General features: G+C 69.0%; 4 protein-coding genes across 4 annotated transcripts; 2 read left to right on the top strand and 2 right to left on the bottom strand.

Annotated features, from left to right (window-relative positions):
- Positions 1–6849: 6849 nt before the first annotated feature.
- TACC3 (transforming acidic coiled-coil containing protein 3) lies at positions 6850–14069 on the bottom strand. The gene is made up of 15 exons (XM_037530523.2): positions 13917–14069; positions 13668–13804; positions 11394–12236; positions 11074–11149; positions 10833–10941; positions 9965–10017; positions 9719–9816; positions 9410–9491; positions 9240–9320; positions 9086–9162; positions 8951–8994; positions 8412–8572; positions 7411–7517; positions 7212–7332; positions 6850–7134 (listed from the first exon to the last, which is right to left on the bottom strand). The coding sequence occupies exons 1-15, from the start codon at positions 14067–14069 to the stop codon at positions 7069–7071; spliced, it is 2208 nt and encodes a 735-aa protein (XP_037386420.1). The 3' UTR covers positions 6850–7068.
- Positions 14070–15214: 1145 nt separating this feature from the next.
- TMEM129 (transmembrane protein 129, E3 ubiquitin ligase) lies at positions 15215–18520 on the top strand. Its single transcript, XM_037529236.2, has 4 exons — positions 15215–15471; positions 16233–16707; positions 17192–17351; positions 17490–18520. The coding sequence occupies exons 1-4, from the start codon at positions 15267–15269 to the stop codon at positions 17736–17738; spliced, it is 1089 nt and encodes a 362-aa protein (XP_037385133.1). The 5' UTR covers positions 15215–15266; the 3' UTR covers positions 17739–18520.
- LOC119261276 (translation initiation factor IF-2-like) lies at positions 18239–19443 on the bottom strand. The gene is made up of 2 exons (XM_037530522.1): positions 18695–19443; positions 18239–18308 (listed from the first exon to the last, which is right to left on the bottom strand). The coding sequence occupies exons 1-2, from the start codon at positions 19441–19443 to the stop codon at positions 18239–18241; spliced, it is 819 nt and encodes a 272-aa protein (XP_037386419.1).
- On the top strand, positions 19442–30906 carry SLBP (stem-loop binding protein). Its single transcript, XM_037530521.2, has 8 exons — positions 19442–19485; positions 19575–19673; positions 20052–20156; positions 26098–26157; positions 26961–27098; positions 27576–27725; positions 28942–29023; positions 30018–30906. The coding sequence occupies exons 1-8, from the start codon at positions 19442–19444 to the stop codon at positions 30132–30134; spliced, it is 795 nt and encodes a 264-aa protein (XP_037386418.1). The 3' UTR covers positions 30135–30906.
- The last annotated feature ends 34553 nt before the right edge of the window (positions 30907–65459 follow it).

Here is a 65459-nt window from a genome sequence, read left to right as displayed (position 1 = left end):
GGGCCCCTGCGGCTGCAGCCCACCAGGGGAGGAAGGGCCTCCAGGGCACGGGGGCGAGGTCGGAGTCCAGGTCCTCAGGGAGGTCAGGGTGCGGGGAGCTGCTCCTGCGGACGGGCGAGGGTGGGGGCCCGTGTCACGGAGGCGGCCTGGGCGGGCGCCCGGCACTGTGCCTGGAGAGAGGAGCCCGGCCCCGGCCCCGCGGGGCAGGTGGGGCGGGAGCTGCCGGGCTGGGCGCCGCTGGGAGGCCGGCAGGACCGACAGGGTTAACGCAGCGGCCGCCCCTGCTACAGTCGGGCCATTAAGCGCCACCGCTGCGTCCCGGGCTCGGGCCTCCCGGCCTTTGTCTCGCTTTCTAAGGCTCTGCCGGGACTGCGAGTGGGGCCCAGGAAGAGTGGCCGGCAGACAGAGCCCCCGCCCTCCGCCGGGGTGCCAGCCCCAGGCCGCTCCCAGGACTCCCCCTTGGGCTGGCACGGGCCTGCCCAGCCCCCGCCGCCCGCGGCCACCCCTGCGCCGTGCCCAGCCCGCGCGGCCCCGCCCCTCGGTTTGCCACGCTCTGGTGCAGGTCGCTAGGATGCGGGTGGGCGGCAGCTGCGGGATGGCAGGGGCGGGGGCTGAGGCCACGGGGATGGAGCCATCGACCCCACGGCAGCGCTGCCCGGCCTGAGCTCCTGCCCACAAGGCCACCAGCCACCAGGCTGCCATGCAGCCCTCGCCCTCCCTGGGAGCTGGGGTGCCCTGGTCTTCACTGGCCGCCATGGGCCTGCACCCCGCCCATCGGCAGGATGGAGTCCGGCCTGCGGCAGCAGCCCTCTGAGGTGCCAGGGGGGCTTGTCAGGGGGCACAAGGAGGACACGCTTCCTGCCCATGGCCCACACCGTGGCCCCACTGCTGGCACTGGGCATTTATGGGACCCTGGCCCAGTCCCAGCAGCACCTGGGACGCCCCTTTGGCTTTGGAAGGACGGTGCCAGCCGGTCAGCCCTTGCCCCCCGGGGCCGGAGGCTTTGGCCTCAGGGAGGGCGCCTGCCCGGATGGGTGGGGTCCTGCCCGCGCCAGGCTCAGATGGGGTTTCAGGATGGGGCGGGGACTTCCTGGGATTTGCCCTTAATCGGGTGGGGGGGCTTATCTCTGCCCCAGCCCCGCAGGGAGCTCCCGGGAAGGGAGGTGCCCACACTGCTGAGCCCTGCTGGCCTGGGGCCTCCCAGGCCCACGTGGGCTGGACACCCCTGCCCTCTCCTTCCAGCACTGTCTCAGCCGGCCCAGGACCAGGGGGACAGGAAGACGCCCGCACCCTCCCTCCACCCCCCCTCCCCACGCACCTCTGCCTCCCATGTCCACTGAGCAGCCGCCAGTGTGCCCAGCACCGGGCAGGCGGGGGGCTCCGGCCCAGACCCCAGCCCCTGCCCCAGGGCACGTCGTCCCTCCAGCGAGGCCCCAACGCCCGCACGCCTGCCCGCACCACCTCATCTCCCGCTGCAGGGCTGGGCGGCCTTGAGAGGCCCTGGCACCGAGAGCAGCTCTGACAGGCTCCAGCCAGGCTTCCCAGGGGATCTCGGGGGCCCTGGGTAAGGTCTGTGCAGGCCCTGCAGAGAGGGCCCCATGCCCAAGAGGCCTGGCCCTGCCCCCACCTTCCTCCAGCTCCAGCCCTGGATGGTGCCCACAGGCCGATGGCCCGCAAGGCAGCATATGGGCCCAGTGGGAGGACAGGCGGTGACCCGTCCAGCAGTGGTCGGTGGAGCAGACGCAGGTCCAGGCGACAGGTGTGCCGACAGGCATGTGCTGCGGCTGAGTGTGACGCCGTGGGGGGAGGCATGGCTGCGCTGGGGGGAGGGGGGAGTGCGCCTCGACCCCCTCAGCCGCTGGTCAGGGCCGCCCGGCTGGGGAGCAGGCAGGTGCCAGGCAGAAGGAAACTCCATGGTCTGCCCTCACCCCTGGGCTGCGGCTGCCAGCCCAGCCAGGCCTGTCCACCCTCCAGGCCCCTCGAGGTCACCCAGTCAGGCTGGGTCACTCTAGAGGTGCCGGCTGTGGCAAAGCTGGGGGCCGTGGGGGCCGCCCCAAGAGCGAGCCCGACACCTCTGTGCCCACCTCCGCTCTGCTGTGCCCACCTTCCAGCGGGGCGCTGCTCCACAGCCCCAGTGGGGCTCCCACTGCGGGCACCCCCCAGGCCAGCAGCAGCAGGGCCGCCCACCCGCCAGCACAGTGCACTGGGCACCGCCCGCTGGCTTGGCCTGGGGCGCAGGAGGGGGTCGGGCAGATGTCGGCCGCCAGGAAGGCAAAGCGGGCAAATCTTATTAGCTGCAGACTTCCGAGGCCCGGCAGTGGCCGCCCAGCGACCTCCCCCACTGCCCCTGTGTGCCCGCGCAGGCAGTGCCCGCCCCTGGCCCTGCTCCCCACGGGTGCCCGCCCCCCTTCCTTGGACGGGCAGAGTCAGCCCTGCCCCCCGCGGACGCACAGATCCCCCAGTGGATCCTGTCGGGGCCAGCCAGGCCCTCGCCCTGTGCCAGTTGAGCCTCCCTGCAGCCCCCCGGGCTCCCGGCGGGAGGGCTCCCCGGTCAGGACACCAACCTGCGCTTCGGGCCGTGCAAGCCAGCAGGCCCAAGCCTCAGTTTCCCCATCTGTAAAATGGAAATCATGACCATGATCGCCACTCCCAGGTCAGCAGTGAGCGGGCAGGGCGAGGAGAGCCCAGTGTCAGGCCCCAGCCCACCCGCCTCCGAGCGCCGCCCAAGCGCACCCGCTGCTCCCGGCCACGCCGGGGTCCTGGCCGCAGCCCCACCAAGCCTCCTGGCCTGGGCCAGGGCCGCCGCCCCTCCCGGCTTGGCCTCCGCCCTCATGGCCTCCCTCGCCACCCCCGGGAGGCCTCTCTGGGTGGCCATGGCGAGAGCAGAGCCCCCACCTGTGAAGCCCAGGGGTTGTCCTGGCCCCCAAGGAGGGGCCCGGGCAGGAGCGGGAAGGGCCCGGAGGGCGTCTGCTGGGCTCGGTGGCCCCTTCCCAGACAGCCAGCGTTGCCACTGAGGCTCGCCCGGGGCCCTGTCGAGGAGCCCCAGGGCCCGCGCGGCCTCCCTGCTCGGCCGAGGACCTGGCGCAGACCCCCAGGGCAGGCTGCCGCCCTCGCCTGCCTCCCCCACTCAGGGCTGGGCATACCCGCGGGGACATGTCCGGGGCGCCGGGTCGTCAGCCAGGACGCCGCAGGGGGCAGCTCTCCCACCTGGACTTTGGGCCGCGGCCCCCCCTGCCTCCCTGGGGCTGCTGCCCTGGTTCCCCCCTCACCCCTAGACCCAGGGTCCCTGTGACCCAGGCCAGAGCCGCGTCCTGCGGCCGCTCTCCTGCCCCGGCCTCTCCCCAGGCCTGCAGCTTCTCTGGGCCCGGGAGCCCCCAGCCCGGGTGCCCACTCGGGAGTGCCACCACTGCAGCGCACCCACTGCGGCCTCTCCCGGGCGGGGGCGCTGCCTGGCCGCAGGCGCCACTCCTGAGCAGGCGCGGGCCCCCCTCCCCCCACCGCCATGGCCATCGGGGCCGACGTCCCGCAGGCGCGGTCAGGGCGCTTCGGAGAAGGTGGGCCCCAGAGCCCGGCTGGAGGGAGGGGTGCAAAGCCGCAGCCCTGGGTCCCCCCCCCGGAGGCCCCCCGCTCCCCCCCCCCAGCTCCGGGCCGGCCGCTCCTTGGGACATAGGCCGGGAGGCGCTGGGCTGGGCTGGGGGCGCCCGGGGCCAGGCAAGTCTGGACTGGGGCAAAGCACATTCCTGCTTCCGAGCATGGTGGGGGGGGGTTCCCAGAGGCCGGCGGGAGAGCCCGGCCGCCCCCCACTGGTTGTGCTGGGGGCCTGCTGGCTTTGCTGGGCGGCCCCTGCTCCCTCGGGGTCCTGGCCAGAGGCAGCAGAGCCGCGGTGCCACCACCTCCGCCCACACCCTGTGTTGCCCCAGCCCGCCGCGCCCCTGCTTGCGCCCCAACACCCCTCCGGGCCGCTGGGGCCGTTGGAGAGGACGCAGCTGGGGAGCCTCTGGGTGCTCTGGAAGCCAGGGCGGGTGGGAGGGGGCACCCGCAGGGCCTCGGGCAGGCCAGGCCGCCGGGGGGCGGGTGGGTGGGTGCGCCGGTGCCGGTGAGATCACGCCCTGGCAGGGAGCTGGGGCGGGTCCCAGGCACGTCGGTGCGGGCCGGTCTGGGCGTCTGCCCGGCCCGGCAGCCACGGGCTGGGGCGGCCTCCCCGGCGCACAGAGCCGCCCCGGGGGCGGGCCTGCCGGGCAGGCGTGGGGACCTCTCCCGGGAGGATGGCCCCAGGCCTGGCCTGCGTGGCCCCGGGGCAGCAGGGTGTCTGGAGGTCCAGGCCCGCTGCCCTGCAGGAGGCCGGGCCCAGCCCTGGGCCGCTGGGAGCTGGTGCCACAAGCTCTTCGGGGCCAGGTCTGGCTGATGCCGCGGTGTAGCTGGGCCCCCTGGACCCGAGTGCCCTGCCAGCTGCGTGAGCAGGGAGCGCCGTGTGCTGGACACTGGGCCCGAGGCTGGACAGCGGGTCCCTGCGGTCTGGGCCCCGCCCCGGCGGCGGCTCTGGGGTGGGCAGCCTGCGGGCCGCGCGCAGGGCTCTGGGCGCCAGCCATGTGTTTCTGAGTCCTCGCGGCCTTCCCAGGCAGGCTCTTGTGCAAGAGACGCCCCAGGCCCGTCTGGCCACAGCTGCCGCTGGACAGTCCTCCCAGGCGCACCCCGCCCGAGGTGGGCTTGGGCTGAGCCCGGTGGAAGGCCGAGGGTGGCACGGCGACCCGCGCTGAGATCGCAGGGCCCAGCCCCGGAGGGGCCGCGGGGGCAGGCGGGCACCAGCAGGGACCCTGGGTGCGCGGCCCCCGGCACCAGCCGAGGAGTCCTCCTGGGCGCCTCCTGCCCGCCCAGGGGGCGCCCGAGGGGCGGCGCGGGGCGTGCCGTGGGCACCCCCTCCCACCCCTACACTCCCCCGCGCACCCCGTCCCAGCCCCCCCGCGGCGGCGTCGGCCCGGGGTCTCGCTGAGGGGCCCGCGCGTCCCCGAGCCCCGCCGGTCCCCAGTGGGCCACGGCGGGGCCTGGACGCGCCTGGACGCCGCGAGGAGTGAGGGCTGAGCCCGCGGAGGCCGGGCCAGCTCGACGGCGCCCCCTGCCGGCCCCCCGGCTCCCTCGGCGAGCGTCAGGGAGCCCGAGCGGGCGACCGGCTCTGCCGCGGGGAGAACCGGGGCCACGTCCCCCACAAGAGCCTGCGGGCCCCCAGCCCGGCTTCCCGCGGGGCGGCCCCGGGGGGCGCTCAGAGCCTCGCCTGGCTCAGCCCGGGGCCACACAGGTGTCCTTCATTTGGACCCTGGGAGTTTGGGGTTCAGCCTGCACGGAGGCAGCTGAGGGCAGGGGCACCTGACCAGGATGGGGCAGAACATGGTGGGGGCGCCAGGGCCTGGGGCGGGCGCAGCAGGGGTCTCTGGCCATCAGCTCCCTGCATCCCTTTCCCCTGGAACCCAGCCTTGCGGCTGGGGGACCTGGAGGTGCTGCAAGGGCAGAGCGGGAGCCGCCGGCCGCCCCCCAAGGGCCAGGAGAACAGGCATCCTGCTCCCGCCAAGGCCCACGGCCTCACCCACCGGCCCCCCCATGTGTGGGAGGGCTTCAACGCACGGATCTGGGGGACACATTTGGTCCCCAGCAGCGGGGAGCTTGGTCCAGGCTCACCACCCTGTGGGGAGGGGCTCTGTGACAACCGCCCCTGCGCCCCGGGAAGGCGGGGCCCGCTGAGGCGGCTACCCTGGCCCAGGCTGCCCCCTTCCTGTGGGCAGCTCCTGCCCCCACGCCCCTCCCCTGGCGGGGCCCGGGCCGTGCCCACGCGCAGGACACAGGGGGTGGAAGTGCAGACGCCGTGTGCCAGCCGGGCCGTGTTTACTGTGGACGGCCAGCGCCAGGGCCCCCGCCTGGCCTCCTGGCCCCGGTCAGCCTGGGCTCCAGGATAAACATCCATTCAGCACACAAGGCCCCTTTGTCCCAGAGGCTCCCGGCCCGGGATGCTGCCCAGCGGCCTGTGTCCTCAGTGCGGCCCTGACGAGGCTGGGTGCCCTGACACAGCAGCCGCCTGGCATGGCCTGCCCAGGGAGGCCCCTAGGGGCCAGCAGCCTGGGAGGGGCTGAGAACAGGCTGCCGGTGAGTGGGGTGAGGACGCCCCCAGACCCCCCCAGTGTGGCCCCTGCCTCTGGCCAGGAGGGAGAGGAGAGACTGCAGGGCAGGAGCCTGGGACGCCGGAGAGCCAGAGGCTGCAGGCCTCAGCCAGCCCCTCACCCACCAAGGTGGGTCCCACCTCTGGGTGGCCCCGGGGCAGGCAAGGCAGCAGGGAGTCCCCGAGGCAGCACTGGCTCCTGCTGGGGAGGCGCCTCCCTCCCACGACCTGGCCTCCAGCCACACCTGCTTTAGGTTGGGGTGACAGGGATGGTCCCGAGAGGTGGCCCTAGTGATTCTGGGGTGTTGCCGGTCCCCTAGACCACATGGAGTAGGGGCAGGTGAGGGCCCTGACCTCCACCCACGGGGTATTGTACCCCAAATGGCCACTGGACCACAGAGGTGAGCAGCCTCTGGCCAGTCAGGCTGTTCCCTGTGGGTAGCGACTCCTGGCGGCAGCCTCCTGGCCACAGCCCGGGGCAGTGAGGGGGGAGCAGGGCTTGGAGGCCCCTGGAATCCACCGCCCAGGAAAGGCCCCACCCAGGGCCTCTGTCTCTGCAGTGAGGGCCTCGAGAGCCTGCTGCCCAGCGGCGAATGGGGAACAGCAAGTCTGGGGCGGGAGGGGCCGGGGGTCCATGCCCAGCTCAGAAGGGCCGCAGGGAGTTGTGGGGACGCCTTCCGGGTGCCCGTCTTGCTCTTGAGGCCTCTCGGTGGCCGTCTGGGTGCTGCTCACCCCAAGGCCCCGGCCAGGCCACCCTCCGTGGGAAGAGGGGCGAGGGCTTCAGTGCTGCGATCAGGGACTTTATTGAGTCGTCCTCTAAGGCGGACCAGTGAGGCCGGCGTGAAAGCCGGCGAGGTTGGGGGAAGCCAGACCGGGGCCTCCTGGCAAAGACAGACGCGGGGCGCGCTCCGGGGAGGGAGCCCTCAGATCCTCTCCATCTTGGAAATGAGATCGTCGCAGATCCTGGTCAGCTCCTCGTTCTCCTTCGTCTGGGGAGAGTCGGGGCGTTGCTTGTGCTGCCTGAGGTGCTGCCCCCCCCCTCGGGGCAGGCCTGGACCCCGCCCACCTTCTGCTCCACGGTCTTCTCCAGCGAGTGGACGCGCATCTGCTCCCTCCGCAGGCTGGCCTGGAAGGCGGAGGCCTCCGCGTGGGCCTTGCTGCGCACCTGGGCGATCTCCTCGTTGGCCCTGGGGAAGCGGCAGGTGGGCTGAGCCCGGCGGCCAGGCCCTGCCAGGCCCTCCCCGGGCCCCTCCCAGTGCACTCACAGCCTGAGCTTCTCCTCGGCGTGGGCCTTCAGCGCCCGGTACCGCTGGCCCTCCTCCTGGATGCGGGCGATGGAGTCCTCCACGCACTTCTTCAGCGAGGCTTCATTCTTTGGGACACGAGGGACGCTGACCTCGCCTGGTGCCCCCGGCTCCGCAAGGCGGCCTCTTCCCAAGGCGCAGAGCAGCCCTGGCCCCCTGCCCGTGGGCAGCGCCTGCTTGCGTTCACATGCAGCCCCTTCCCTGGTTGGCTGCCGGTGTCATGTCCCAGCCTCTGCCCGGCCGCCCCCGCTTCCCTCGGGCCCGGGCGGTGCCTCCTCCCTGGAGCCAGTCTGCCGCCCTACAGCCTGCTGGCCCCTGGGCTTTCCCTTTCTGTCCCCCACTGCTCCCCGCCTCCCTGCTGCCCAGCACCCCCTGCTGGGTGAGCCCACCACTGCATGACCCTGCGGCCCTGGTGTCCTTCCTGCAGGCCTGTTGCAGTGACGCTTTTGTGGCCAGGAGCGCGCATGCCTGACACGGGTGAGGTGGAAAAGGAGCCTGTGTGAGGAAGCCAGGCCCGGCGGCCCCAGATAGGGAGCCAGCTGCCCGGCATCCCGCCGGCCTGCCTGTCGACTCCGTAGCCCCAGGGCCTGTTTCTAGGTGCCCTCACCTGTGCCCGGCTTCCTGCCCCACAAGGCACTCCCACCGGGAGCTGCCGAAGGCCTCCAGGGCCTCGTGCTCAGGGCCAGGGTGGGCGCCCCCCCCCCCCCGGGTCTGAGGGCTTGAGGCCTCCTCCCCCAATACCAAGCCACACCTTCAAGTTCAGCCGGCTCTTCCCCAGGAGGCCCCGCAACTACCCCCACCCCTGACCCCAGCACCAGGTGGGTGGGGGTTGTCCTGCAGCCAGGACGCCACCAGTCAGGAGCCCTGCCCCACCCGCGGGTACCGTGGCCCAGCTGGGCTCTCAGCCTGGGTCGGGTACAATGGCCAGGCCTGGATGTCAGCTTCCAGCCCCGGACCCCCACCGTGCGGTAGCCTTCGATGGCCTCCTTTTGCTTCTCAAACCGCTTGAACAGCTCAGAGAAGGACTTCTCCATGGAGCTCAGGTCTGCGGCCAATTGTTCTTTCTCTTTGAGAACCTTCTGGATCTCGGCTTTGGAATGTTCCTTCTGTTTCTGAGCCTCCTCTTCAGTGCAAGAAAATGAGGGCTCTGGGTTGGTGGGGTGCCCAGCACCACCCACCGCCTAGCAGGAGGTGGGAGCCTGCCCCCCTCAGAGGCTGTGGGCAGGTACCCGCCATGCCCTCCCAGAATGAACCTAGGGCCGTCAGCGGGAGAAGCCTGGCCCCGGCATGCGCGCCTCTACAGCCTGTGCCCACCTGGACACAGCCCTGGGGATCAGGCTGCTCAAGCAGCGCCCAGCTTGGCCCTAGCAGCAGCCCAGTATCTGGCTACCTGGCGTAGAGCAGCAGCTGCCACAAGAAAATGCCTGCCCGATTCCAGCTGGGCCCTGAGGGGCAGCAAGGGAGGAGGGGAGCCTGCTGAGGGCAGGGTGCCTGCACTCACCCACGGCCTGGTACACGATACCCTCGAAGCCTTCCATGATCTTCCTGTGGGAAGAGCAGGTGCCTGTCTGAGCCCTGGGCACGCCCGCCAGGACGGAGGGTAAGGGGGTAGGAAGGGGGTGCGGCCAGCGCTCACCCCATCTCCAGGTTCCTCGCCTGTAGCTCCTCGCACCGGCTCTTCAGCAGGAGGCTCTCCCTGCGCGCAGCTTCTACCTGCACAGACACACCGCTGAGCCGGTGGCGCCCTCCCCACCCAGCACCTGGTGCCCCTGTGGGTGCGGGATGCTCACCGCAGCGTCCAGGTCCTTCTGGCTGTACTGCAGCAGGTCCACGATGGGCCCGAGGGCACACGGGGGCGGCAGAACCGGCACCTGAGGGCGAAGACCAGCCGGGCCTCCAGGTCCCCCCGGTACAGGCCTGACCCCCCACCGCCCCCGCCATCCTGGCATGAAGCACTCACAAGGGCTGCTGGGGATCCGAAGTCCAGGTCCACCAGTGTGGCAAGCGGGCTTCCTGGGGTGGGTGCGTCTGAGCCAGGGGCACTGAGAGCAGAGCACATGGGCTGTTTGCTTCGGGGCAGGGTCAGCCCCGGTGGTCTCCGACCCGCCAGGGAGAAGGCTCTGGAGGGAGGCAGGAGCGGCCAACATGGCCTCCTGCTCCAGGGTTGTGGCCTCCCGAGTTGGCTCTCATAGTCCACCTGGAACCCTTCCACGCCCCCAGCCCAAGGGCGCCCCGGTGCTGCCGCCCTCCCCAGACTGAGAGCACCTACCTGCTGGGGCCCGGGGGCGCTGGCCGCTGAGGGCTTTCCTTCAGGAGCGGGTCAAACTTGAGGTACAAGGAGTGCTTCCTCAGCGCTGACGCCTTAAACTGCAGGCACAGGCGTCAGCAGGGCGGCCCAGGTGGGGGCCCCGGCACGTGGCCTGACCAGCCGCAGGGAAGACCCTGGAGACAGGCCTGGCAGCCGCACCTGGGCACCGCCCCCTCCCCCCAAAGCAGCCAAGAAGGCGCCACTTACCGAGGACGCCCCGAACTGCTCCAGGTAGTCCACCTCGGCCCCCGTGCCTAGGGCTGGGAGGGAGACGCCGCCATGGGCTTTGTGGCACGCAGGCGTGACCCCCCACCCCAGGACCTGCTTTGAGGCGCTGAAGACACTGGAGTGCCAGTGGCAGCCCCCGACGCGGAGACCGGCCCCCAGCGCCCTGAGAACCAGCTCACGGCCCCACAAGGGGCCCCTCAGCGAGGTCGCTCCTCAGGGGCGACGGCGGGAGAAAAATTCTCCCCCGAGGCAAGCGCCCTGGTAGCTCTTCCCGACGTCCCAGCAAAGAAACAGGCAGCGAACCCGAAGCCACCCCGACGTGTCCGCGCACCGGGGACGAGCCCCAGGCCCAGCAGCCGGCGCGGCCAGGAGCAGCCCGTGTGGGGCCGCAGTGCCGGCACGCGGGTCGTGAGAACAGGCGCAGCCGATCTGGACACAGCCGGTGGCAGCTCCCCACACCCGAAAGCCTCATGCCCTCGGGCTGCAGAGACTGATGCGGGTCCGCACAGCTGGGGACGGCCCCGAGCCAGCTGTTGGGGTCGCGCTGGAGGAATACCCCTGATGGGCCTCCAGGGCCCCGTGGGCTCTACCCCGGCCAGCGCCCCCCAGTGCCCAAGCAGCGAGGAGCATGCAAGGCCCCGCCTGGGAGACCCGTCCGCAGGCTCGAAGGCGCCCGGAGCTGAGCTTGTTGGCGCCGGAGGTGGTACTCCCGCCTGGCCTCTGCACGCTGCAGGCGCCCCGTGTCCAGAGGCCCTTTGCGAGTCTGCTCTCTTGGACAAGGCGGACGCGCTCTAGGACCGGAGTCACCTCCGCGGGGTGGGGGCAGGGGAGGGCCGTGGACACACACCCTCGGCCGGGTCCCGGAAGTGCTCCTCGCTCAGGTCACAGGGGGGCTGCGACTGCAGGCCCGGGCCGCGCGGGGGCGTCTGTGCGCGGGGAGACGGAGGGGTCCCCTCCTGGAGGAGAAAGCAGCACCTCATGCAGCCAGGGCCCGGGCGGCCGCTGCACCACCCTCATAGAGACAAGGGGCGGGAGCGTCTGCCGGTCCTTGCACCCCCCTTGGCCTTCTCCCCCGCAGGCGCCCGTACCTCGCCCTTCAGGCCCGCGGTCCCTGCTGGCGTCTGCCCGTCAACAGCGCCTTGCTCGGGGGCTGCAGGCACCTGCCTGAAAAGGGTCAGCAGTGAGGCCCCGCAGGCTGCCTAGGGAGCCTGGGCCAATGAAGCTGGCAGCCGGCGGTGCCCCGGGGGACAACCCTGGGAAAGTAAAGCCCAGGACAGCCTGCGGGTGAGTGTGGGCAGCGCAGCTGAGGAACCACCTCGCATGATGGCGCTTTCTGTGGCTGCCAAACTCACCGTGGGCACAGCGTTCACTGGGCAGGCGCCACAGGGCGGGCAAATCCTGCACTCACCGGCTGGGAGGTACGTCCTCCGGGGCTGTGGGCCTGGCTGGGCTGCTTGTCGGGTGCTCAGGGGGCTGGGTGTCTCCACCACCTCCAAACGGGTCCAAGTTCAGGCTGTCCAGGCGGTTGGGGCCCTGGGCTGGGGGTGCAGGACTCTGGGGCTCCCCGGGCCTGGCCTCTGGCCTCGTGGAGGGAGGCCGGAGGCTGGGCCACTTCTGCAGGGCCCCTGGTGGGGGCGGCCTCTGGACGGCAGCTGCGTCAGAAAGGTCTAACTCCAGCTGCACCGGCCCGCTCCTCAGGCACGCAACCGCCTGACCACTGTCCACCCCCTCCTGAGGACTTGGGGACGCAGCCCGTCCAGGCTCCAGAGAGTCAGCCACGGTGTCGTCCAGGCTGCTTGGGACCCCACCAGGTGGCCGGGTCAGGGGCCTTTCTCCAGAGATGGCTTTAGGGCCAGCACCAGCAAGCGTCACAGCCCCGGCAGAGAAAGCAGACGCCCCCGGTGCACTTTCTCCTTCCGCTCCCGGAGAGTCCTCTTGGGGTACCAGCGTGGGCGGCTCACAAGCGTCAGAGGTGGAGACAACGCTTTTCTCTGTGGAGAGACAGGCCCTTCCTGCCAGGGCCTGCCCAGGGCAGCCAGATGTCGGTCCTGGGTAGGTCACTTGGCTTTCGAGACCCCCTGGGGCCAGGGGAGAGCCTAAGGGGTCGGCGGCGGCAGCAGGGGGTCCACAGAGCTGCCGGTCTTCAGAGTCTGGTCTAACATCCCCAAGAGGCAGATCACCATCGGCCACCGCTGGTTGCTGAAGGATTCCATTGGTTGCTTTGGCATCCACTTCCTTGGCGAACTGTTGGCTGTTTAGAGACAGAACCAGTGACCATGTGGGAGGCCACCTGCCCTCCACTGAGATTCTCTTAATTTATACAAGAGCTGCGGTACACGGCAGAGTCGCCGGAGGGTGAGAGACCAGAGAGAGTGGGGAGCACAACAGGCAGGTAGACGGAAAGCACTGCTGAGGGGAGCGGCGGGGAGATAGGAGAGGTCTGCTGCGCCATGTGGGTAGCTCCCTGGCCGGCCGGGGATCGAACCCGCACCGCAGAGGCTGCGGACAGCTTCACAGCGCTGCGCTCAACCAGCTGCGCCACCGGGGAGGCCCCCTCTACTGTGATTCTCCTGGCCGCGAGAGACACAGCTACCGGCAGGAAAAGGAAAGCCAGGCCATGCCACTCCTAGGGCCGATTCCCACAGGCAGCCCCACAGACCAGGGCTGGGGCTGCCAGGGTGGGGCGGGCAGGCATGCGCATAGGCCGCAGGCCAGTCTGTGCCTGTCATGGGCACCGCCAGACACCCCATCAGGGGTAGACCTGTGGTCCAGCTTTTGCTGGAGATAATGGCAGGCCTGGCGGGACCCCAAGGCCACCCTGGGGAGTGGACAGGGGAGGGAATCTCTGGGGCCACGAGGCAGGCTGGGCCCTTCTGTTCTGGGCAGGAGTTTGAACCTCTAATTCTATTTTGCTGAATTTCAAAAAGAGTACGAGAGGCAGATGACAGAGAGACGAGGTCTGGAAAATCAGAATCTGCTGGAGAAGCTTCTGCAGGGACACGGGGCGGCGACCCAAGGCGGCCTCCTCTTCCTCCTCGTCTCTCTCTGGATGAAGGACACGCTAGTGACATGTCATTGTCGCTCCTCTCCCCAGGCATTTAAAGCCTGCTCGCGAGGAAAAGGAGGTGTGAGCAGTTTGCATCCTCAAACACCAGAACGAGCCGGCGGGGCCCTTTCCCCCTCTGAGTGCAGAGGGTCCGGAGTCCCCAACAGGCTAAGCTGGCCTCACCTGGATGCAAGAGCCGTCACCAGGGCCCTCCTCGCCAGGCTGAACCGGAGGGGGCAGCGCCTGCTCAGCTGACCACCGGGCCCAGGCCCAGCCCTTGCAGCTGAGCTGCAGGATAGCCCGCGTGCTGACCAGTCAGAGCGGACCCCCACTGTCCAGAATCAGCTCTACCCAGTCCCGTGGGGCCCGGGTGGCTGCTGCCAGGCGGGCCTGCAACCGGGGACCCCAGCAGGATCCAAAACTGTAAACAAAGGCACAGTGCCCACCCCTGCAGCCGCCCTCAGGAGAGCTCCCGCCTCAGTGAGACAGAGACCCAGGCTGCGTGCTCAAGAGGGGGGGGCAGCAGGAACCTGGCCCCGCCTTCACGGCACCCCCCAGGAAGCCCGACCAGAGGTGACGTGACAAAGCAGCGTTTTCCTGCCGAGCCCACGAGCAAACGGGAAGCGCGGGCCTTACTTCTCCTTCCGCGCCGGGCCTGGGCCCGAGTCTGCGCCTCCAGCGCTGGCGTCCGGAGCGGCCTCCAGCCTGCCGCTCGGCTGGGGGCTCGCGATCCTGTGCGTCCGCGGGTCCCGCAGGGGCGTCTGGAACGTCACCTGCAGGGAGGGCGGGCGGGCGGCTGAGCGGGCTGCGCGGACCGCCGCCGGGTCGCCGCAGGCCGGTCCGGGAGGCCGAGGGCCGCAGGGCCGGCGGGGACCCCGCGCTCACCTTCGCGGCGCGGCCCGAGCCGGCGGGCGGCAGGTTCTCCTTCTGCGAGGGGCGCAGGGCGGGCGGCCTTCCGGGGCGCGCGGGCAGGAGGTCGCAGCGGTCCCCGCCCCTGTCCCCGCGGGCGCTGCCGTCGCCGAGGCCGCGCAGGCTCATCCTGCGCAGAGGGCGGGCGTGGGCGCGCGGGCGGGACCGGCCTCCGGGTCCGGAGCCGCGGGCCCAGCGCAGGCCGGCCCTGGCCGGAGAGGCCCGGGCGGAGGAGGGTCGCCCCAGGCCTCGGAGCTGCGCAGGCCCCGGGGGCGCGGAGGCGCGGGCCGGGCGTGGGGCGCTGCGGGACCCCAGAGCTTCCCTCCGGGACTGGCGTCCACGGGCACGCGGGGTCCCCTCAGGCGCGGGCTCTGGCCGCGGCCCGCCGCCCCCTCCCCGGCCCTCACGGCCCCAGGCGCAGTCCGGGTCCGGGGGCCCCGGGAGCCCGCTGGGGGCCTCGGGGCCGCGGCGCGAGGCTGGGGAGGGCCGGGGCCGGTCGGGCCAGGCGGGGTGCGGGGCCCGGCGGGATGGGGGAGTACGGGGGCCCGGGGGCCGCGGGGTGGGGGAGTAGGAGGGCCCGGGGGCCGCGGGGTGGGGGGGCCCCGGGGGCGTGGGGGTGGCCCGGGGGAGGCGGGGCTGCCGCGGAAGGGCCCTCGGACGCGCCGGGCCGGGCGCGCCCCTCACCTGCCGGCCGCGCAGAGTCGGGCGGAGGCGCCGATTCCCGGGCCACCAGCCGGCGCCGCCGATTCAAATACTGACGGTTGGCGCGTCCGGCCAATCAGCGCGCGGCGGGGGCGGGACGCCAGGGACGGCGGCCAATGGGAGTCTGCGCCGGCGGCCACGCTCCGCGCGGGCGATTCCGCTTCCGGGCTGGGGGCGGGGGACGGACCGGGGCCTCGGGCTCAGGCGGACGCGCCGGGCTGCGCTGCACGGCCGCGGCCTGGGCCTGGGCCGCCCGCAGTCCCCTTAGTTGTAAAGGGGAACGCGCAGTCGCCCCCTTGCAGAGGGCCGCTCGTCTCCCGACCTCGGGCCGGTGCGGGGCGCCGCCTCCCAGAACGCCCCGCGGCGGCCCCACCCCCGGATGCTTCGACGGGCGGTGACCCAGCCTCCCAGGACGCCCCGCGCGGGCGGGGCAGGGCGCGGACTCCAGCTCCCAGGGTGCCCCGCGCTCGGCGGACTCCAGCTCCCGGGGTGCCCCGCGCTCGGCGGACTCCAGCTCCCAGGGTGCCCCGCGCGGAGGCGGCGCCGGCGGCCGGAGGAGCGGGGCGCCCAGGCCTGCTGCCCGCTGCGGGCGGGCGTCCCCGAGCGGTGCCCGGCGGCGGCGCGATGGACAGCCCCGAGGTGACCTTCACGCTGGCCTACCTGGTGTTCGCCGTGTGCTTCGTGTTCACGCCCACGGAGTTCCACTCGGCGGGGCTCACGGTGCAGAACCTGCTGTCCGGCTGGCTGGGCAGCGAGGACGCCGCCTTCGTGGCCTACCACCTGCGCCGCTCGGCCGCCACGCTGCTGTGCCACGCGCTGCTGCCGCTCGGTGAGCCCCGGCCCGGGCCGCTGCCGGGGCCACGCCGGGCGGGCGCGCCGGCGGCGGGGTCCCTGCGGCTGGGGCCGGCCCGCAGCGGCCTGGGGGGCGAGGCGCTCGCCGCACCCGGGAAGCTGGTCCTCGCCTGTGCGCGGCGACCGGCCGGCGCGTGGGGTGCCGGGGACACCCCGCGGACGGGAGCAGGGAGGGCGGGGTGGGGGCGCGAGGAGCAGCGGGGCTGCCCCTTGGGGAGGGTGCGGAGGGAGCCGGGCAGGGCGGGACTCGCCCAGCCGAGAGAGCCCCTGGCCCGCCTGGCGGCCCGGCCACTCCCACCCTTGCGGGGCTGGACCTCAGGGGCCCGAGGGCGCACCTGGGGCTTTGAAAGGTAACAAGTGCCCTCAAGCGCAGCGGCGTCGGGGCAGATACTTCCCAGTGTCTGAGCTCAGACCCGACTGGCAGCCCCGCCACGGTTAGTCGGCCTCCTGGGGCGCTGTCCTGAGAGGGCCTGCTGGGGGGGCAGGGCCAGAGGCCGAGACTTGGCTCTGGGGTGGGGACCGGCAGCTGGCCCTGCAGAGCCTCCCGCCCCGTACTTGCTTTGGCTTTGCTTTCTGGGCCTCGGTGCTTCCCTGCGCTCACTACGTCCTGGCCTCGCCGTGGGCGCTGCACCTGTCCCGGGTCCCACGGCCGCACCGGCCCTGGGAGCAGACCACGGCAGAGGGGCCGGGCCTGGGGCGGGGCGAGGCTTGCGGCTGAGGCTCTCTGGTCCCCCGCAGGCTACTACGTGGGCATGTGCTTCGCAGCCTCGGACAAGCATCTCTACGTGCCTGGCCAGGCCCCGGCAGCGTGGCGGCTGTTCCTCTTCCTGGCGCTGGCCCTGCCTTCTGTTGTTGGTGCCCTCATCTACTACTGGTCACGGGACCGCTGGGCCTGCCACCCGCTGGCTCGAACCCTGGCCCTGTACGCTCTCCCTCAGTCGGGCTGGAGGGCCGTCGCCGCCTCCATCAACACCGAGTTCAGGCGCATCGACAAGTTTGCCACGGGGGCCCCAGGGGCCCGGGTGATCGTGACAGACACGTGGGTGATGAAGGTGACCGCCTACCGCGTGCACGTGGCCCAGCAGCAAGACGTGCACCTGACCGTGACCGCGTCGCAGCAGCACGAGCTTTCGCCCGACTCCAACCTGCCGGTGCAGCTGCTCACCATCCGCGTGGCTGGCGCTCGCCCCGCTGTGCAGGCCTTCGACATCCGGTAGGCATGCCCGCCACACCCCCGGCCTGCCTGCCGTTCTCGAGAGGGACGCCGGGTGGGCGTGGGCGCGAGCTCCCAGCACCCCGTGTGGTGGCCCTGCCCTGGGGGGGCCCTCCCAGGTTTCTGTGCCTCCACCTTCTTCCTCTTGGCTGCCCGAGCTGCCTCTACAATCTCTCGGGGAACACGGCAGGGACTGGCTCGCACAGGAGCTTGGTGGCTGCCCAGGTCCGGCCGTGCCGGGCTGTCGTGCTCCCTGGCCCTGCTGTGGCCGGGCTCTGTGCTCGGCTGCAGTTCTCGCATCCCCCCCTCCCTCGGGTCGGCCTCCCCAGGTGACAGGGTGGGAATGTTCTTTGTGTGCAGTGGTGGACCCCCTGGGGCGCAGCCTCAGCCTCCCCCGCCGCCACCCCAGGGTCCTAGTCAGGCTGTCTCGGTCGAGGGCCCTGCAAGGGTCCCGGCCCGGCGCCCAGCAGCCCCCCTTGTGCAGGCTGAACGCCGCGGAGTATGGTGAACTGTGTGAGAAACTCCGGGCGCCCATTCGCAGCGCGGCCGCCGTTGTCATCCGCCAGAGCCTAGGCGACCTGTTCCTGGATACCTTTGCCTCCCTGGTAGAGGTCAACCCGCCCTATTCCGTCCCCAGCAGTCAGGTGTGGTTCCCATGGCCAGCCCGGGTGCTGGGGTGGGCGGGCGGCCAGCGCTGGGTCTCCCGCAGGAGCTGGGAGACCTGCTGGGGCCCCCGTGGCAAACTTGTCGATGCGCCTGAACTCGGCCGCGTCTGCCCGCAGGAGCTGGAGGCCTGCATCGGCTGCATGCAGACGCGCGCCGCTGTGAAGCTGGTGAAGACGTGCCAGGAGGCAGCCGAGGGCGAGTGCCAGCAGTGCTACTGCCGCCCCATGTGGTGCCTCACCTGCATGGGCAAGTGGTTCGCCAGCCGCCAGGACCCGCAGCACCCTGACACTTGGCTGGCCAGCCGTGTGCCCTGCCCCACCTGCCGGGCCCGCTTCTGCATCCTGGATGTGTGTGCTGTGCACTGAGCGGGGCCGGGGCTCTTCTCCCACTGGCTGTTCTTCCAGCGGAGGCCCAGCTGGAAAAGGGGGCTCTTGCGGAAGTGGGGGCCTGCGCACTCTCCCTCACTCCTTGCTTGGGGGTGGGTGGGCCCTGGGCCCAGAGTACCCTGCATCTGCCTCCAGAGCATTTCCGGCCCCCTGAGCTGCCCCCCGGGAGACCCATGGTCCTGACCTGGGCCACTTGCCTTAATTTTGTGGCGCACACCCGCCCTAGGTGCACCGCAGCCTGCTCCGACGTCCTGCGCCCCCTCCCCACAGGGACTGCCTGGGGGCTGCTCCTGGGAGGTCCTGGCCTCTTGGGAGGGATCAGATCAGCTGTTATTTCAGCTGCGCTTCTGGGGGTTACTCGTTCCCCTGGAAGGATATTATGCCACTCCTGCCTATGCCTTCCCCTGCCCCGCGAGTTCAGGGCAGGGCCAGGCTTTGTGTTCCCTTTCCGGGAGGCACTGCCCTGAATACCGGGCGCCTCAGCGACATTCCTCGGGGGCGCAGCCCTGCAGGCCGGTGGCTGAGGCACTGATGGGCGTCTTCCCGATGCTGGGGGCACAGGTGGGTCCACACAGTTTCCTGTGCCCCTGGACCCTGAAACCTGGCTGTGCCAAGCGGAGGAGGGGCCCAGGCGGCGCGCTTGCCAGGCGGCTCCAAACCCGGGGATCTGGGAGCAGCGGCCCAGCGGCGTGGCCGGGCGGCGGGTGGAGTCGCGCCCGCTCGGAAAGCGAAGCTGTCGCGGCAGGAGACGCGGCGTCTAATAAAGCCGCGCTGGCGCCGCCCTCGCGCTGTCCCGTTTCTCTCGCGAGCGGCGGGGGGGATGGGGGCCGGGCGGGTGAAGGGCCTGGGCCTCGGACCCGGGAGGCCCCGCCCGGGGCGCGGCCCTCCCCGGGGCCGGGAGGGGGGCGGGGGCCGGGGGGGCGCCCCAGCAGCACCTCCCGGCTTGCGCGGGGACCCCGGGGTTCTCGCCCCCCGCGTGGGGCCCCGCCTCCCTCCGCGCCCAGGGCGCGCCCGGGGCCGTGGGGCCCGCGGGACGCGGGGGCCGGGCGCGGGCTGGGGGCGGCCCTGGCGCCGCGGGGGTGCGGCGCGCTTGGCGTCGGGACGGCGGAGGCCGAGGACCGAGCCGCCCGCCGCCCGCGCGCGCAGAGACCCCAAAACGGGCGCGGGCCTTCCGGGTCCGCGGTTCCCGCCAGCGCGGGGACCGCCCCGCTGGGCCTGGGCCAATCGCGGACGCCCCTCGCCAGGCCGAGCCAATCGGCGCCGCCGCCCCGCCTCCTCCTGGGAGGGGCCAGCCGGGGCCACCGCCCGTCGGCGCCGCGCGCCCCCGAATCTCCCGCCAACGCCCCTCCCCCACCCGCGCGGGCCCGGCCACCGGCGCGGGGGGGCCGCCCGGCTCTGGGGCGTCTCCCCGGCCAGCCCGGCGCGCCCGCCCACCTCCGTGGCCCCGCGTCGGGGACCGAGGTCTCCCGGCGGCCCGAGACCCGGGCCCGGCTCGCCGGCGGGACGCGGGCAGGCGCGCGGGCGCCCCCCCCGAGCGCGCCGATGGTCTCGCCCGCCCGCCGCTGGGGCGGGGCCCGCGGCCGCTTAAAGGCGGTTGGGGGCGGGGCGCGCGCAGAGCCCGTCGGCGCCGGCGCGGGACGAGACGCCTCGGCCGCCGCCGCCCGCCGCCCGCCGCCCGCGCCATGGCCGCCCGCCCGCGCAGCCCGCCCGGCTACGGCGACGCCAGGTGAGCGCGGGGGCGGCCGGGCGGGCGGGGGCGCGGGGGCGGCCGGGCGGGCGGGCGGGCCGGGCCCCCTGACCGCGTCTCCCGCGCAGCCCGCCGCCCCCCGCGCGATGGAGCCGCGGACGGAAGCGCAGAGCGGACGGTCGGCGCGGGACGCCCCGGGACGCCGCGGGCCCCGCCAGGCCCGACAGGTGGGCGCCGGCCGGGGGGCCGCGCGGGCCTCGGCGCGGGGGCGGGGGCCGGGGCGGGCGCGGGGGCCGGGGGCGGGGGGCGGGTCTCTGCGGCCCCCCGAGGCCTGCGCCTCCCGGGCCGGGCCGGGCCCCTCTGGCTCGCCGGGCGCCGGCGCTCCCCGGGCCGCGGCTGCGTGTGCGGCGCGGCGCTCGCGTTCCGGCAGCCGCTCCCGGCCGCAGCCCGCGGGGCCGGCCCCCGCGGCCGGGAAGGCGGGCGGGCGGGCGGGGCCGGGACCCGCGCGGGCGCGCCGCAGGGCGAGGCTGGTCCGGGCGGGCGGGCGGGCGGAGGGGACGCCGAGGCGGGGCTCGCGGCTCAGAGCGTGTCTCCGCCCGCGGCAGCTTCACCACCCCCGAGGGCCCCGGGCCCGGGTCTCGGCGCGCGGACTGGGCCAGCGCGGTGGAGGAGGACGAGATGCGGACCCGAGTGAGCGGGGAGATCGCCAGGTGCGTGCGCGGCCCGCCGAGGCGCGGCGCGGCGCGGCGCGGGCTGGGCCGGGCGGGCCGGGCCGGGCCGGGCCGGGCCGGGCGCGGCGGGGCGGGGCGGGGGCTGGCGCTGGCTTGTGTGTCGGGCGGCGGCGCCGGCCGCGCTCCTGCGCGCTCGCTCGGAAACCCGGGTTCTGAGAGGCGCTGCGGGTGCTGAGCGGAAGGTTCTGGGGGGCCCAGCGTTCTTACTTCTCTTGCCCGGGGCTCTGGTTGCTTTTCATAGAAGAACTAGGTGCGGGCCAGGCTGGGGGAAGGTGAGAGGGTTCACCGGAGAGCGCGGAGCGGAGCGGGCGGGCTGACTGGAACCCACGCTGAGGGGAGCGGCGGGGCGACAGGAGGGTCTGCTGCGCCCTGTGGGCAGCTCCCCGCGGGGATCAAGCGCAGGCCTTGGTGGTGATAGTGCCCAGACTGACTCCTAGGCCGTCAGGGTGGCTTTTTAGCCATTTTTCAAGCTCTCAGGTGAATCTGCTCAGGTAACGCATTGGAAATGCTGAGTACAAGGAGGGGCCCTAATTTTAGGCCCATGGACCTGGGGTGCTGTACCCTGAACCCTGTGCATCCAAATTCTGAAGTGCTTCCCCTCCTCGCGGCTCAGGTGCGGCCCCCTTCACCGCTCGCTGTCTCTCTAGCAGCTCCGGTCTCGCCTGCCCTTGCTGCGGGCTGCTGCACTCCAGATGAGTAAACTGGCCGAGACGAGAGTGGTGTTGGCTCATTCTGGGGGCTGCTGTAGCTCTGTCAGGGGTGGTGGCTGCCGCTGCTTCCTCAGGGATGGGGGCAGGTGGCACCTCTTCTAGTCGGCCTCACCACGCCTGTGCGGGTGGGTCATGTGCCTGGGTAGGAAGAGCGGCCTTGATGTCGGCCCCAACGTTCTGATCGCCCTAGATTTACATAGGTTGTTTCTTAGGCTGTTGAGTTGGAGTGTTTGATTTAGCTTGTGCCTCTTTTGGACTCCCTTACGGGTGTTTTAGCAATTCTTACACTCCCTGTGTGTGGTGGGCGCCCCTAACTGGGGCCTCCACTCTGCAGGTTTGCAGCCATGCAGGGGAGTTTCTTTGTCTTAGGCTGTCTAATAGCTTGTCTCTCTGGCCATGATCCTGCTTTGAGATCAGGCGGTTTTGTTTAGGGCATCTGTGGACCTTTATTGGTGACCCCCTTCTGTGGAAAGCTGGTCCTTTTTCTGAGATACCTCCTCATACTGGTGGTCTGCCTTGTTTCCCGCCAGGAAGGGGGCGTGGCTGACGCCATAGACCAGCAGTTTGAAGGCTTGATGGGTCTCGATTTTACTGAAGGCGGTCATTTTCACCTGGGGTCCTGGGGGAGATGACACACTGGAGATGGTTGAGGACTCATTTCTTGGTCCTCCTTGGATGGGTTGTGATCAGTGAGAGTTGGATAGGCGGGAGAGTCATTCATTACTGCCTGGTATCCAGGCTGTACTGGGGCACCACAGCCAGCTTGAGGCTGGACGCACCATGGCCTTCTGGCACTGTGATTCTTTTGGTGGTGCCTCTGCGGAGTGGGGAATTGGGTAGCTGCCGTGATGGCAGTGCAAATGTCTTATGAGATCCATAGGTGTGAGACGGGGGTGGGCTGGGCGATAAGTCTTTTTCCAGGAGGGGATGGTGAGCCCACGGACATGTGTCCAAGGAGTATGTGATGGTAGAGTGAAAATTTTTTTATCATGGAAAGTAAAGGTGAAAATGGTATTATCGGTAGATATAGAGAAAGCACTGATAAGATTCAGCACCCGTTAGTGATAAAAATGCTGAACCAGATGGGAATAAAGGGAACCCAATTCAATATAATAAATCTGTGTCATAAATAAAGGCAATATAATACTTAATAGTGGAAAACTAAAAACTTTTTTCTTAAGATCAGGAACAAGGCCGGGTCACAGCTTCTGTTTTTTTTTTTTTTTTTTTTTTAAATAATAAATTTTATTTTTATATTCCCCATACAATTGCAGCCCCCCCATTCTGACCCCAATCCCTCCCCTCCCACCCCCGCCCCCCTAAAAGTGTCTCTGGTTCGTAGTTTTTTGTTGATTTTGATTTTCACTTTCTTATAGTTATTCATTTTCCTGGTCCCTTATTTAAGTTTTCTAGATTCCTGCTATGAGTGAGACCATCCGGTATTTTTCTTTTTCTTTCTGGCTTATTTCGCTGAGCATGATCCCTTCCAGCACCATCCATGTTGCTGCAAATTGCATGAGTTTATCTTTTTTGAATGCTGAGTAATATTCCATGGTGTATATGGACCACATCTTCTTGATCCAGTCATCTATTTTTGGGCATTTGGGCTGTTTCCAAAGCTTAGCTACTGTAAACAGTGCTGCTGTAAACATAGGGGTGCAGGTGCTCTTTGGAATTGATGTTTCTGTGTCCTTTGGGTAAACACCTAGGAGTGGAATTGCTGGATCCTATGGAAGCTCTATGTTTAGTAGGTCCAGAAATCTCCACACAGCTCTCCACAGTGGTTGGACCAGTTTGCACTCCCTCCAACAGTGCAGAAGAGTTCCTTTTTCTCCACACCCTCGCCAGCATTGGTTGTTGCTAGTTTTTTTAATATGTGCCATTCTCACTGGTGTGAGATGGTATCTCATGGTAGTTTTGATTTGCATTCCCTGATGACAAGTGATGTTGAACATTTTTTCATAGGCCTGTTGGCCATTTGCATTTCCTCTTCAGAGAAGTTTCTTTTTAGCTCTTCTGCCCATTTTTTGACTGGATTATTTTCTTTGTTGTTGTTCTCATCAGCTCTTTGCAGATTTTTGTGATCAGTCCTTTATCATTAGTGTTGGGTGCAAAAATGTTCTCCCAGTTGGTGGGGTTTCTCTTTGTTTTTGTTATTGTCTCTTTTGCTGTGCAGAAGCTCTTTAATTTGATGTAGTCCCAGCTGTTTATCTTTGCCTTCACTATCACTGCTTTGGGTGATGTGTCACAGCTTCTGTTTAAATTGGCTCTTGGGCCTCCCTGGTGGCTCAAGGATTAAGACGCAACCTATGAAGCTGTCTGTAGCCTCTGCAGCACGAGTTTGATCCCTGGCCAGGGAGTGACCCACATGGCGCAGCAGACCTCTCCTGACTCTCCCGCTGCTCCCCTCAGCAGTGGATTTCGTCAGTCTGCCTGTTCTGCTCCCCGCTCTGTCTCTGGTGAATCCTCTCATCCCCTGCGCCTCTGATCTGTATCCCAGCTCTTGTAAGCATAAATACATAAATCTTTTAAAAAAGCAAAATAAGTTTGCTATTGGAGGTTTTGGCCAGAGCTAGCAGACAAAAACAGAATCCACATTGGGAAAGCAATGAAATGGTTGCCACCGCCTGGTCCTGTGTGTGGAAAGCCCTGATGAATCTGCCAAAAGCTGTGAGAAAGAGCTGATGAATATAGCAGAGTGGCAGCTTCCAAAGTCAACATGAGCTTTTGGTTTTTGGTGTTTTTTTTTTTTTTTTTTAGATTGATTTATTAATGCATACAAGAATTGGGGTACAGGCCAGAGATGTGGGGAGTGAGAGGATTCTCCAGAGACAGAGCGGGGAACAACAGAACAGGCAGATTGACCTAAGTACACTGCTGAGGGGAGTAGCGGGCGAGTTAGGAGAGGTCTGCTGGGCCCTGTGGGCTTCTCCCTGGCCAGCCGGGGATCGAACTCGTGCTGCAGAGGCTACAGATTGCTTCATAGTGCTGTGCTTAGCCCCTTGAGCCACCGGGGAGGCCCCAGCTTTTGCTTTTGTATAAACAAACAAGTGAGAAGCACGGAAATTGGGAAAGTAACTTCACTGATTATTGTAGTATTAAAAATCCGCTTGGCCTCATTTAAGGAAGTAAAGAGCCTATATGAGAGTAGGATGTTAGAGAGTCTCGATGGTGACGTGAGGAGTCGCGAGGACGTCCTTGCCCACGGGTGAGGAGAGTAGACACCACAGTGACTAGTCTGCGTAAGTGAGGTAAATTTAACACAGCCCCGACAAAATGCCAGCATACGGTATATATCAACGAGGTTGAACAGAAAGCAATTGAAAGTGGGAGGAAACCACAGGAGATCTCAAATAACAAAGCTATTTCTCAGGAAAAAAACAAAGGTGTAGCTACTTAATTCCAAATCACTATAAAGCAGCTGTGGTGGAAACTGGAATTGGCACAAAAATGGATACATCAGTCAGTGAAACAGTCAAAAACCCAGAAGTAAATTCACGTAAATACCTGCACCTGTTCCGTGATAAAGCCGCTGCGGGCATGTGTGGCTGGGAGCGCTGGGTAACCACGAGTAGGATGAGGCTGGATCACTGCAGACACAAAAGGTAACCCCGACTGGGTTAAAGGTTCGGGTGTAAGGCCTGAACGTTAAAATGTGTTGAAGGAAACAATGGCAGTGTTAGGTTACATCGAGAATAAGGATGTTTTTAGAGACTTGCCTCCCATGGTAAAGGAAATAAAAGCAAAAGTGAGCAATAGGGATTAGTTAAAAAGCATTTACACTGTGAAAATATAAGATTGAAAGGACACATCACTGAACGGGAAGAAGTGTCCACACAAGATATAACTAACATGTAGTTACTTTTTATCTTTTTTTTTTATTTTTTATTTATTTATTATTTTTTTATTTATTTTTTTTTTTTTCTTAATAGAGGCATGTTTTTTCATTTATTTGTTTGTTTGTTTGTTTTGTTTATACATGCACTGGGTACAGTCAGAAGCGCGGGAGGGTGAGAGAATTCACTAGAGCCAGAGCGGGGAGCAGAGCAGGCAGAAGGACCGAAGTACACTGCTGAGGGGAGCAGCGGGCGGCAGGAGAGGTCTGCGCGCCATGTGGGACCCTCCTCCGATGGCCAGGAGCAGCCGGGGATCGAACCGGCGCCGGCAGAGGCTGCGGGCAGCTTCGCAACCCAGCGCTCAATCGCTGCGCCACCGGGGAGGCCCTACTTTTTATCTTTTTTTTTAAAGACTTATTTTGCATATAAGATCTGGGTGTGTTGGGGGTGGGGGGCGTGAGAGGATCCACCAGAATCAGTGGGGGGAGCAGAACAGGAGGACTGATGGCAACGCACTGCCGAGGGGAGCAGGGTGTGCAACAGGAGAGGTCTGCTGCGTATTGGGGGTTGCTCCCTGGCTGGCTGGGGACCGAACTTGGTGCTGCTGTGGCTGGTGCTAGCGCAGTCTGTAACCCTGTGGCACCGGGGAGGCCTCTAACACGCAGTTAATATCCAAGATCTAAACTCGCAGTAGAAGAGCAAACAACCCGATGAATAAATGGGCAGCAGATCTGAACAGCGACGTCACTGAAGGTTCGCCCGAAGGCTGGTTGATGCATGGGGACACGCAGGGTGTTCGCCGCAGCGCCGCTGGCTCCGGGCAGGGCAGGGCAGCGGAAGTGGCCCGATGTCTGTCAGACAGTCGGATGAAGAAGCTGTGGGGCACTGAGTCATAAGCAGCAGCCATTTTCCGTAAAATGGAGGGAGCTTGTCTTTGCGCAGAGAGACCGTGGTGGCGCCGCAGCGGATGAGGAGGACTGGGAGGCAGTGACGGCGCCGGGGCTGAGAGCAGGGGTGCGGGAGAAGGGACGGGTTGGAGACAGGAGAAGCCTCTCCCCCACCCTTTTTCCCAAAAGACTTCAGGGCTTTGGGGGTGTAAACTTATTTGTTATGTCTGTTTATTTACACGGAAACTGGGGTTTTTATTCGACCGGGGGAAGCCCCTGCTTTCCGTGCGGCTGAGTGGTGCGCGAGGGCAGACTGTGCTGATGGCCACGTGCCCTTCGTCACGGGAGGAGAGGGGATGGAGGGGGGTTGAAGACAGCCAGCCTGCTGCCCTGACCCCGCACCGAGGGAAGGCCTGGCAGCGGTCTGTAGGTCTGTAAGCATCTGGTCATTTTTGTTTCTTCTGAAAAACATTTATTTTGCTCTCAGATACAAAAGAAAACTCCTCATAAATGACTCTGGAAGAGAGAGAAAACCCTCCTCAGGAAGGTAGGCGCCATGTCAGTGTTTCTTTCCTAGCAGACGCTTGTGATTTGTTAGTGAACGTGGTGACGGAGGTGCTGGTTGTCGCCCTAGCGCTTGACTGTTGATCCCCTTCCCTGTTTTGAAATATTATGCAGTAGATAACCACGGGTGAAAGGGCTGCAGGCTCAGACCTCCCTTGGTGGCACAAGGAGTTAAGATGCAACGTAGGAAGCTGTCTGCAGCCACTGCTGTGTGAGTTTGATCCCCGGCCAGGAAGCCTCCCACATAGTGCAGCAGACCTTTCCTGTCTCCCCCGCTGCTCCCCTCAGCAGTGCATTTCAGTCGATCTGCCTGTTCTGTTCCCCACTCTGCCTCTGGGGAGTCCTCTCATCCCCTCACACTGCTGGCCTGTACCCAGGTTCTTGTGTGCATAAATACGTAAGTCATTAGAAAAAAAGGCGGGGGGTGGGTGCTGCAGGGTTTTTTGTTGTGTTTTTTTTTTTTTTCCCCTTAAGATTTATTTATGCATACCACAGCTGGGGTGCAGGCCAGAGGTGGGAAGAGAGTGTGAGAGGATTCCCCAGAGACAGAGCGGGGAACAGGACAGGCAGACTGACTGAAATACACTGCTGAGGGGAGCAGCGGGTGAGACAGGCGAGGTCTGCTGCGCCCTGTGGGTAGCTCCCTGGCCAGGGATCAAACTGCAGAGGCTGCAGACAGCTTCCTAGGTTGCGGCTTAACTCCTTGCACCACCAGGGAGGCGAGGCCCCTTACGTCGTGTTTTTAATCGCAAGGCCTGTTCTGTTAATAACTTCATTTTTCTTCAGTTCTGATTCGAAGGAGTCTGCGTCTGTGGTGCCTGCTGATTTGGAGACAGACGAAAGCGTCCTGATGAGGAGACAGAAACAGATCAACTATGGAAAGAACACCATTGCCTACGATCGCTACATCAAGGAAGTCCCGAGGTGGGTGCCTGGTCGGCGTGTGCCTGGACCTCACGTGGTGGTGCAGCCTTGAGGGGGATCGGACTCTGGGAATAGTTCCCACCTGCTAAGAGCTGTTCTTAGTGCCTTTTGGGCACTTACTTTGTAAGTAAAGAATGGACTAGTGACCAAGAAACTGGGATTTTAAGTTTAAAAAAAACTGTATTTTGTAGTTGATACTTAGATGATACTTCTCAGCGTAGTCTCACGAATGTAGAACTTTTTACACGACGGGGAAAAAGAGTTTCAGGTCATGCAGATCTCGCCGGAGGGAGGCGAACCCCGCGCTGCCTGCAGGCAGCCGCCCTTGGAGGCCAGGAGGTCATGTTTGTGCACTTGCTCCGTTGCAGGCTCCCTGCCAGCCTGACTCAGTAGTGCTGCTCTTGGAGCCTGGTTAATTTTCAAGCCAATGTGCAAAGGGGAGCAGCATGTACAAGGCCCACCGTCTCTCTCCTGCAGGCACCTTCGACAGCCTGGCATTCACCCCAAGACCCCCAACAAATTCAAGAAGTATAGCCGACGGTCATGGGACCAGCAGATCAAACTCTGGAAAGTGGCTCTGCATTTCTGGGACCCTCCCGCCGAAGAAGGATGTGACCTGCCGGAAATGTGCGTCCTGCGTGCGTCCTGCCTGCGCCGAGCCGAGCGGCCCTGGCTCCTCCGTGTGGCGGCAGCGTTTCCTGCGCGCCTCGAGGGTGTCGGGCCCATGGCTGCCGCTGGGCTGGTGGCTCTGGAGGCCAAAGAAAGGCTTTCCGTCTGGGGTTGTGCTTGCTTTCTGCAGCTGGGGAAAAAACCAAGCTTTGTAAAGCTAGACCATGTGGGTGTTTGTTTATAAGACAGTCTAGGAAGTGTTTGAATCATTCATGTTGAAGAGTGGAAATGAAAGGTCCATTTTTTTTTTTTTTTAAAGATTTATTTATTTATTTATCCAAGCACTGGGAACAGTCAGAAGCGCGGGAGGGTGAGAGAATCCACCAGAGCCAGAGTGGGGAGCAGAACAGGCAGACTGATAAAATACACTGCTGAGGGGAGCAGCAGGCAAGACAGGAGAGGTCTGCATGCTGTGTGGGACCCTCGCAGGTGGCCGGGGATCGAACCGGTGCTGCAGAGGCTTCGGGCAGCATCGCAACCCAGTGCTCAACCGCTGCGCCACCGGGGAGGCCCGAAAGGTCCATTTTTAATGTAGGAAAACTTTTACCTTTTCCCTGTTGGTTTTCAAACTTGTGTCTACTTGAAAATTTTCATGAGGCCTGAGTCTGCTGCACGGTCAGAGAGGGCTGTGCTGGCCCAGCCTTTGTTGCCTCGGCGGCCTCGTGACTAGGCCCTCTCCCGTAGACGCTCATTCAACAAACATCTGCTTTGTGCTGGGGAGATGTCCTAGGGATATTGTGAGTGAGCTGTTTTCTGACACATCTGTGGATGTGACCTCAATCTCCCCCGCCCCAGTGCACCACTGTTGTCCCATTTTCGCCATGAGTAAAGAACGGGAAATATCGGTGGTGTGTAGTATGGCTTCCCGCCATGTCCTCTCCCCACCAGCCAAAGCTGGGCTTCTCGTGGGTGCCTTTGCTCACAAGGGTGCCCGTGGATGTGGCTCAGTAATTCCACCACAGCCAGTGCGCTCTGAACCGTGGTGGCTGTGCCAGCCTCACCTGTGGACTGACCGGCAGCATGACGGGGCGCGTGGGGGCGCAGGAACTGGAGGGCTTGCCTGGACGTCCTCACCTGCAGTGTGGGGTTGATGGTGTTTGGAGAACTTGCCTGTGGGGCGTGTCCCCCGGCTTTGTGAGGGTGACTGATGGGCCTCCTTGATTTCCTTTCACAGACACCCTGTAGACCTGGGGGAGATGGAGACGGAATCTGCAGAAAGCAGCTCTGAGTCGCAGACAAGCTCTCAGGATAACTTTGTAAGTGCCTTTCCTTGGCCTGGCCTCGGGTGGGTGCTGCAGCTGGTAGGTGTGGAAGTGCAGCCACTTGCAAACTGAAGCTGAGGCTAAAGTTTGAATCTGGTGCTTTTATTATTATTATTATTTTAAAGATTTATTTATGTATACAAGAGCTGGGATACAGGCCAGAGGTGTGGGGGGTGAGAGGACGCCCCAGAGTAGGGAGCAGAAGGGGTGGGTCCACTGAAATCCACTGCTGAGGGGAGCAGCGGGGAGACAGAAGAGGTCAGCTGTGCCCTGTGGGCAGCTCCCTGGCTGGGGATTGCACTCAGGCTGCAGTGGTTGCCGATGGCTTCATAGTGCTGAGACTTAACCCCAGCGCCGCCAGGGAGGCCCCAGACAGAAACTTTTCATAATGTTCATGCAAAAGTTGCTTTTAGTTGGTCTCAATATGTTGGGGTTCAGCTGACTTGAACTCCCTCACCTGTAAACACTTCACACTCAAGTGTGTGACCTTTCAGTTAAAACCTTCTGATGGAGAATTGGAACCCATTATTAAAGCAACACAGAGCTGTCCCACCAGGCACCGCCGCCCGTGCCGAGAGCCCTCTGTCCACGCTGCCCCTGGGCACACACCCCTGCCTATACCCCCGTGGGCAGGGCAGCTGCCCCCTTGGAGGTACAGCAAGCAGGTCCCTCTGGTCGCGAGTGGTGCTCACGCAGGTCCCAAAGGTTGTGGGCAGAGCGCGTGCCTGTCTCATGGCTGCGTGCAGGCCTCAAAGGGGTCATGGTCGTCTTGTCTCAGTGGGGTGCGGGCGTTGGGTAGGGGACCGGCTGTGATGGGCCTGATGCGGAGGTTGTTGCTGTCTGAGCTGTCACTGATCAGCCCTGTGCATGTGCTGGCGAGCGCTCCAGCGCCCGAGCCGTGTCCTGGGCCAGGGCCACAGGGACAGTGCCGCCTGCAGCCAGCCCCATGTGGCTGAGAACTTGCCCTGACCCGCCTTCTGTCTTCCAGGATATGTACTCTGGCACGCCCACCAAAGTCAGACACGTGGACTGCCCCGTGGGGGACGAGTTTGACCTGGAAGCCTGTTTAACAGAGCCCTTGAGAGACTTCTCAGCCACGAGCTAACGGGTACAGCTGCTGGAGGCGGCTGAGGGCAGGCGTGGCCTCCACCTGCTGGCGAGAGCGGCCCGGCCAGCATCCTGCCTGGGAACTGGACGGCTCCTGTTCATAGTTCATGCTCTCTGGTGATCGTTACTCTTGCCTTATTTTCTTAAACATTAATTTTATGTATAGTGAGTGTATGTGCATGTTTTAAATTGTAAAATGGACCTTCATCCGAGGAAAATTGAACTTGAAGCAATCTCGCAGCCAACTTCTTACTCAGCCCCTGCTGTCCTTTGCGGCAGCCGCGTGCGCTCACTGGCGAGCACAGGCCTTTCGGGTTGGGCAGTGGCCGCTCGTCCGAGGGCCGTGCGCTCACGGGACCAGTCCAGCTCTGCTCGCTCCTGGTGTCTGGAGTGGATCAGAGTCTAATACCTGTGATGTCTTTATGGAGGTTTGGGTTTTGGCCCCTTGTCACCATGTCAAGGTGAGCGTGTGCCTCCGGCAGAGCACCGAGTCGGTAAGAGACTGCATGGAGCTGTTAAGTTCGCGGGTTTTATGCCAGTTACACCGTCTGGAATCGGGACGGGCCGTCTCTGCCAGGCAGCCAGGGGAGTGAGAACGTCACAGCTGGCTCCCGTGTAAAGTTGCTGTAAATGATGTATGTACAGGTTTCCTGTTGAAATGTTCAGTTGTAAACTTAAGACTGTTAACTTTCTATTGCTTTTGTATGGAATGATGTTGCAAAAATAAAAGAACCTTCCTCCACCCATTTGTCACCTTGCCAGCTAGAGTAGCCGCGGCAATGACTCTGCGTGCTTGGGGTCTCGGGTGAGCCTGCTGCGGGGGCCCCCATACCACGCTGGTCAGGCCGGAGGCCCCAGGCTGTGGGAAGTGTGCTTAGGCGAGCAGCAGGGACTTTGTTGCCAGTTGGGTGGTTTTCCTGGACGGGTGGGCCCGGGGCCTGAGTTCACGCCTGTCGGTGGCACACCTGGGGCCTGTGGATGTGAACTTGGTGTCTAGCAAGGAAGGGGCTTTGGTGGAAGCCCTTGCCTGTTCACATGCTGGGCTCTGCTGTGGTGGTGTCATGCCAGTTATCCTGGGGCATGGGCTGTCAGCAGGGGTGAGTGGGGCATTTGAGCAGAGGGGAGCTGCCAGAGCCTGAGGGGAGGGCGGCGGTGCCAAGGCGGGGCTTGGAGTGGTTCCCGGCAGTAAGACCCTGGATGGGGCAGAGCTCGAGAGCAGCCTGGGAGGTGCTGCTGGCATCTGGGAGCCAGGGAGGTATGGGCCAGGGGCTCCAGTGTGAAGACGGGGAAATAGGTGCTGGAGGTAGGGGTGGCCCTGGGTGGTCTGGCCCTTCCTTGTCCTTCCCTGCATCTGAGGTTGCAAGGGCTCCAGCAGCAGCCGCTGACCAGGCCCTGGCTGCTCACAGCCTTGGCCGGGAGAGAGCTCGGGGGCCTGGCCCTGCGCAGAGGCGGACGCGGCGCCCGCCCGAGGAAGTGAAGCCCTGTAGGACTTTCAGGCTTGTAGAGCTGCTGAAGGGCTTCTGGCAAGGCCACCGCGGGGCTGGGCGGAAGGGGACGCAGTAGGAAATGGAGAAAGGCTCTGGGCTTCCAGGCCCTGTTGGCCGGGGGTGAGGAGTGGAGCAGCTTCACAGGCCGCCCGGCCCTCCCTGGCCTTGCCCGGGTGCAGGAGGCTCTGCTGCAGTGGCTCTGCCGCGGCTGTGCGCTGGGCGGCGCGGGGGCCCCTAGGCCGGGGCCTCTGGGACCTGCGCCCCACGTGTGCCTCCAGCCGTCTGAGCAGGGACTCGAGGCCCTGGCATCCTGGGCAGCGGCAGGGCCGGCCGGCTGGCTGGGGCCCGTGGGCCTCTCCGGGCGAGCGGGGCGGCGGGCGCCACGGCCCACCTCGCCCGCCCGGCCCCTGCAGGCCCGGCGGCAGCCGGACACGAGCCTTCAGACGGTCCTGGCCCTGCGCTCCACTCGGCCTCGGGCCGGCCTTGCCTTGTCCCCGGCCCCGGTCCCTGCGGTGGAGGGCGGGGTGGCGTCTCCCCAGGGTCTCTGCTCCCCGCGGGCAAACCTGGGAGCCCGGGGCGGGGCCCGTGTGGGGGCGGGGCCTGCAGGACAGGCGGTGCCCGGGGCGGGGCTTGTGGGGGCGGGGCCTGCGGGAAGGCCGTGGGGTGCCGGGGGCGGGGCTCGCGGGACAGAGGGCGGGGTCTGTAGGGGCGGGGCCTGCAGGACAGGCGGTGCTTGTCTGGGGGCGGGGCCTGTCGGGGGCTGGGCTTGCGGGACAGGCGGGGCTTGTGGGGCGGGGCCTGTGGGAAGGCCATGGGGTGCCGGGGCGGGGCCTGTCGGGGCGGGGCCTGTCGGGGCGGGGCCTGCGGGCAGGCGGGGCTGGCCTGGGGGCGGGGCCTGTCGGGGGCGGGGCCTGTCGGGGCCGGCCCGGGACCGCCCCCCGCGCGCCCCGCCCGGGCGGCAGGAGGGGGCGCCCGCTCCTCGGCGCGGCAGCCGGGCCCTCGCGGGGCGCGCCCGGGCGGGGCGGGGCGGGGCGGGGCGGGGGCGGGCCGGGCCGGGCCGGGCCGGGGCGCCCGCGCTCGGCCGCCCGCGCCGTCCCTCCGGCCGCGCTGGGTGAGGCCGGCCTTCGCTGCGGCCCGCGGCGGCCGGTCGGGACCCCCGAGGCCGGGCCGCTCCCGCGCGGGGGCGCGGCCTGGGGCGGGTCGGGCCGGAGCTCCGCGGCGGGCGGCGGGCGGCGGGCGGCGGCCTCGGGCCCTCCTCCCGCGCTCGGGCGCCGGCCAGGGGCGCGGCCGCAGCCGACCTCGCGGCGCCGCTTCCTTCGCGCCGAGGCCCGCGCGGGCCCCTGTGCGGGCGCAGGGCGGGTCGCTGCGGCCGCCGCCCCTGGGCCGCGGGGCGCGCGGGGCGCGCGGGGGCGGAGGCCGAGGCCGGGCGCCGCTGCGGGGCCGGCGGGCGCGGCGGGGACGTCCGGGGGGGCGGCCCCCGACCGCGCCCGGAGCTGGGGTCCCGGCTGCGCCCCCGGCGGCGGCCCGGGCGGTTCTGCCGGCGGGGGCGGGACGAGCCCGGCCTGCGGGGCGCCGGTGGCTGTCCCGGCCGCTGGGCCTGGCTGGGGCGCTCCGCGGGGCCCCGCCGCTGCCCCGACCCCCGCGCGCCGCCCTGTCGGCTCCGGCCGGCTCTGCTGACCGTGGCGGGGTCTCGGGCGCGCAGGCCCCGCCTCCGGCCCCGCGCCCGGCCCCGCAGCCCCGGCAGCCGGCGGCCGGCCTGGCCAAGGAGCCCCTGGACGCAGCGCCCTCCGGGCCCATCCCTGCGGCGGGGCCCGCGCCGGCCGAGCCCTGCGGTGTTGCCCTGCGGCCGGAGGCGCTCTGCGGCCTCTCCAAGTTGACTTTGGTAGCGCAGGGGCCGGAGGCGGTCGGCCTGTCACCGTCACTCCCCGGGCTGTCTGCTGGCGGGTCCCCGGAGGAGGGGCCGGCCGGAGCGCTGTTCATTTTATTTATTTATTTTGAGGACGCGGCGCCTGGATTTACTGATGAGGGCGCCCGTTTTTCTTGTTTCCAATTCATTAATCCGCCTTTATCTCCCCCCTCCTGCCTCCCATGGATTTACTTTATTGTTCTGTTTTCCCTCCTTGTGTCCAATGTTTAGTTCATTTATTTTCAGTCTCTCTTGCTCAGTAATAAAAGCATTTAAGGCTGTGAATTCTCTGCCGGCTCCTCCCGGCCCAGGGCTGTAAACGCGCCGTCACTTTCCACCTCGGAGTGATTTAGGGGCGCGTCTGGCGCGGCTTTCCTTTTTTGGATCCTTTATTAATTTTGAGATTCATGGCCTTGGTTTAAATAATGAGGCTGTAAGTGTTTTTCCACTTGGATGTAGAGACGAACCCCCGCTGGGGTGAGCCCCGTGCGCTGCGCTCCTGCGGGTGCCGCCCGGCCCACACCAAGGCTGGAGCCCCGCCGCGCGTCTGCACCCCTGCCCCCCATGTGCACTCCTGCCGCGCACTCTGGTCCGCGAGCAGTCTGGCCCACCTCCCTGCTGGGACCCAGCCTCGGTGAGGCCAGCGCGGCGGCCCGGGCCTGCGTGGCCGGTGGCCAGAGCGATCCCAGCAGCAGAGCCAGCGATCGTCCTAGTTTGTAAATATAAAGATTCCCAGCGGGAGCTGAATTTTATGTCCAAGCTGCTGGCCGGGGCCGTGTCGGAGGCGGAAGTCCAGGACCCGGCAGGGCCATGCCGCGCCTCCGGGTCTCCCCTGGGCATGTGGCCGCGCCGTCCCGTGTCCCCTGTCCTCGGGGGCGTCCCCCTGTGTGTCTGTGTCCTGACCTTCCAAGGACAACGCTCACCTGGCTCAGGGCCCATCTTCAGGGACTCTTCAGAGACCCCCACTCCGAGTTTTCATTGTACTACAATACGTATAACATAGGTTGACCATCTTAATCATCTTAAGTGTCCAGCTAAGGGCTATTCAGCGGTCGAGTGGCCACCCCGGAGCTCTGCATCTGCAAAGATGAAGCCCTGCCCCTTGACACACCTGCTCTCCCAACCCGCGCCCAGCCCGCCCTCTGCTTTTTGTCCCAACCATGTCCTGACGCGGGGCCTGGCCCGCGCGCTCACCCTCCGGCCTGCCTCCTCTCTGTCAGTGTCGCCCTCAAGGCCACCCGTGGGCAGCAGGGCCCACATGTCCCCCCAGGCTGACCAGCGTTCCCCGTGCAGTTAGTCCGGTGTGTGTCCCTCCCATGGGCCCGGGGCGCCACTGCCCTTGGCTGGGAGCAGCGCTGTCCTGGCCGTGGGGGCCTGCCGCGCCTGGAGACCCGGCGCCCGGCCCTCTGGGCCCAGGGCTAGCACTGCGTCCAAGGTCATTCCGTGTTTGATGCCTCGAGGCCCCTCCGTCCTATCCCTCAGCGGCCATCCTGTTTACGTTCCTGCCCGCCCTGCCGCGTTCCAGTTTCTGCGGTGTTGGCGTCAACCGTCTTCCCGGGTGTGAGGTGGCGTGTGGGTTTCCATGCGGCCACTGCACTGGCTGGGAAGAACGTGTGTTCCGAAGGGTTTGCAGCGTCCCGTCGAGGCTGTGGGGTGCGCGGGAGGATGGTCTGTGTCCCGGCAACTTCTTGTCCCCAGATACCTGGAGTGTGGGTTGCTGCGCTGACCCGTCTTTGCTCCTCCAGCTTTGTGAGTTCACGCAGGCTCAGCCCGAGCCCGCGCTTCTGCGGATCAGAGCCTTTTAGGCCTACCCCATGCGGTGTCCAGCGGCGTGTTTGCTCATGTGATCATTTCTGTGTATCAGCACGGACACTGCTCTCTCTCTAAACCCTTCATGCCTTCCAGGAGGCCCAAGCCTGCGCTGGGTGGTGACTGTCTTCGGCCTGAAAGGCTCGTTTGCATGTGGCTTCCACCGTACTGTTCCCGCCGCTGGCCCGAGGGCTGCGACACCACTGCCCAGACAGCTGCCCCTGTGGGCCAGCCGGCCACAGGCGTCTCCCGGGAAGTGTAGACAGGCCGAGCTGCGCCCACCCTGGTGTGCACTGCTTTGGGGTCTCCCTGTGGAGCTGCTCCCCTCACGGACCCTGAGCGCCACTCCCTCCTGTCTGTGGGCTCTGAAGTCCATTCCCTATGGCCACGGGCTGCGGCCTGGACGCCAGGACGTGCGCCCAGGGCCTGGGGAGCAAGCGGCGGACCACCAGTCACCTTGGGCTCCCTGCCGCCTGCGCAGCCCTGCTGAGCCCAGGGGCGGCCCAGAGCTGGCAGGAGGGCTGGCGTGCGGGACTGCTGTCCGGGGCGCCCAGCGTCCTCTCAGGCCGCAAGAGTCTGTGTGTGGCCTCTCTGGCCCTGGAGGTGTTCCTGAGCGGTGCAGGGCGGAGGGTGGGGGGCGCTGTGGTGTCTTGGCAGGTGGGGGTGGGGCGGCCAGCCCTGAGTGCTGAGCGGCCTGGGCACAGCCTGATGGTGAGTGTGCGATGCTGGGGGTGTCCCAGTGGCACGGGGCCAGTGTCCCAGGGCCTCCGGGCCTTGGTCCTGGGCTCTTGGGTGACTAGGATTCTTGCGCTGGAGCCAGGGTGGATGGCAAACTCTTCCGGGAACTGGTGGAACCAGGTGGCTGTGGCCTGGGCTTGCCCGCTGAGGGGACCTCACCTTGGCTGTGCCCGGAACTCAGCCCGGTGCCCTTGGCCCCTGAATGCCTGCTGGCCAGGCCTCCGCGCACTGCCGGCGCCAGGCTGGCGTCCTGGAGGCGGGTCATCCCCAACAGTGGCCTGGGCCTGTCTGCACTGCCCCAAGTGGCCGCTGGGTGGCAGCAAAGATCGCCCCGGCCAAGGCCTCCTGCCTCAGGTGGGCGCGGCCGGGGGGCCTGGTACTTGAGGGTTGCCCCAGTCAGCTGGGTGCCCCCTGGCCCCTGACCCTGCTGATTCCTTCCACTTCTTGGCTGGGTGGACAGGGTCCAGGTTTGGTCCCCAGGAGACAGTGCTGGGCTCCCTCTGGATGGGAAGAGAGACCCCCAAGCCCCCAACCTCGCCCCACCCCAGACCAGGCCCCAGGGCTGGTCGTGCCTGCAGGTAGTGCCGGTGGTGGCTTCCTGTCCTGCCCCTGCTCCTGGGGCTCGGGGAGAATGCACACAGCCAGGCGCTCCGGGCAGGGGGTCTGGAGAGGTCTGGGGCTCTGTACCCAGCACCCTGGCACCCCAGGAGGCTGGGGTGGGGCCCAGGAGGCTGGGGTAGGGTCCAGGAGGCTGTGGGGGGCCCAGGAGGCTGGGGTGGGGCTGGAAAGCTGGGAACTATGTTGCTTTAGGGAATGACTCACCCTACAGGCCTGAGAAGTTGCCCGCAGGGGTGGTTCCCGGCTGACCCCAGCTGTCTGAGGGGTGGGCACTGGCCCACGTGGGTGATGGGCAGAGGGCCCGTCCCCTCCCCTTGCAGGGCTGGCAGCCCCTGCACTCCCAGTGCCAGGCCCCAGGGACCTGGGTGGCCACAGAGTGTTGTGGGGGACAGGCCTGGGCGGGCTTCCTGGTGTACATGGAGACCCCGGGGCTCTTAGGCATTGGCAGTGGGCCCTGCCCTCCAGGCCAGGCCGGGGGAGACTGCTCAGGGCCTCTCAGGACACCCGCGCCCCCGCTGCTGACTCAGCCCCACTACTGCCCCCATATTCCAAAAGGCAGGGTGGACTGTCCACCCCACTGTGCCCCATTTCTAACCCTGACCACACAAGCACGCCCCCCCCGCCCTCAGCTCCTGTGAGCCTAGAGGCCTCTCCAGCCCAGCTGGGGTCCACTTCCTGATGCTGCTGCAGGACCTGTCAGTGGAGCCTGATGCGGGGCGGCAGGGGGTGGGGACAGTGGCGGGCAGGGATGAGCTGGAACTGTCTGGCGGTTACCTGGGTGCCTCTGGGGCCCTGCACGCCTGCTCCCTGGCACCCACCCCTGCAGCCCCCGCTCCCAGGCAGTCTGTCCCTGGGGACTGCACACCGAGGCGTGCCCACCCGGGCTCAGCTAACCTCCGTGGGAGCGCAGGCCAGTGTCTGTGGCCAGGCCCCTCAGCCACCTGGGACAGCCCACCTCGGACTGCTGTCCATCAGGTCTGGCAAGGCCGTGGGAGTCAGCTCCCATGGCCGGTGGGTCTGTCCCTCTGTCCCTGTCTCGTTGCATGTTGCCGGCAACGTGCTGACCCCCCTTGGGTGCCTGGTCTTCGTGGTCACGAGCAGGAGTCCTGGGAGACCCTCCGCCCTCCCCGCAGTGGGCCGGGCCGTGGCAGCATCCCCTTGGGCAAACGAGGGGCCGGCCTCGTGGGCTGGCCTGGCATCAGAGGAGACAGACCCCACCGTGAGCTGCTCCGTCCTGCCGCGGAGGTTTCCGGCCCTCGGGGCGGCTTGCTGCCCCCTAGGCGGCTGGCCCAGCGGCGGCAGGCCCTGAGGTCACGTGGGGGTGCCGGCTCCTGGGCCCGAGCCCGTGGGGCCCTGGGGAGGGGGTGCCCGTCTCCGGCCGGGGCCGCACCAGCCGCTTCTCACCGCCCACAGAGGCGGAGCCACCAACGCTGCCCCCTCGACTTTTTTCTCCTCCCCAATTAATTAATTTAAATTGACCATTAAGTCAGCCGAGTTTTTGATTGATATTTTCATTAGCAGCCCTGTCCGACGCCCCAGGAATGTATGTGATGTCCGACCGCGGGCGGCCGCGCTCCGCGCGCTGAGTTATGGCTGGCACCGCGCGTCTCCCAGGCTAATTTGAATTCAGATGAGCTGCCGCAGTGTTCCGGAGCCTGGCGGCCGGCCGCTGACGGATGGCACTCAGGTTATCACAAGGTCACCGGTGCAGCCGCCACCGCCGCAGGAGGGGCCGGCTGGCTTGGGCCCGGAAGGCGGGCGGCCAGGTGGCCTCGCGCGCTGGCCAGTAGACAGAGCGGGCCTCCCCGGCCCGTAGACTGAGAAGGCCTGCCCAGCAGAGCTGCGGCGAGCGGCCCGTGTGGCCCGGCCATGGCCGAGCCGCAGGCCTGCCCCTGGGAGTGACAGGAAGCCTGCCCTCGGCTCTGCAGCCTGGCACCGGGGGCCAGGCGGCTGGCTGGAAGGCCAGTGCAGAGGCAGGCCGGCCCCCTATCCTTGTCCCTGCCTGGGAGGGCTGGGGCCACAGCTAGTGCTGACAGTGGACTCACCGTGCCGGCTGCTCAGCGTGGCACAGGACAGCAGGCTGGCAGTCGCTGTGGGAGCTGCCCCAGACCTCTGGCACGCCATCCCCACCTGTGCCGCGGGCATCATGGTGCCTGCTCTTGTCTTGGGGTGGGGGACAGAGGAGCCAGTGCCCGCCCTCCGCCTGCTCAGCCGGCCCCTGCCTTCCGCAGGCCAGGCACTGGGGAGCTGGACCTCCCATCCTGCCCACCCTGGGCCCTCGAGGGGCTGGCTGTGGCCTGTTACCCTCAGGCCTTCTGGCAGCTCCAGGGGCCCTCAGGGAGCTTGGAAATGTGGGGCCACCAGGAGCGCTGAGGGCTGGCCTGAGTCTGGCTGGGGCGAGCCTGGACAGAGCTCTGTGGGGTGGGACCAGGGCAGTGGTCCAGGGCACCGCCATTTGGCAGGCCTAGCCAGAAGCCTGTGGGCTCAAGGAGACCCCGTCCTCAGGGGCCACCTGCCCAATGCTAGCTCTGCCTGGGCCATCACTGAGCTGGACACTGGCCAAGGCCACCTGTGCCCTGGTGGGCTGCACCTGCCCCCTCCCCCGGCTGACATGGGCCCAGCCTGGCTGTGGCCAGAGAGCTCGCTGGCTCCGAAGCTGGTTGGCAAGGAATGCTGGGGTCTCCTCGGTGGGCAGCTGGGGCTTGCCTGGCCTGTTGCGCTCCGTGCTGGGTGGGCAGGGAGATGGCCCCTGGGCTGCCCAAACTGCAGGGTCCAGACACCCCTGGGACCCACTCCCAGCATTCCTTGCACCTGAGCGTGACCACGTGGCTATGTTTGGGCTTGTGAGTGGGGGTCAGGGCTGGGCAGAATTTTGGGGAGGCCTTAAGGTGGCCAACTTCCCTGGAACTGCGGCCTCTGGCCTTGACTGGCTCTCCTGAGCAGGGCTGCGGGGGGCGGTGGTCTCGGCAGGAAGCTGGCGGGGGTAGGAGTCTGGTGCCCAGGCCTCGCTGGCCAGCACAGCATGGGGCTCCCTCTCTGGAGAGAGAAGGGGAGCGGACAGCCTGGCGGGCGGCCTGTGCGGGCTCACGGGGGTGTGGTGGGCGGCCCGGGAGCATCCCATGAGCCTGTGAGCGTCATGGCGCCCCCGAGCGGCGTCTGCGGGAGGAGGTGAGTTCATGTCCCTGCTGGCCTGCGCAGGTGCCCCCCCCACCCGCCCCGTCTGTGCGAATTTGCGACACAAGACGCAGGTTCACTTTGGAAACCACCCAGGACAGAGCAAGGGGCTGCCCGCATGCCCAGGGCTGCCCCCAGCGCGGGGCTCGGCAAGGGGGACGCCACGGGCGGCCTCCGAGAATGTAAAGGCAGCTTGTGTCCCGCACTGGACGCCCCCTCCCTGCCAGACCCCTGGCCCTGGCCTGCCCCCGCTGCCTGGCCCAGGTACCAGGCTGCCCGCTGCGTCTGGAGCCCTGGCTTTACGCGCAGACAGAGGAGCGCACACGGAGGCGGCGGAGCGTGTGGCGGCCCCGTGCCCCGGGGAAGTGAAGTGAGTCACCGGCAGGCGGGGGAGGTGCCGGCCAGCAGCTCAGACGGGGATACGACGCCCACGGCTCTGAGGACGCCGGCTGGGGTGCGCTTGCTCGGGCGGTCCTGCATCTGGGGCCCAGCGGGGTCACCTGAGGGACCCGCGGGCTGGGAGACGGGCCGACAGATGTGGCGGGAGCCCGAGGCCCTGAGGCTCCCCACCGCGTGGCAGCCCCGGTGTGGGGAAAGCCCTGACCAGGCACGGGGGGTCGGGGCGGAGGAGGGCGGTGGGACAGCTGGGAAGCCGGCCTCTGGCCCCCGGAGAGGACGCCACCCGGGGCCACTGCCCATCGGCCGCCGCCGCCCCTCGCCCGAAGCATTTCAGGAAGGCTTGTCCAGGCGCGGCCGTGCCAGCCAGAGACACGGCTCTCAGCCAGTGCCCGGCCGGCGCCCCGCGGCCATCCTGACGCCTAGCCTTCAGCGGGAGCCCAGCCCAGCCCCTCAGCCTCTGCAGGACAGGGAGGGCGGCGCCTCGCAGGGCCCTGGGAGTGAGGCGGCGCCCCGTCTGGGTGGGAAGTGCCCAGCAGGGTGACGCCACTGGCCAGCGCGGCCGCGCCCCTCAGCCCCCGCACCCGGCTCAGCTCCTGACCTCGCGTTTTAAAATCTTCTGTTTATTTTGTTCAAAATACTGTGATTTAGGGCCTCCCTGGTGGCGCAAGGGGTTAAGCACCACACTATGAAGCAATCCGCAGCCTCTACAGCAAGAGTTCGATCCCCAGCTGGCCAGGGAGCTGCCCGCACGGCGCAGCAGACCCCTCCTGTCTCCCCTGCTCCCCTCAGCAGAGTATTTCAGTCCGTCTGCCTGTTCTGCTCCCCGCTCGCTCTGTCTCTGGGGAGTCCTCTCACCCCCGCATCTCTGGCCTGCACCCCAGCTCTTGTGTGCATAAATAATAAGTCTTTAAAAATAAATATATAAAAAAATCTTCTGTTTATTTTGCTCAAAATACTGTGATTTATGTTTTTCTTGACACTTATCAATTTAACTGGCATGTGTTTCGTCCTGGCCCCTCACGCCCCCTCCCCGCCCGCCCTTTCTCAGCAGAAGCCCCGCCTCGCAGCCGGGTCGCGGCCAGCTCACACCTGGGGTGGGGATGGGCCCCCGGCTGTGGGGACAGAGGTGGGGACTGTGGCTGGAACCTACCCCCAGGATCCTCCCCGCCTCCTGGGCTGGCACCCCAGAGGGCAGGCGGCGGGGCGGAAGCCTGGCTGGTGACTGACGGGGGCACGTCTGTGCCTTGAGCCTGGGGCTCTGTCATGACAACCAAGCAGACACCCCTGATCCTCTCTTGGGCTCCCAGGCTCCCTCAGGTCCCCTGACCCTCGTCCAGGCTCCCCCAGACCCCCAGGGTCCCTGGCCCTCCTCTCGGCCCCCAGGTCCTACGAGGGCCCGGCCGCTGTCGTGGTCCCCCCCTCGCTCCCTCGCCCACAGAGGCGGTGCTGGGAGCCCGCGGCTCACAGTACTGGCCCTTGCCGTGGCGGGGCCTGCGGGGTCACCTCGGGAGTGTGCGAGCAGCGAGGCCTCTGCACCTCAGCACGTCCCCGGAGCTCCGTCCCCGCCGCCTGCCTGTGGACCGCACTGCCCTTTCCGCCTATTCCTCGGCCCCTCCCAGGTCAAATGGGGTGACGGCCACCGTGTGTGCGGCCGTGGCTGGCCTGCTCAGTGCCTGCTGGGCTCCAGCAGCGCCACAGTGGGCCCCGCCAGGTGGCCCGGCAGCAGCTGCATGTGCGTCCCGTGCAGCTGCTGACTGGCCGTGGGCGCCACACCGGGATGGGCTGTGCTCTCCCCCAGCCCCGGGGTCGCCCGGTGCCACGTCTCAGATGGTCTGCAGGGTGTCCCGCCCCGTCTGCTCTCCTGGAGAGGACGCGGGGAGCCCAGCGGGCTCCCCGCACACTGGCCGGGGCTGGGCCTGGGGGCGCTGAGCAGCCTCCTCCCTTGCTCCCTTCTGTTGGACTAACTTGAAAAAAGAAAGTCCCTCTCCAAATTCCTGACCATTTCCAAAGCTTGTGCGACCCGCCCCAGTCCTGGCCTGGGCGTGTGGCCTCCCGCCGCACCTGCTCCAGCGATTACGAAAACAGACGTCGGGCCCACGGGGGCGCTGCAGCCCGGCCACCACGTGACCTCCTCGCGGGTGACGCCCTGCACTGTCTGGTGTGGAGACTGCCCAGCACCCCTGGCCGGCACTGGCGCGTGTCCTGAGGGAAAGCATCTCCCCTAAAATGTGCGAGTGTGCACGTGTGACGGCACAATATACTTCCGTGTGCTCACACGCACATCTCCACATGAGCACACACCCTGTGTCTGTACCTCCCGCACCAGCACGCCCCCACCTGCACCCACCTGCACCCCTGCACCTGTGCATCCATGGCTCTGCGCCTGCCTCACCCACGCATGGGACTCTCTGTACACCGCGTGTGCTGTGAGCGGGCATCAGGGCACCCCTGTGAACTGAGCTGGACTCTCTCCCTCTGCTTTCCAGGGGCCTGAGCGCGGGGGTGCCGGGCGGCTGGCGGGCGTCTGTTGGAGTGGGCCTGGGTGAGGAGCTGGGCAAGTGGCCGTGGACATGGTGAGAAGTGTGAGTGGGGCTGGGTGTGGGCTCTGGGGCCGGTCGTTGCTGAGCACACTTGGCAGAGCCTGGGGCTGGGCACGCTGGGCTGGGGAGCCATGGGGGGTCTCGGGCAGGACTGGGGCCAGGACTTGGGGGCGGGGCTTGGGGGGTCTCTGAGGCCTGAGTCTGCAGAGATGACCTGGGAGGTCCAGGAAGAACAGGACAGGCTCGGTGCCCTGGAAGGGGGAGGGGCCGCAGTGCTCCGCTGGGCAAGGGGCTGAGGGGAGCAGGCTCCAGAGGGACGGGGAGGTGGTTCCCAACCCGGGGAGGCTGTGCTCATCCCCTGGGCTCCGCCCTGGCACAGCCATCCCCAGGAAGCCTTCCCAGATGCCCTGCTGGTGTCTCTCGTACTTGGAGGTTCCTGATTTCCAGCATGGGGAAGGCCCGGTGTGTGGGTGTCAGGCTGGGAGTCCCCAGCACGGGTTGGGGAGCGCATGCGTGTGTGAGTGTGCACGTGTGCAGTGGGCGTCCTGCCAGCCTGACCCCTCCCCGGCTCGTAAGCCCCGCTCAGGCCCCTCCCCCGTAACAGCCCTTGAGGCCTCCCCCGGCTCATGTCAGGGCGTCCCTCACCATCCAGGCCGGGAAGGCCGCTTCCCGCCCGCCGTGTGCTGGGCCCAACCACCCTGCCCCTGCCGGGTCCAGTCTGCCTGCTCGTCCCCTCGCACAGGCGCAGGTGGGCAGCAGGCATGCGTGGGCATTCAGGGATCGACTGCGTGCCCAGGTGCCCCTGTGTGTGCCCGTGAGCACACCGAGCACATGTGCAGCTGTGAGTGTGCGTGCCAGCCACAGGTGCGTGGGGGCCGGCGGGTTTCTGGCCTCCTCTGCAGGCCGGCCAGCCGGGGCGGCGGCTTTAACCTTCACGGCGGCGGCAGCAGGCCCCGCGACCTGGTGTAAATACAGAATCGCACTCGGGATAAATACAAGATGCATCAAAAGATTTAAGGCACCTGTTGTGTATTTAAAAGAATTATATCTTGTTTATGGTTCAGTATAAAACGCACAGCTGATTTATACAGCGGCTGGCCCACCGCAGAGGAAATCTCGTCTCAATCATAAATGGCAGGGTTTGATTTAAGAATTCATTCTTTAATGGGTCTGCAATGTTCAAATTTAAACCCATTCAATTCATCAGCCAAATATTCAATATGGGGCACAGGGAACTCATTTAGGCAAACAGAGACTTTTAATATAAATTTTCCGGGAGATTTCTCCATCGATTCCGCAGTTTAGTGCAAAATGATTTGTGCGCTGCGCCCTGGGGATCAATGCGGCGGTCAATGGCTCCTCGGCCCTCCCGCCCGCAGCGGCCAGCCGGGGGCTGGGCCTCGGGCCTCGCTGGCCGCCGCTGCTCTGGGCCGGCCCTGCCCCTCCTGCCCACGGAATCTGGGCAGCGCCCAGGGCTGCTGTCTACTGGGCGGGGGGCCGGGACTGTCTTCCCCGGTGGCCGCTCAGGGCCACACAAAGTAGCTCCTGCGCCGGGTCTCGGTGCCTGCCAGAGGCTCGGGGCCCGGGGGGGAGGGGCACGGAGCGGTGTCTGGCCATGGAGGCTGCTGCTGTCCTCTCAGGGCAGGGCACCCTGTGCCAGCTGGGGCCGGGGGTCATTGTCCTGGCAGATGGAAAGGGGTGCTGGGGCCAGGCCGCAGCCAACTTGATTGCTGGTGCCTGGCCCGAGGGCTGGTCTCTGGGGCAGACTGTCCACTGACCTCAAGGCCTCAGGCTGGGCGGCCCAGGTGGCGTCTGCCAGCAAGAGGGTCTTGGGGCTGCAGGGATCTGGACCCCACAGCCCGCACGCTCTCCAGCAGTACAGCTGCCCAGCCAGGAAAGAGGCCACTGTCTGCACTCCACTTCCGACCTGCCACAGGCCCACAGCGCGGCGCCCAGGCGCCCTGCCCCGGGGGTCTGCCCACGGTCACCAGGCAGGGCCCACAGCCCTCATGGTCCAGCCCTGAGGTGAGGGGACTGTCCTGGGGGTGGGGTGGCTGGGGCAGTTCTGAGGTCAACAGCCGGACTGATGTCCTTGGCCGAGCCGGAGGCGCTGACCAGTGGGCAGCCTCAGAGGGGCAGGAAAGTCGGTTCACGAGGAGCGGACAGTGGGCCAGCGGGACAGGTGGTAGGTGCCCTGGGTGTGGTGGCCTGCTGCTGGGCGTGGCCTGTGGGCTGAGGCCGGGAGGGCGAGTCCAGCGGGGGCTCTGGGATGAAGGACTCCATTTCTGGGCCAGGTGCCGCCAGGCAGGGTGGGGGAGGGCCCCACAGCCTGCTCACTCCCCGTGCCCTGCCCACCTCCCCATGCGGGCCCCTCCGCCCAGCCCCCCAGGCCCGGCCCGCCTCTCAGGTTCTGGCGCCAGGGACGCTCCAGCTCCTCCTCGCTGTCTCCCGGCCCCAGAGAGCAGCCCCTGCCTGCTGTGCCCAGCAGCCTCGGATGGTCCACTCGCCACCCGTGCCTTGTCCCCTGCGCCGGAGAGGACCTGGCCAGTCTTCCCTTGGGGCGCCGGGTCTGCAGGCGGGCCTCCCCGCAGGCCGAGGGAGCAGCGCGGTGTGCGGGGCCTGGCGGGGGGCCGCAGGCCGGGCGGGTCAGGAGGGGCCGTGGGAGGAGGCTGCTCGGGAACTCAGTGCCGATGATCTGGGGGCCACGAGTGACCACAGGCCCAGGGACTCACAGTGGACATGTCGGAGCCCCGTCTCAGTGGCGCCAAGAAAGCCCAGGCTTCGAGGGGGATGTGGGTGCTGCAGACCTGGGCCTCCCTGGGCCTCCCGAGTGGGGCCTGTGGGGCGGGGAGGGAGGGGCAGCTGGTGGCGCGGGCTCGGACGCGGGCCCTGCCCGCCGACGGTGGGCCCAGGCCCAAGAGAGGGCAAGGGCTCCCGTCACCCGGCCGTGAAGGCTGGACCGTGGCCCTCCCCAGGCCGGCGCTCAGCAGCGGGGGGCCGGGCACAGGCCGCCCGCGGGGAGCCCCGGCCCAGCCCGGCGGCAGATGGCGGGAGGCCCGGCTGCCCGCCCGCTCCCGGCCCGCTCAGGATGCTCGGGAAGGAACAGCAGAGCCCGCATTGATTTCATTTCCAAATTATCAATCAACTTCACAGCTCAACAGAAATATTGTGTTGTTCAGCTCGGGCGGGTCCGAAGGGCTCCCCCTCGGGCGGGGTGATGGACAGCGCGGGCTCCGGCGGGGAGCGGGTCAGGCCAGCCCCGGGCCTGCCCACCCGGCCCGGCGGGCGCCGGGCGGAGACTGGGATTCCGGAGCTGGCGCGTGGACCCGGGGCCGGGCGGCCTCCCGGACAGAGGGCAGGGCGCGGGGACAGGGCCTCCTCAGGCGCGCGAGGCCGGGCGCTGAGGCCACTCGCCCCCGCTACCTGTCCCTCTCTCCGGGCCGGCCCGGCTGCCCTGGCTCGCGGGCCCCCTGGCAGACCGGCGCGTGGGGCCTCCGGCTCTGGGCACCTCTGCAGCCTCTGCCGAGCGCCTGCGGCCAGGGCTGTGGGGCCGCTGTCCGGGCCCCTCCCCGGGGTGGACTCACCGCCCAGAGCCCCTGGAGGGAACGGCCTGAGGAGAATCCATGCGGCTGGCGGCCAGGCAGGCGGACGCGCGCTGGTGCTTCAGGGCGCTCGGTATTTCCCAGCAGCGCAGACAAATGTGCACCCCCAGACCGCCCAGCACCCCGCTACTGTCAGGGAAACCGGAAACAGGCGTGAGGAGTGAGGACACGCCACAGGGGGCACCGCCCGCCCCGCCCCACCTTGCCCCACGCTGCCCTGGCCCCCCCACGGCGCCCCACGGGCCCCCCACGGCCACCCCTCCCCCTCCTCACCCGCCCCCCACACCCGCACTGCAGAGGCTGGGCCTGGCCCCTGCCGGCCCTTCCCCACGCGGATGCCCACCTGGGCTCGGGCGCGGGGCGCAAGCCTCTGGGTGTGGGGTTCCAGGGACAGACGCTCCCTCCCTCCCTCGGCCGGGGCCAGATGTTGGTTAAACCCTGGCCCCCCTTACTTCCAGCTGCCCAGGGTCCCCTGGCCCCCCTGGGGGCGCCCACCCCTCCCCAGTGTCTGGAGAGTAGGGGGCGGCCAGGCGGGGGAGACCCCGCCCTCATGCTCCCTCCCAGCCCGCAGGCTCTGGGGCCCAGGGGCTCCAGCCCATCAGCACGGGGGGGGGCGGGGGGCACCCCCAGCCCGGCCCAGGGTCCGCCCTGCCGGCAGCCAGACGGCGGCGGTGCCCCGGGGCGCGGGATGTTGGCCTCCGAGGGGCGCCCCGTCCTGCCCCGGCCCCGACGCCGGGTGGACGGGACCCCGCGGGCTCGGCGGGTGCAGCTCCGGGCCCGGCCTCCAGGCCCTTGGGCCGGGCTGAGCCGGGACGGCCGCCAGCGGGGCGGGGTCCCCAAGAGTCCCCGAGGCGCCGCCCGCCGAGCCCCCCGCCCCCCCCCCCGTCGGCGAGGCGCTGCGCGCACCCCTGGGTCCCGCTGTGCGGGGGGGGTGGGTGGGGGGAGGGGGGCGGGGGGGTGGGGTGGGGGGAGGGGGGCAGCGGGGGGGGGTGGGGGAGGGGGGCGGGGGGGTGGGGTGGGGGGAGGGGGCGGCGGGGGGGTGGGGTGGGGGGAGGGGGCGGCGGGGGGGTGGGGTGGGGGGAGGGGGCAGCGGGGGGGGCGGCCGTGGGGAGCGGCCGGAGCAGTCAGTGCTCACGGCCGGCAGCCGTGTCCCACGCAGGGAAACTGAGGCACGAGGGGTTCCCTCAGGCCTCGCTGCCGTGGGGGAGCCGGCCTGGGCCGCGGGAGGTGCGGAGCCGGGCTGGGGGGGAGGGGTGGGGGAGGGGGAGGGTCGGAGGGGGGCTGGGGAGGTGGGCGGGGGTTGGGGGCTTGGGGGGGGGGAGATGGGGGCGGGGTGGGATGGGGACTGTGGGGGAGCCCGGCTGTGAGGTGGGGAGCGCGGCGGGGGGAGCCGGGCTGGGGCCGGCGGGCCGGGGGCTGGGGGGGCGGCCCCGCGGGGGGGGGGTGGGGGGAGGTTGGGGGCGCGTGTGCCGGGCGAGTAATTCACTTTCCCGGCGCGGCGAGTCCATTTTCTCGGCCCGGCCGCGCTTATTGTCTATTTGCGGCGGCGGCAGCAATTTTCGAGGCCCGCCGGGGTCGCCGCCCGCCCGCGGGGTCAGCGCTTCATTTGCGGCTCCATCTCCGCTCGGCCTGGACGACGCTGACCCCGCCCGCCGGCCGCCCGAGCCCGCCGCGGGGGCGCCCCGGGCCTCGTCGCCCCCGTCCGTCCCAGCTTCTCCTGCGGGAAAGGTCGGAGGGCAGGGGCCCCCCCCCCAAGAGCAGGGGCTCCCCCAGGAGGGCAGGCCCCCCCCAGGACAGGGGCTCCCCCAGGAGGGCAGGGGCTCCCCCCCCCGAAGAGCAGGGGCTCCCCCAGGAGGGCAGGCCCCCCCAGGACAGGGGCTCCCCCAGGAGGGCAGGGGCTCCCCCCCCAAGAGCAGGGGCTCCCCCAGGAGGGCAGGCCCCCCCAGGACAGGGGCTCCCCCAGGAGGGCAGGGGCTCCCCCCCCAAGAGCAGGGGCTCCCCCAGGAGGGCAGGCCCCCCCCAGGACAGGGGCTCCCCCAGGAGGGCAGGGGCCCCCCCCCAAGAGCAGGGGCTCCCCCAGGAGGGCAGGCCCCCCCCAGGACAGGGGCTCCCCCAGGAGGGCAGGGGCTCCCCCCCCCGAAGAGCAGGGGCTCCCCCAGGAGGGCAGGCCCCCCCAGGACAGGGGCTCCCCCAGGAGGGCAGGGGCTCCCCCCCAGGGCAGGGGCTGTGGTGGGGGCAGAGCCGGGCTGGGTGGGGCCCGGACCTGCAAGAGGGGGAGGGGAAAGGGGGGCAGCGGGTGGGGGTCCCTCCCCCTCCCTGTCCCTTCCCCCTCCCCCCGCCCCCCAGGCCCTGGGCTGGTGGAGTGGGGGCTGCTCCAGGGGCCAGGGGGTCCTCTCACAAGCCGAGGGTCTCCTGCCGGGGCCGGCCGCTGCAGGCCCCCGGGTCCTGGGGCGGGGCCCGGCCCCTGCCGCTGGCCGCCCGCGCTGGACCGTGGGGAGCTGGCGGCGGGCCGCGGCCTGGCCAGGTGCGGCTGCTCGCTCCAGGGCTGTCCGGGGTGGCCGGCCCCTCATCTCCCCGCCGGTGGCTCCTGGCCAGCCCCCCGCCCCCCCAGGCCCCTGCCCCCCAGGCCCCTGCCCCCCGCGCCCGGGCCCAGGGAGCCGGGCCCAGCTCCCCGCGGTGGGGCCGTGGCCGGGAGGGCGCCCGCGGCCGGGCGGCAGGGGTGGAGCGTGGCGCCCCGCGCCCGCAGGGAGATAACGGATGGGCGGCGTTTTAAGGCATATTAACCCAATTACAAGTATATTTTTACAATCGCGGCTCCGACATTCATCACTTGGCGTTTATTAGCCCCGAGCCGGGCTGTGTCAGATGGAGGCCGCGCAGCAGCAGCGCTTCGTTCCGCTGCCCGCGCCGCCAGCCGGCGCTTAAACCGCGCGATTTTATCAAAATCTTCGGAAATTGAAGCAATCACTAAAAGGTGTCCGGGAATTAAAATGTTCTGTCTCGGGGAGAGAGATACCCTCTGTAACATACATCAGGCTCTTTTTTCAAAGACACATTACTATGCAGAGAACAGGCGTCACGGCGGGGGCTTCCAGAAGGATCCGCCGGCGATTCCTCACGCTTAAATATGGCTCCCTGGGGCCGGCCTGCCCTCCGCCGCGGCCTGGTTTCCTCGGTGCCCTCCTGTCGCGTCCCGCCACCCGCCAGCCTCAGGACTGACATGTGCCCCGGCTCCGGTGGGGGCGCGGGGCTGCCTCTGCCCAGTCTCGGCGGGCCAGGAGGGGCTGGCCACAGGGGCAGACCCAGCGCTGGGAGGTCCCGGCCGCGCTGTCCCGTGGGTGCCCACCCCGCAGCCCAAGGCCTCGCAGCTGGCTGGCCAGGGCTGGGCTGGGCTGGCTACCGGACAGGGCTGTGGGGCGGGGCCGTGGTCAGTGCTGGCTAGTCCCCACCGCGCCGGGCCTGCAGCTCTGGCCTGACTGTGAGGACAACCTGTCCTGGGGTGGCCGGGTGGGTGGGAGGCTGGAGGACACGCAGGCCCTGTGCGGACCTTGCCCTGTGGTCTGCAGCAGAAGGGGGTCCCAGCTGGAGGCAGGGTTAGGAAGCCCCCAAGCGGTGGGGAGAGGCCTGGGGCGTTGCGGGGGCGGGACTCCAGATGTGGTGGGATCTAGTGGCCCTGCCCCCTGCTCCTCTGCCCTGCCCTTCAGGGTGACATGCTGGACATTGGGGACAGTGCACCGGTGGCCGTGTGCTGACCAGCTGTTGGCAGGCTGTGGGGTGACATTCTCACTTGGGAGCCTCTGGGCAGGAGGACCTGGGGGCTGCACTGGCCTGCCGTTCCCCAGATCAAGTTCCTCACAACTTCAGCTGAATCCACCATTTTCTCAAAATTGTTTAATTGAAAACAAGATGTGAAAACACAAAGGGGCCTCCCCGGTGGCGCAGCGGTTGAGCACTGGGCTGCGAAGCTGCCCGCAGCCTCTGCAGCGCCGGTTCGATCCCCGGCTGCTCCCCGGCCCTGGAGGAGGGTCCCACATGGCGCGCAGACCTCTCCTGCCGCCCGCGGCTCCCCTCAGCAGTGTCCTTCGGTCCTTCTGCCTGCTCTGCTCCCCGCTCTGGCTCTGGTGGATTCTCTCACCCTCCCGCGCTTCTGACTGTGCCCAGTGCTTGCATAAATAAATAAATCTTTAAAAAAAAAAACACACAAAGGACAAGCTGTGACTCCACTGTCTCTGGGGTGTGGGACACAGAGGGCGCTGAGCCCTGCGGCTGGGCTGCTTGGAGGCCCTGAACCCTGTGCTTCTGGCTTCTGTGGTGGGGGGCTGGTTCCACGGGGATCAGGCCTCTCCAGGCCCTCGTGACCCCCTGTGTTGGGGTCCTAGTCCCTGTCCTGGAGCCGGGGACTCAGCACACTGGCCTGGCCCTTCTGCATGGTGGGGCTGGCCCCCTGGGCTGCCCCCAGCCCTTGGCCCAGCCCCCCAGGGTGTGGTCCCTGGGGAATGCCCAGGGTGCCTCTGTGGGGTGTCTGCGGGGTGTCCCTGAGGCACAGGCACAGCCTCTGTCACCGCTCACCCTGGGCCTCTTCTCTGACAGGTAAGGGGAGCAGACCACAGTGACCCCAGGGGACCCCAGATGGCCCTGTGGAGGTGTCTCAGCCTGTCCACACCCAGGGCTCCCCCATCAGGCCAGTGGGTGGGACTGGGAGTTGCCTGTACTGCCTGGGCTGCAGGCTCCATGCCAGGAGTCAGGAAGGGTCTGTGCTCGGCTAACCCAGCCACCCTGCCTTCAGACCAACCTGCCTCTGCCTCCAGGAAGCCCTCCAGGCTGTGCAGCACCCGGATCCCTGAGTTGGGCTGCCCTCTTGCCCTCTCTGGAGCCCTGTCCTGCCCCGGAGCTCGGACCCAAGGCGCCAGCAGAGTCTGCCGCCTGGAGGGGCGCAGGGACAGCGGTGCTGCTTACCCCGCTCCCTGGGCCGCGCGGGAGCCCCCAGGTGGCCCTCGGCCCGCCCAGCCGGGGAGCCGGGCCGATGGCCGAGCCGGCGCGGGCCATAAATCCGAGGCCGCCGCGGCCTCGCCTCCGCCTGTGGGTGTCACAGTCTTTGGCACGCGGGGTCAGGAGTCCTCCCGCGCCGTCTTTTGTGTTCTCAATTTAATTGCTGCTCTCCTTTCTCCCTTAAAAAGCTCAGTAAAAACTGTTAATTTGATCAATACTTAATTTTTTCGCCGGCGCGCGCTTCTCCTGCGGGCCCGTGATAAGCAGGCGTCCGGGCCGAGGGACGAGTAAATCGCAGGGGTGTCTCCGCTCTCCGCGGCCACGCCGCCACTTAGAGCCCTGTAATTTATACCCCGGCAGCCGCTCCGCAATTACCCTGTCTATTGCTGTCGACGGTATCGCGCTATCTTTTAAATAGATCCGCCTCGGCTGGTCCAGACGAGCTCCCAGGACAAATGGCGCCATCCCTCATCCCGCGAGCCCAAAGAGATAAGTCCCTTAAAGAGGGCCCCATTTATCAGCTGATACAGCCGGGCACTTACAAGCCCACTTCTTTGTTTGGGCTCTTTTCAGATTTCCAGAGCTATTGATCTGCCGAGGCGGAGCTGCGGGGCGCCGGGCGGCGCCGAGGGCACTGCGGACGGCCCGCCCGAGGGAGGGTGCGGTGCCAGCTGCCCCGGATGCCGGAGGCCCCGGCTGTCCCTGCCCCGGGTGGTCCCTCTGTTCGCGGCCGCCGCTCCTGCCCCGGAGGCCGCCTCTGTCCCGTTGGTGGGTGAGGCGGCCCAGCCGAGGCCAGCCCGGCGCCCGGGCGTGGGTGCCCGGCTGTGACCGGGCCTGGCACCAGTGGGCGGCGTGAGGGGGCGGGGAAATGGAGCGCCGGCCGGGCGCGGGGCTGTCTCCACGGCAAGCTGCTCCGATTCTCGGGGCGCTGCAGGGTCCTCGGCTGTGCTGGGCCTGCTGGGGCTGGGCGGGGTGAGCACTGGTGAGCAGGGTTTGGGGGGCGTGGGCAGGGGAGGGCTTCGAGGGCTGGTCTGGCGCGTGGACCCGTCTGAAGGGTCAAGGTCATTCTCTTGCCCGTGGGGTGGCCCCAGGTGAGGCAGAGGTGACCAGCCCTGGCCTGTGGGCAGGGCGTCCGGACCGCTCAGATCCCAGTTGGGTCCACCCTCTGCCCCATGGGGCCTATGCCCAGTTGGGCGTGTCCGGCACTGGCCCCTGAGGTCCTGCCGGTGCCTGCCCCAGTGGGAGCAGTGAGGCCCGGCATCCCTCCAGCGCGCCCGCCTGCCCTGCCCCGCCCGGTGCTGCCAGGGGCTGTGGGGCGGGTCCTGGCGGGCCCAGGTCGTGGGCCTCGCCTCGTGTGCGACCTCTGGGAGAGATCCTCGGGGCCTGACAGCCGGGAGCCGGCTGCCGGGGGTGCTGAGGGGTCAGGGTGCTGGGGATCCCAGCACCCCAGTAACAAGGGCTCCCCCTGGGGCCAGCCTCGCAGGCCCGAGCCTTGTCCCTGCTCCTCCAGGCCAGCCCCGGGCTGACCGTCCACAGGTGCCTGCCCTCAGCCTGGGCAGCGCAGGCGGCGTCTCCCGTCTGGCACACCTGGGGCGCGGTGGCTGCCCCGCGGCTTCCAGACTGGGTCCTGCACCCGCTTGGTCTGGGGCCTGGGGTGCCAGGGTGGGGGTGGGGATGGGGCGGTCTCGGGGCTGCTGGCTTCCAGGCGGGACCTGCTCCCGAGTGAGGGTGGCCAGGAGGGCTCCGCGGGGTTCCACCCCCACAGTCTGCCCGCCCCGCTCGAGGGGTCTGCGTGGGCCCCGTTCCCGGGGGCGCTGGGCAGGAGCCGAGGCCCCGCGGGCGGCCCAGGCGAGGGGGCGCGGTCGGGCCGGGCGGGCGGCGCCGCGTCGTCGTCTGCTGGGTCTTAATTTAGAAAAGCCGCCGCGGGTTATTGCACCGCGTCTTTCCCTGTCGCGCCGATGGTATCGGAGGGTTCAGCACTCAGCGCCCCCCGTTTATCTTCCTCAGCCGCATTCAAACGTGGGCGCTGCGGCCCAGACGGAGCCCCACGGAAACAAATAGAAATGATCTCTGCAGCGTCTCCCTTTAAAAACAGCGTCCATTTATCATCCGGCGGTGGCGCTGGCCGCCTGTGGTCTGGCGATGGTCGCTTTGCTTAAATATCTGCGCCCCCACTTAGTGCTCTGCCAGGCCGGCCCTTCCTTCTGCGCCCCAAAGGGGACCCTGACACCTGGGCCGACCGCCAGGCGGGGTGCGGCGGGCCGGGGTTCTCGGCCCGGCTCCCACTCGTCGAGGGCAGCTGGGGGCCGCAGCCTGGGCCTCTGCGGAAGCCCTCAGCCCGCACAGGGCCACCCTGGCCCCGCTGGAGGGGAGCGTCCTGCGCTGGCCTGCCCCTGCACTCCGCCCCCACAGGCACGGCCAGCCAGCGTCCGCCGCGGGGGTGTCCGCCCAGGCCCATTTGCTCCCCGGCGGTGACACGTCGGGCCTCTGCGGAGCAGCTGCTGCGGGGGTGCGGGCTGGGGGCAGCCTGCCCGCCGGCTCCCGGACAGGACGGTCGCTGGGGTGCTCTCGGCGCCGGCGGGGGGCCCGGGGCCCCTGCCCAGAGAGGGCCGGCCTGCCCGGGAGGGAGCCTGCGGCCGGCTGCGCAGCCTGGAGGGGGCGGCAGGGTCTCCGCAGTTACCGAAAGGGAGAAGAGACAAGCAAACTAAGTGCTGGCAGGACACGCGGGAGGCGTGGGCCGCCCTGGCTGGGAGCGGCCGGGCCGGGAGGCGGGGTGGCTGCGCCGGGAAGACAGGGCTCCAAGGGCAGGCGCAGGGAAGCCGAAGCTCCGGAGGCAAAGGGGCAGCAGCAGGCAGGAGCCCAGGAGCTGGCTGCGGGAATCGGAGCCACGGCCGGAAAGTCACCAGGGCGGACGGGGAGCGCCGCGTGGCGGTTCCGAGGGCCGGTGAGTCGGGCCGGCCCGTGTCTTGTCCGAAGACGGCTCGGCCTGGCCCTGGCGCGTGGGGGTCCCGGGAGCCGCGGCTGAGGGGGGGCGCCGGAAGCGTCCAAGCGCCAGGTGAGGCCGGTGAGCTGCGTCCGCCCCGCGTCCGCTCCGCCCCAGCGCTGGACACGGCTCAGCTTCGCGCACGACTTGCTCTTCACCCAGCGCAGCGGCCCCGTGGGCCCCGCGCCGCCCGCAGAGGCAGCACGTCCCGCCCGAAACGGGGTCCCGGCACGGAGCCGCTCAGGCCGCCCCGGGGGGAGACGCTGGGCTCCTGTGCGGGACAGGGCAGGGCAGGCCGGGCTGCCCGGGCTAGGCGTGGCTGAGGGAGCAGGTCCACGTGGGCCGCGGTGGGCAGCCTGCTGCCCGGGGCCGCTCTCCCGCCAGCGTCACAGAGGGAGGACCCGGCCCGTCCCCGTTTGCCAAGACACGAGGCGCAGCGGAGAGGGCACCCCGCCCGAGCCCCCGGTGCCCCGGCACCGAAAGGTGAGGTCTGACCCGGCCCCATACACCAGGCCTGGGGCCCACTGAGAGCCAGCAGGGGCGCTGCCCCCGACAGTGACGCGAGGGCACCCCCCACAGGGACGCCACGGCGCCCCCCACAGGGACGCGCGTGGGGAAACACACGCGCGAAAGAGCCCCGTGTCCTGGCAGAAGAGCGCCTGAGCACCGACGCCCGGGCTGGCGGCAGCCACAAGGTGACGATGAAGTACTTCAAACAGACAAGGCAGGCGCTGGGAGGCCCCCTGAAGCCGCCCCCAGACCCCCCCCAGGCCCGGGCGTCAGTCTCAGGCTGTCCCCTCCGCCGCCCGAGGGCGGTCCCCAGTCAGGGCACGGACCCACGGGGCACGCAGACCCCTCCTGTCTCCCCCTGCGCCCCGCGGCAGCGGACCGCAGGGGATCCGCCTGCTCTGCTCCCCGCTCGGTCTCTGGGAGTCCTCACCCCCGCCCCTCTGGCCCGCACCCCGCTCTTGTGTGCGGAAATAAACAAACATTTTTTGAAAAGAGGCCGTGAAGCCAGCAGGAGCCGGGCGGCGAGGGAGCCGGGCGAGCAGAGAACGTCTTCAGCGCGAAGCCAGGAAAGGCTCGCAGCGCTTGGGGAGGCCCGTGTGATGCTGAGAAATGATGGAACCTGTGGCAAGAGCGATGACGAGAGGGAGGGGAAGCCGGCACGCGAGAGCGCAGGGAGGAGCCCTGACAAATGCGCGCGGGCGCCGGCGCCGGGACATCTAAATAAAGCGAATAAACCGGGGAAATAGAAGCCAGAATTGACACCCGAGTAAATACGGATCGTCAGCAGATAGACATCCAGGAGGGAAATTGAAATGGGAAACAATTCTCCGCCAACAGCCGTCAGGAAGAGAAACGATCTCCTGCGCGGGCTCGCGGGGGCGGCAAACGGGGGGCGCGCGGCTCATTTTTTAGGCCGCTGCACCTTTACGGCGACACCCGAGCGGGCGCGCGGAGCGGGCGGCGCCCCCATAAGTCACCCGAGTCGCAGCCCCTGGGCGCGGGTCTGCTGGGCGCCGTCTGCTGGGCGCGGGCCTGCTGGGCGCCGTCTGCTGGGCGCGGGCCTGCTGGGCGCCGTCTGCTGGGCGCCGTCTGCTGGGCGCGGGCCTGCTGGGCGCGGGCCTGCTGGGCGCCGTCTGCTGGGCGCGGGCCTGCTGGGCGCGGGCCTGCTGGGCGCCGTCTGCTGGGCGCGGGCCTGCTGGGCGCGGGCCTGCTGGGCGCCGTCTGCTGGGCGCCGTCTGCTGGGCGCGGGCCTGCTGGGCGCGGTTCTGCTGGGCGCGGGCCTGCTGGGCACGGGTCTGCTGGGCGCGGGTCTGCTGGGCGCCGTCTGCTGGGCGCCGTCTGCTGGGCGCGGGCCTGCTGGGTGCGGGTCTGCTGGGCGCGGGCCTGCTGGGCGCCGTCTGCTGGGCGCTGTCTGCTGGGCGCGGGCCTGCTGGGTGCGGGTCTGCTGGGCGCGGGTCTGCTGGGCGCGGTCTGCTGGGCGCCGTCTGCTGGGCACGGGCCTGCTGGGTGCGGGTCTGCTGGGCGTGGGCCTGCTGGGCGCCGTCTGCTGGGCGCCGTCTGCTGGGCGCGGGCCTGCTGGGTGCGGGTCTGCTGGGCGTGGGCCTGCTGGGCGCGGGCCTGCTGGGCGCGGGTCTGCTGGGTGCGGGCCTGCTGGGCGCCGTCTGCTGGGCACCGTAAACAGAGGCAAAACGCGAAAGCGGCCCCAGGGTCAAGGCCTGGTGCCCGTGCCCGCCGGCCGCCTGAGGGCGCCGCCACGGGAGCCCGAGGAAGCAGGCGGCCCCTCCGCGGGCACCCGCCCACCCAGGCCCAGAGGCCCCAGGCCCCCAGGGCCGCCAGTGCCGCGGAGCGGGCCCCAGGAGGGCGCTGGGCCCGGCGCGTGGCCAGACAGCCGGCCGGGGCTCAGCTGCGCGGGGTCTCGGCCCAGCGAGCCGGCAGGGCAGCCCCGCCGGCGCGTCTCTCTCTTGTCCCCGGCTTGCTCCTCTCTTCACTCCCCCTTTGTGAATAAACCTTCCATGGCCCTTGTGCGTGCGCCTGCCGTTGGGTTTCGTGGTCAGTCCCCTCAGGCCGCCCCATTCCACACTGGGGTTTCCCTGGACACTGGGAGTTGGCACGGGGTGTGGGAGCCAGTGGGGGGTGGGGGGCGCCCACGCGGGGCGCAGAGCGCAGCGTGGGGTATGGGGGCAGAGGAGCAGGCCCCCAGGACGCTGTCCTGCCAACAAGGCCGTGCCTTTGGATGTGCGGCGGCGGCGATGCCTCCGTCGGTCGGGAGGAGGCTGTTACCACAGGCTGCGAACACCTGGGCGCTCTGCAGAGGGTGGGCGTCTGTCCCCCCAGGGTGCTGGGCCTGGCACACCCCCGTGCCTGGTGTTGGGCGGCAGGGGAGGGGGCAGACCAGCCGCGGAGCCTGTGCTGGGCCCTGGAAGGCGGACATTCCCGCTGAAGCCTGCCTGGCTGCCCACCCAAGTCTCTAGCAGCCGTGCAGCCCCACAGCTGACCTGGTGAGGGCCACCCTGCCCCCACCCCTGCCCTGGGGGCACTGCCCTGCCTGGGGCCGTGCTGGTGCTCTGGAGGGGGCTTATTGTGCGGAGCCCTGGGGGGCCGTTCATGGCCCAGGTCCGACCCCACCATTGGCCACTGCCCTGGCCTTCAGGCTCCCAGCCGCTGAGAACTGATGGGGTCCCTGGCGCTGCCCCCGGCACTGTGCTGAGGCCCCGCCCCCGCACGGTGTGGGGGTGGCCTGGGTGGGCAGGCGAGGCCAGGCGGGCCCTCTGCGGGATGGTGCCCTGACGTGGAAGGCGGAGCAGGCAGGAGGCGCAGCAGCGGCCACCCATGGCCACCCCTGGGGGGAGACGAGGGACCCACACCAGCTCGCTGCCTCCCGGGGGGGCTTTCACGCGGGACTCTGAGGGCCCAGTTCAGAGGGAGCCCCGGATCTCCGGGTCTCTGCGACCCCTCGCAGGCTTCAGCCCTGCCAGCCCCACCTCGCCCTCCCTTTTGCCCCCCTCCGCCTCCCCCCTCATTGGCTGTCTCTCTGGGGGGCCCTGACTATGACACTTCCCCCCCATTCTTTCAACATCAGGCCCAGTGTCCTGTGACGCCTCCTCGTCACCTTCTGGAAGCGCCTCCCCACCCCGGGGACACCATGTTCGCCAAAACGTGACAGTAAAAGCCAGCGGTGGCCAGGGGGTGGCTCCAGCCCGGTTCTGGCTTGGTCCAGCCCAGCCCCAGGACCCCACCGGGCGCTGAGGTGTGGAAGCCGGCGCCCAGGCCGCCCGGCGCTGGAGGGCCCCCGGCGGTGACCAGCTCCCGCCCTGAGGGAGGGGCGGAGGCGGAGGCCTGCCTGGAGGAAGGGGCACCCGCGGCCCAGGGACGTGTCCTCTCCACCCTGCAGCTGGCCCCCGGCCTCGCCGGCGCTCCGGGCCTGGGCCTGCTCCTCGGGGTGGACGCCCTGGGGGCCGCCAGCTCCTCCCGGCGCCGCGGCTGGGCGGCGGGACCGTCCGCACTCCATCATCGACGGGTGACAGCGGGAACGGTGGGAGTTCATTACAGGGACCATGAATTGTTGGAGGTAATTTAGATTACAATTTAAAGTTTAATTTAAAAATCTATCAACAAATGTGAAAGTACTGGAGGAACATTTTAAAATGCACTTTAATCTCGCCGGCACAAATAGCTTTTCGGGGCTCTAAACATCATCACCTGGAAAAACAGTAAAACTTTACTGCATCTTTAATTAAATTACAAACACAAAGGATAATTAACTTTTTTATTTTTATTTTATTCGTGCCATTGTTTCTCCCCGAGTCAATATCTCGGGGCTGCAGGAGCAGCTGTTACGGGAAGTTTACGGCCGAGCCGCGGGGCGCCCCGGGCGCTTGTGGGGGGCGGCGGGGCGCGGGGCGCGGCGCGGGGTCCGGGTCTCCCCAGCGCCCTCGGCGTCCCTGGGACCGCGGCCTCCTCGGGCCGGGCAGCCGAAGCGAGGCCCGGGGCTGCGGGGGCGTCCCCAGGCCGGGGCGGCGCCGGGGGGGGGGGGGGGGGGGGGGGGGAGGGCTCGGGCACCCCGTGCTGGGCGGGGCCTGTTGCCCCGTGGCGCTGGGCCCTGCAGGTCCCCCTGGCCCGGGGCGGGGCCCTGGGGGCGGGCCTTGGGGGGCGGGGCCCGGGGGCGGGGCCCGGGCGGGGGTCTGGGGCGGGGCCCGGGGCGGGGCCTGGGGGCGGGGCCCGGGCGGGGGTCTGGGGCGGGGTGCGGGGGGGGGGTCTGGGGGCGGGGCCCGAGGGGGGGTCTGGGGGCGGGGCCCGGGCGGGGGTCTGGGGCGGGGCCCGGGCGGGGTCTGGGGCGGGGTCCGGGCGGGGGTCTGGGGCAGGGCCTGGGGGCGGGGCCGGGGCCTGGGGGCGGGGCCGGGGCGGGGCCCGGGCGGGGGTCTGGGGCGGGGCCCGGGCGGGGCCTGGGGGCGGGGCCGGGGCGGGGGTCTGGGGCGGGGCTGGGCGGGGGTCTGGGGGCGGGGCCCGGGCGGGGGTCTGGGGCGGGGCCCGGGCGGGGTCTGGGGCGGGGCCCGGGCGGGGCCTGGGGCGGGGCCGGGGCGGGGGTCTGGGGCGGGGCCCGGGCGGGGGCCTGGGGCGGGGTCCGGGCGGGGGTCTGGGGCGGGGCCCGGGCGGGGGTCTGGGGCGGGGTCCGGGCGGGGGTCTGGGGCGGGGCCCGGGCGGGGGTCTGGGGCGGGGCCGGGGCGGGGCCTGGGGGCGGGGCCCGGGCCCGGGGGCGGGGCCCGGGGGCGGGGCCCGGCCGCGGCGGGCGGTGCGGGCGGTTCTGGAGGCCCGTTCCGTTCCTCCTGCCCGCGGGGCGCGGGGCGGCGCGGGGCGGCCCCGCCTTCCCTCCCTCCCCCTCGGCCGCCCGCGGGCTTCGGGCCTCCCTCCCGCGCCGGCGGCGGGGTCGGCCGGGCCCCAGCTGGACCTCGCGGGCGCCCGGGAGCGCACCCCGGCCCGAGGCACCCACCGCGCCGGTCCCGCCGGGCCCCGGGCCGCCAGGAGCGCCCCCGCGGCCTCCCGGAGCGCGGCCCCGCCTGGCGGTCCCTGGGGCCGCGCGTTCCCGGCCCGGGGCACAGGGCCGCGCGCCCCACCCGGCCTCGGCGCCCCCGCGCGCCCCGCCGACCCCCCGCGCCGACTTGCTGGGGCCGCTCGTGCCGCGCGGACGCCCCGCGGCCCGCCCCGCTCCCCGGCGAGTTGCGGGCGCCGCCCCCCGAAACTGGCCCCGAGAGCGCCGCCCGGGGCGTCGTGCCGCCGGGGCCGGGGCGGGCCGCGGGTGGGGGCGGCGGGTGCTAGTTACCGCCCTCCGCGCCGCACGCCTCGCTTGGTCCTAATTAGGAGAATTAATAGGCGGAGAGCCGCTCCGCGGGCGGCGCCCAACAAAGCCGCCGGCGCTGCTGCGGGGCTGGGCCGCGTCCCGGGGCGGCCGGGGTCCCGGCGGGGCGCGGCGGGGCGGGGCGGGGGGCGCGGCCTGGCTCGCCCCGGCCCCCCGCCTGGCCGCGCCCCTGTTCGTCCGCGCGTCGGGCGCCCTGACAAGGCCGACGGCGGACACGACTGCGCCTCTAATTAAGGCGCTAATTGAATTAAACGCCGCGGTAATGAGGGACGAGCAGCATAAAAGGCGGAGAGTCAGATAGGCCAATTAACACGCGCCCGAGCATAATTATAACACCCGCGCCGCGGCCTTAATTGCTGCCGGGGGATTTATGTTAATTGGCTCACAACAGGCGGCGCGACCTGCCGGGCGGTAATTAAAAAAATGATATTCTACACGCGCGCCCGGCGGCCCAATTAGGCTTGATTTACATAAAGGCCGCCCGCGCGCCCGCGCCCCGCCCGCCCCGGGGAGCCCTGGGGAGCCCTCGGGGAGCCCTGGGGAGCCCTGGGGAGCCCTCGGGGAGCCCTGGGGAGCCCTCGGGGAGCCCTTGGGGAGCCCTCGGGGAGCCCTGTGGGGAGCCCTGTGGGGAGCCCTCTGGAGAGCCCTCGGGGAGCCCCTGGGGAGCCCTCTGGGGAGCGGGGCGCCCGCGGCGTCCTCCGACAGTGGCCAAGGTCACGGCCCGTCGCACTGACCCCGGCCTCCCGCCCGAGCCGGGGAGCGGCCGCCCTCCGTGTGCCCCCTCGGGGGCCCGGGCGCCCCGGGGTCGGACCCCCCCTCCCTGGAGCGCGCTAGGGCGCCGCGGGGCGCCGGCCCGGCGGACACTGCTGCGGGGGTGCAGCGCCTCGGGGGACCCCTCTCGCCGCGAAGCCGCCGGCGCCCCGCTTTGGAGGCGGTGGGCGGGGTGCAGGGCCGGGCGGCCCCGTTCTGCTGCCCGGGCCCCTCGCTGGGGAGCCGGCCGGGCGCCCCCTGCCCCCCAGGGCCGCGCCCCGACCACCGCTCAGGCCGCTGCACCGTGACGTCCCGCGCGGGCACAGCCCGCCTCGTCCACACCTGTGACCTCAGCCGCGGGGGTCCCCCACCTCCCTCCGCGCGCCCTCCCGCCGCCGGTGATTAGCCGCGCCCGCCCCGCCGGCCAAGCGCCCCGCAAATTGGGGGGGATGTTTCATCAGGACGGCCGCGGGGTGCCCGCGCCTGTCCCCTCGAATCAGGCTGCGGAGTCATCCCGCGCGGCCCCCCTGCCCCCCGCCGGGCGCGGCCGCGGGTAACGAGCCGCGGCACCCGGGGGCGCGAGACGATCGCGGGGAGCCGGGTCGTTACGACGCCGCGGCCGTCAGCGCTGACTGCGATGAGCCGGCGACGGGCCTGATTTGCTCTTTATTGGAGCCGAGATTAGCCTGGCTCGCGCGCCCATCAGACCCACTTAAGGTGGAATCGCGGCGGGCGGCGCGGCCCAGCGGGGAGGGAGGCGCCCCGCACCCCCCTGCGAGGAACCCAGGCTCAGAGGGCGCCCGCCCGCGGGAGCACTTCAGGGAGCACCCGAGGGTGCCAGGCGCTTCCTGGGGTGGACGCGGCCTTCTCCTTGGGCTGCTGTCCTGGCGCCCCCTGGGAGCTCCCGAGGGGCAGGCCGGACCCCACCATCAGACCTCCTCCACCCCACGCAGGGCCCAGGCCCCCCTCAGCCTCCCCACACCCTGCGCTCACAGCTGCCCTGGGACACCCACCAGCGCCCACCCCAGCCCTCCCTCCAGCCTCTCCCCCGGGCGTGTGGGTGCTGCCTGGGGCTCCGGGTCCTGGGCCTGCCTGCCCCGAGGGGCCTCGGAAGCCCAGCGAGGTGGCCACAGAGCCCTGGCCCCGCAGCCCAGCCAGGTGGCCACTGAGCCCAGCCCCGCGGGCATCCCTGTGCAGACAGGCGGCTGCTCAGGCCTCTGGGGCAGACCGCGGCCCTTTGCCTGTGCGGTGCTCTTCAGGGTCTTAGATGGGCAGAGCCACAGACCCCCACGGGCCCCTCTGGGGGCCGGCCTGCCAGGGGTCAGTCTGTCCCCACGGGCAGCTCAGCCTCTGGCCTGGAGACTCCAGAGGTGGAAGGAGGCAGGGCCTCGGGCGGGAGCTACGGTCCTGCCTCCCGCTGCCCAGGGGCCCCGCCCGCCCCTGCGGCTCCTGCCCCCCACCCTGCCTGGGGACGGGGCAGCAGGGGCTCTGCCTGAGGTGCCGGAGCCCCAGAGGGGGGCCGGGCCCTCACAGGGGGTGGGGTGGCAGACTCTGGTGCCGGGGGTGGGCAGGGGAGAGGGGGCGTCCCCTCTAGGCTCTCCCCTGCCAGGCGGGCCACTCGGGCACACGCCGCCCCCAGGGTTCCCGTGCCAGCTTTGGGCTGTTCTCGAAACCTAAAATGATCCCAAAGTTAAAGACACCCCTCCGGCTCCCCTGCGGAGGGCTGCAGGGGCCTGCGCGTCCGAGCGCAGCTGACCTGTGAGCACCTCGCCCGCTCTCCCCTCGCTGCATCGCCCCAGACTCCGCAAGCTGCCCACGGGCGGCGGGGCCGCTGGCACGAGGAGCGCTGGGAGTGTCCACTCCAGGCAGGCTGGCCCGCGGCCTCCTTACCTGGGCCCCACCCGCTGCCCCCGCCCCCGGGCACTTCCCGCCCTGGACTCCCGCCACCTGCCACAGGGGCCGGACAGCGCTCCTCGCCCACGCAGGAGGGCGGCTGCCCACGCGCGCCCGGGGGCCTGAGAGCTGGACGGTGGCCACTGGCAGCAGCGGGAGTCCACGGGGCCAGGCCAGACAGGTGGGCAGCCATCGCCCAGCCCCCCACGGCTCGGCCCCCGAGCACCCTGCCCCGGCTGCGGGCGGAGCACCGGCCCCCGCCCCCTGCTCCTCACGCCGGTCGCTGTTAGGTGGACCCCAGGCTGGGGCTGGGGGCTGAGCAGCACACGCTCGGCCGCTCTGGCCTCCCGCTGCCCCCGCCTCGCCCAGGGCAGGCGGTGCGGAGGGTCCCCTGGAGGGCGGCCGGCCCTGCCTGAGGAGCCCGGGCACCGGGTCGCCCGGTCCAGGACGCCAGCCCGGCCAGCCTTCCCCTTGTTCTGCCGGGGCTGCGCTGGAGGCCGTCAAGGTCGTCTGGGGTCACGCGTCCTGCCCCTGAGTGTCGAGTCGGGGGTGGGTGCTGGGGGGCGGGGTCCCCCGGGCAGGCAAGCCCCGAGGCTGCTTCGGGCCAGCCCCACCCGCAGAGAGGCCGAGTCCCGGCGGCGCCTCCCCCGCCAGTGGCTGCCCAGGGCGCAGTCCGGCCTGCGGGCGCCGACGCGCTGCTGCACGGGGCTCGTGCTCAGCTGGAAAATTGAGGGGCGGCCGGGGCCCCTGTGGGGCGCGTGGCCTCGCTCGTTTCCTCTCAAGCAACTTCCTGGGAAATGGACGGTGGACCCGCTGACAGCGGATGACGGATGGCCGCCACACACGGGCACCCGCCGGCTGGGGCCGCAGACACGGAGGCGGGCGCGGCTCCCGGGGGGCGCCCTGGGGTGGTGGGGAGCAGACCCGTCCGGAACCGCGCGGGGGGCCGGGAGCAGCGGGGCCGGGGAGTGGGCGGCGGCTGGCGGGGGCGGCCCGCGGGGCTCTGGGCCTCTGCCTCGGGCTCCCCACCTGCAGGCTGAGGCCCACGGCCCTGCGTCCACCACGGCTGCCCACCACGGGCCGGGGGCCCGGGGCCTGCCCTGGGGGTGCCCAGCCCGGGGCGCCAGAGCCTTCCACCTTAAGGGTGAGGAGCCTGCGGCCAGCCCCCCGCCCCTGCACCCCGGTGACAGATACTGATGTCTGAGCCGGCAGCCCGCAGCTCGTGTTCTTTGCTGAAATGTCACCTGTTCCATGTAGCGATTTGCATAATGCAAAGCTTCTCACTCGTAAAATACAGATTAAGAGGGGAAGCTGGAGTCATTCTGGAACCAGGGAGCCATTTCAAAGGGACAGGGGAGGGAGGCCCGGCCCGCGTGCGCTTAACCCTGTCCCCGCCGCAGCTCCGCTCCCTGGGGCTCCCCAGGGCCGCAGCCCGGCCCCAGCGTCCTCCTGTGGAGGCCCCGGGGGCTGCCCGGGGGGGGGGGGGGGGGCTGGGGTACGCCCGGTGGAGGAGGGGTGGGGCTGTGCCGCAGACTCCCCGCAAGTCTCCCGCCACAGCTGCAGGCGCATGAGGACCCTGGGCCTCCGTCGGCCGGGAGGGGGAGGCCCCCACACCAGCGCCAGGGGTCTCTGCACCCTAGGTCCCACCCTGGTGGCCTCAGCAAAGGTGCCACGGCTGCCCAGGGAGGTGGGGCTCCTGCCGTGGCCTCGAGAAGGGCCTGTGGGCTCTGCCCGGTCAGCGTGGGGGGTGGAGGCGGGCGGGCAGGTGCGGGCGCTCTGCTCCTGCGGGAGTGAGTGCAGGGCCCACCGGGCCGGATCAGGGGGCTTCTGGGCAGCAGCCCTGGCCCAGCCTCGCCAGATGGCACGGCCCGCCCCCTGCAGGTCAGCCTCACGCGGGAATGGGGGTCTGTGCTCTGCGGCCCTGCCCCTCCCTCCTCTTGCTGGGCAGGGCCCTGGCCCACGCGGGGAGAGGGGAGGCGGGCCCGGGGACCTCCGGGAACAGGCCAGCCGGGCTGTCCTGAAGGGCAGCTGTGGATGGGTGTGGGGTGCTGGTCCAGGGGGCCGGCGACTGCACCCCACTCAGGGAGGTGGCCCTGGCCTCCCAGGGGGGCTTTCCCTTCAGCTGAGCGGGGGGGCCAGAGCTCCAGCCCCGGCCCCTGGTCCTGTCTCCTGCCCCACGCGTAGGTTCCCTCCGACCACAGGCCCTGCTGCTGGGCTGCGCTGGCCGCCTGCCGGCAGGGACCCGCCCACCCTTCCCTGGGGGTGGAAACGTGCTGTACCCCCTGCCTCACCACCGCCATCGCCATCACCTCCACCGCCATCACCCCCCACCTCCACCATCTCTGCAAACGCCCCCTCGGCTCCACCTTCTAGCCCCCAGGCCCAGTGGGGGCATCTTATCTTGCCCCCCTGAGCCAGGGCACCCCACAACCGCGCCTGAGGCCACACCCCCCCTTCCGGGAGCCCACTCCTCTCCACCTGTGCCTCCCCCGGCAAAAGCTGGCAGGGCCCATCCTGCGTGAGGCCCTGTCCCCGACCTCCCAGCTCCAAGGTCACCATCCTCTATCCGGGG

The sequence above is a fragment of the Talpa occidentalis genome, unplaced genomic scaffold (genome assembly GCF_014898055.3).
Source record: "Talpa occidentalis isolate TD23 unplaced genomic scaffold, MPIMG_talOcc4v2.1 talOcc4.6, whole genome shotgun sequence".
NCBI classification, from domain to species: domain Eukaryota; kingdom Metazoa; phylum Chordata; class Mammalia; order Eulipotyphla; family Talpidae; genus Talpa; species Talpa occidentalis.
This window is presented reverse-complemented; position numbering and strand designations above follow the sequence as displayed.

Excerpts from the sequence above, each read along its gene's own strand:
- TACC3 (XM_037530523.2), bottom strand. The coding sequence starts at position 14,069 with ATGAGCCTGCGCGGCCTCGGCGACGGCAGCGCCCGCGGGGACAGGGGC. Across the intron at positions 10,018-10,832 it reads CTTCCGGGACCCGGCCGAGG|CCCTAGGCACGGGGGCCGAG; the intron begins GTGTGTGTCCAC and ends TCTCCCTCCCAG. Across the intron at positions 8,995-9,085 it reads GCGAGGAACCTGGAGATGGG|GAAGATCATGGAAGGCTTCG; the intron begins GTGAGCGCTGGC and ends CTCTTCCCACAG.
- SLBP (XM_037530521.2), top strand. The coding sequence starts at position 19,442 with ATGGCCGCCCGCCCGCGCAGCCCGCCCGGCTACGGCGACGCCAG. Across the intron at positions 19,486-19,574 it reads CCCGGCTACGGCGACGCCAG|CCCGCCGCCCCCCGCGCGAT; the intron begins GTGAGCGCGGGG and ends TCTCCCGCGCAG. Across the intron at positions 29,024-30,017 it reads CAAGCTCTCAGGATAACTTT|GATATGTACTCTGGCACGCC; the intron begins GTAAGTGCCTTT and ends TCTGTCTTCCAG.
- LOC119261276 (XM_037530522.1), bottom strand. The coding sequence starts at position 19,443 with ATGGCGCGGGCGGCGGGCGGCGGGCGGCGGCGGCCGAGGCGTCTCGTC. Across the intron at positions 18,309-18,694 it reads GTCCCCGCGCAAGCCGGGAG|CATCGGGAAGACGCCCATCA; the intron begins GTGCTGCTGGGG and ends CTGTGCCCCCAG.
- TMEM129 (XM_037529236.2), top strand. The coding sequence starts at position 15,267 with ATGGACAGCCCCGAGGTGACCTTCACGCTGGCCTACCTGGTGTTCGCC. Across the intron at positions 16,708-17,191 it reads GTGCAGGCCTTCGACATCCG|GCTGAACGCCGCGGAGTATG; the intron begins GTAGGCATGCCC and ends CCCCTTGTGCAG. Across the intron at positions 17,352-17,489 it reads ATTCCGTCCCCAGCAGTCAG|GAGCTGGAGGCCTGCATCGG; the intron begins GTGTGGTTCCCA and ends GTCTGCCCGCAG.